Source organism: Megascapheus bottae, chromosome 10 (assembly GCF_031878675.1).
Source record: "Megascapheus bottae isolate mThoBot1 chromosome 10, mThoBot2.hap1, whole genome shotgun sequence".
NCBI classification, from domain to species: domain Eukaryota; kingdom Metazoa; phylum Chordata; class Mammalia; order Rodentia; family Geomyidae; genus Megascapheus; species Megascapheus bottae.
Window position 1 is genome coordinate 13692733 of NC_143518.1, and position 72089 is coordinate 13764821.

General features: G+C 34.7%; 1 long non-coding RNA gene across 2 annotated transcripts; it reads left to right on the top strand.

Annotated features, from left to right (window-relative positions):
• The first annotated feature begins 9882 nt into the window (after window positions 1-9882).
• On the top strand, window positions 9883-57962 carry LOC150057618 (uncharacterized). Of its 2 annotated transcripts, XR_016536768.1 has the most exons (6): window positions 9883-10037; window positions 12897-13039; window positions 28634-28726; window positions 35341-35480; window positions 45824-45886; window positions 57841-57962. It is a non-coding gene; the product is annotated as an uncharacterized LOC150057618 (long non-coding RNA). The 2 variants fall into 2 exon arrangements; XR_016536769.1 differs by lacking the exons at window positions 45824-45886; window positions 57841-57962 and adding an exon at window positions 31179-31224 and having other exon boundaries at window positions 35341-35554.
• The last annotated feature ends 14127 nt before the right edge of the window (window positions 57963-72089 follow it).

A 72089-nucleotide genomic window follows, 5' to 3' on the forward strand; every position in this document is an offset into this window, starting at 1 on the left:
GTTGCCATCCTCATATCAGATAAAATAGACTTCAAACTAAAATTAGTAAGAAAAGACAAAGAAGGTTACTACATACTACTAAAGGGATGTTTCCTCAAGGAAGACGTAACGATCCTAAATATTTACACACCCAATCCCGGAGGTCCGAACTTCATCAAGCAAACTTCACTTACACTGAAACCATACATAGATCGAAATACAGTGATTGTCGGTGACTTTAACACACCACTCTCACCTATGGACAGATCAACAAGGCAAAAACTCAACGGAGAAACCTTAGAACTGAACAAATATATAGACCAACTAGATCTAACAGACATCTGCAGAATATTCCACCCAGCAACAACACAATATACGTTTTTTTCAGCAGCACATGGAACATTTTCCAAAATGGACCACGTCTTAGGCCATAAAACAAACCTGGACAGATTCAGAAACACTGAAATTATTCCATGCACACTCTCAGACCACAAAGGCATCAAACGAACTGAACACACATCTCCACCAAAGAAAACCCTGTAACTCATGGAGACTGAACAACACATTGTTGAATCACCAATGGGTCATCGAAGAGATCAGAACAGATATCCAACAGTTGATGAAATTTAACAGTAAGGAGCACACAAAATACCAACTCCTTGGGGACACAGCAAAGGCAGTACACAGAGGAAAATTTATAGCGCTGAGTGCCTACAACAACAAGTTGGAAAAATTGCAAACCAACAAGTTAATGTCTCACCTTAAGATCCTGGAAAAAGAGCAACAAACCAACCCTAATCCCAGTAGAAGAAAGCAAATTATTAAAATCAAAGCAGAATTAAATGATTTGGAATCCAAAAATAGTATAGAAAGAATCAACAAAACAAGGAGTTGGTTCTTTGAAAGAATTAACAAAATTGACAAGCCCTTAGCAAATCTTACCAAAAAAAAGAAGAGAGCATATCGAAATAAACAAAATCGCAGATGAAAATGGTAATATCACGACAGAAATTACCAAGATCCAGAATATCATGAGGGAATACTTCTCAAACCTTTATGCCAACAAATTTGAGAATCTAGATGAAATGGATGAATTCCTAGCCAATATTAACATACCCACACTGAACCAAGAAGAACTAAGCCAACTCAACAGGCCTATTTCAAGCTCTGAAATAGAAATGGCAATTAGAGAACTTCCACCTAAGAAAAGCCCAGGGCCAGATGGATTCACAGCTGAATTCTATAAGGTCTTCAAAGCAGAGCTCACACCAATATTCCTCAAGCTCTTCAACGAAATTGAAAATGAAGGTTCCTTACCAAACTCATTCTATGAAGCCAGTATAACCCTCATCCCCAAACCAGACAGAGATTCATCAAAGAAAGAGAACTATAGACCTATATCTTTGATGAACATCGATGCAAAACTTCTCAACAAAATACTGGCCAACCGTCTACAACAACTCATCAAAAAAATTATACACAATGATCAAACTGGATTCACCACAGGGAGGCAATGCTTGTTCAACATACGCAAATCAATTAATGTAATTCAACACATCAACAGGAGCAAGGACAAAAATCACATGATTGTCTCAATAGACGCGGAAAAGGCATTTGACAAGATCCAACACCCCTTTATGTTAAAAGCTCTGGAGAAACTAGGAATCCATGGAACATTCCTCAATGTAATAAAGGCTGTGTATGAGAAACCTACTGCTAGTATTACACTTAATGGTGAAAATCTAAAGCCATTCCCTCTAAAATCAGGAATGAGACAAGGATGCCCACTCTCTCCACTCCTCTTTAACATAGTACTAGAATTCCTAGCCAGTGCAATAAGGCAAGAAGCAAGCATAAAGGGGATGCAAGTAGGAAAAGAGGAAATAAAACTATCCCTCTTTGCAGATGACATGATTCTGTATTTAAAGAATCCTATAGACTCTACTCCCAAGCTCCTTGAGCTGATTCAAAGCTTTGGAAGAGTAGCAGGCTATAAAATCAACCCTCAAAAATCAACTGCCTTCCTTTACACCAACAGTGAGAGGAACGAGGCAATAATCAGGAAAGAAACTCCTTTCACAATAGCCTCAAAGAAAATAAAGTACCTAGGAATTAGCTTAACTAAGAATGTAAAGGACCTTTTTGACGAAAACTTTAAAACCCTGAAAAAGGAGATTAAAGCAAAACTGAGGAAATGGAAAAACCTCCCATGCTCCTGGATTGGAAGAATCAACATTGTGAAAATGACAATCTTGCCAAGAGCTATCTACAAATTCAGTGCAATACGCATCAATATCCCAATGTCATTCTTTAAAGAAATAGAAGAGGCAATCCAAAATTTCATATGGAATAATAAAAGACCCCATATAGCAAAAACACTTCTTAGCAGAAAGAACAGCACTGGAGGAATTTCAATTCCAAACTTTAGACTCTATTACAGAGCTATAATTATCAAAACAGCTTGGTACTGGCACAGGAACAGGCCTGAAGACCAATGGAATAGAACTGAGGACCCACACATTAAACCACAGACCTATGGCCACCTAATCTTTGACAAAGGAGCCAAAAAAATAGAATGGAAGAAAGACAGCCTCTTCAACAAGTGGTGCTGGCAGAACTGGTTAAGCACCTGCAGAAAACTAAAGCTGGATCCTTCTTTGTCACCTTGCACTAGAATTAACTCCAAATGGATCAAAGACCTGGAGGTAAAAGCTGACACACTGAAAACTTTACAGGAAGGAATAGGAGCTACACTAGGCCTCCTTGGTACAGGTCGAAACTGTCTTAATAAGGACCAAGAATCACAACAAATCAGAGAAAGGCTGGATAAGTGGGACTGCATTAAACTGCAGAGCTTTTGTATGGCAAAGGACATAGCTAGTAAACTAATCAGGAAGCCTACAGAGTGGGAGAAGATCTTCACCAACCAAACAACGGACAAAGGCCTCATATCTAAAATATATCAACAACTCAAAAAATTGAATCACTCCAAAACTAACCTTCAAAGTAACAACCATCCCATTAAAAAATGGGCCAAAGACTTAAAGAGAATCTTTTCTGAAGAAGAAACAAAAATGGCCTACAGACACATGAAGAAATGCTCAACATCTCTGGTCATAAAAGAAATGCAAATCAAAACAACTCTAAGATTCCACCTCACTCCATTTAGAATGGCCAGGATCAGGAAAACGAATAACAACAGATGCTGGAGGGGATGTGGCCAGGAGGGATCACTACTACACTGTTGGTGGGAGTGCAAACTCGTTCAACCACTATGGAAAGCAGTATGGCAGTGCCTCAAAAGGGTAAACACAGAACTCCCCTATGACCCAGCAATTCCACTACTTGGCATTTACCCAACCATCCATAAACAAGGACATACTAAACCCAATAGCACAACAATGTTCATTGCAGCACTATTCACCATAGCAAAGATATGGAACCAACCTAGATGTCCCTCAGTTGATGAGTGGATCAACAAGTTGTGGTATTTGTACACAATGGAATTCTATGCTGCTGTCAGAAAGAATGGCATTGCCCCATTTGTTAGGAAATAGAAAGACTTAGAAAAAATCATATTAAGTGCAGTAAGCCAGACTCAAAGGAACTTAGGCTCAATGTTTCCCTCATTCGTCATAATCAGTAGAAACCTTGGGCTCTACTATCAGAGATCTGCAATAGAGCAAAATCTTGATACATAAGGCCATATAATGTGAAGCTAATTGAAAGGACCTCCAGGATATTGAAACAAAAGCCATATAATGAATGATTGTTGTCCTTAATGTACTATGTTGTCTCTCATCTCCTTTGCTGTCCCTTGGTTATCTCATATTGGTATAGTATCTCACTTTGTTATCTGATATATTGAATTTATTTGTATTTGGATATTTGAAATTTGATAGGGAAGGGGGGGAAACCAAGTCTGGTGGGGGCTGTGGGGGGTGGAGGGAAATGGGTACCAAGACATTTGAAAGGGTGTCAATGTATGTGAATTAATGCACCTTCTATCTGTCAAATATCATGTAACCCTTTTACTAATTACAATAATTAATAAATAAATAAATGGCCTATAGACACATGAAGAAATGATCCACATCTCTGGTAATAAAAGAAATGCAAATCAAAGCACTCTAAGATTCCACCTCCCTCCAGTTAGAATGGCCAGGATCAAGAAAACTAATAACAACAGATGTCCGAGGGGATGTGGCCAGGAGAGATCACTACTACACTGTTGGTGGGAGTGCAAACTCCTTTAACCACTATGTAAAGCAGCATGGCAGTTCTTCAAAAGATTAAACATAGAGCTCCCCTATAACCTAGAAATTCCACTATTTGGCATTTGCCCAATCATCCAGAAACAAGGACATACTAAATCCACTAGCACAACAATGTTCATTGCAGCATTATTCACCATAGCAAAGATATGGAACCAACCTAGATGTCCCTCAGTTGATGATTGGATCAACAAGATCTGGTATTTGTACACAATGGAATTCTATGCTGCTGTCAGAAAGAACGACATGGCCACATTTGTTAGGAAATTGAAAGACTTAGAAAAAAATCATTCTAAGCGAAGTAAGACAGACTCAAAGGAACTTAGGCTCAATGGTTTCCCTCATTTGTCATAATCAGTAGAAACCTTGGGCTCTCCTAGCAGAGATTTGCAATAGAGCAAAACCTTGAAACATAAGGCCAAATAGTATGATGCTAAATGAAAGGACCTCTAGGATATAGAAACAAATCCATGTAATGAATGATTGTTGTCCTTAATGTACTGTTATCTCTCATCTCCTTTGCTGTCTCTTGGTTATCTCGTATTGTTACAGTATCTCACTTTGTTATCTGATATATCAGATATATTTGTATTTGGTTATTTGAAATTAGTTAGGGAAGGGGGGGAAACAAGGTGAAGGGTGGGGGTGGGTAGAAGGGAAATGGGGACCTAGACATGAGAAAGGTTATCAATGTATTTGAATTAATGCACCTTCTATCTGGCAAATATAATGTAACCCTTCTATTAATTGCAATAAAAATATGAGAAAAAACCAATACCACCCAATTTATATATTGCTGTAAACTGTAATGTTTCCTTAACAACAAAAAAGGAAACTAATAACAACAGATGTCTGAGGGGATGTGGTCTGGAGGGATCACTAGCACACTGTTGGTGGGAGTGCAAACTCATTCCACCACTATGGAAAGCATTATGGCAGTTCCTCAAAAGACTAAATATAGAGCTTCCCTATGACCCAGCAATTCCACTCCTTGGTATTTACCCAACCATCCAGAAATAATGGCATACTAAATCCACTCACACAATGATGTTCATTGCAGCACTATTTACTATAGCAAATATATGGAACCAACCCAGATGTCCCTCAGTTGATGAGTGGATCAACAAGATGTGGTATTTATACACAATGGAATTCTATGCTGCTGTCCAAAAGAATGACATCATCACATTTGTAAGGAAAGGAAAGACTTAGAAAATATCATATTAAGTGAAATAAGCCACACTCAAAGGAACATAGGCCCAATAGTCTCCCTCATTTGTCCTAATCACTAGAAACCTTGGGCTCTCCTAGCAGAGATTTAGAATAGTACAAAACCTATATATATAAGGCCATATATTATGAGGCTAAATGTAAGGACCTCCAGGATAAGGAAACAGAAGCCATATAATGAGTGACTCTTGTCCTTAATGTACTATGTTACCTCTCATCTCTTTTGCCATCCCTTGGTTTTCTCATATCGTTACAATATTTCACCTTGTTATCTGATATATTTCATATGTGCTTATTTGGTTATTTGAAATTGGATAGGGAAGGGGGGAAATCAAGATAAGCGGGGGGAGGGTGAGAGGAAAATGGGGATCATGTCATGAGAAAGGGTATCAATGTTTGTGAAGTTATGCACCTTCTATCTGGTGAATATAATGTAACTCTTCTTTTAATCACAATAAAAATTTTAGTACCTGGGCTGGCTTTGAGCTGCTATTCTTAGATCTCAGCCCCCTGGGTAGCTAGGATTACAGGCATGAACCACGGAGCCCAGCTAATAAAGTATTTTATTTCATGGCAGTTTTCCCTTTATCTATACATGTTGAAAATACTTCTCATTTCAGAGTTCCTTAGACCCTTACTTTGGTTATCACACACACACACACACACACACACACACACACACACATTTACACTATCTTCTTACATTTTGTATTGCTTTTCCAAAATCTCCAACATTATAAAAAATAGTTAATATTTTTATACACTTTAAAATCTAATCTTTATATTGTATTTTTATGGGTTTTAGTAAACACATAGTACCTTTTAATCACCATTATGATACAATGAAGAATAGTTTTGCATCCTTTAAAAATTCACCATCTTGGGCCGGGAGTTTGGCCTAGTGGTTAAAGTGCTTGCCTAGCATGCATGAAGACCCGGGTTCGATTCCTCGGTACCACATACATAGAAAAAAGCCGGAAGTGGTGCTGAGGCTCAAGTGGTAGAGCTCTAGCCTTGAGAAAGTCCAAGGACAGTGCTCAGGCCCTGAGCTCAAGCCCAGGACTGGCAAAAAAAAAAAAATTCACCATCTTTCTATTCAACATTTCCTTTACCCACAAACCTCTGCAGTCCACCAGTAATAAAAACAATTGTAGTCGCCTATTTCAAAATGTCATATACTTGAAGTAATATAAGTCCTTTTAAACTGCAATATTTCACTTAGCATTATGCATTTAAGATTCATCCATGTCTCTGTGTTTTGAGGCCCATTAGGTTTAATTGCAAAATAACATTTGATTGTCTGAGTATACCACAGCTTATGCATTAAGCAATTGAATGTCATCTTAGTTGTTTCCAGTTTGTGAAGAACACCAGTAAAATTTCTATAAACATTTGCATGCAGATTTAGTATGGACATAATTCTTTCACTCAGTTGGATAGCTCACCAGGCCTAAATACTGGATCTGATGTTAAGAATGTATATCACTTTATAACATAATGCCAAATTGTTGTCCAAAGTTTTTGTAATGTTTAACTGGCAATGAGGAAGATATTTTGTAGTTCTGCATTCCTGCTAAAATGTGTATTGTCACTATGATTTTCATTTCAACTAGGCCAACAGATATATATTATATTCTCAACAGACTTTGCACAGTTTTCCAAGTGCAGGTGATAGTGAATAGCATATCATAGGCTTTACATGTTTATCCCCTTTAGTGAATTTTATATTCAGATAATATTAGTTTTTTTAATGATGGTGTTGGTTTGCTAATAGGTATGACAAAAAGCTTCTCTGCATATTTTGTATAAGAGGTTTTATCAGATATTTGATTTGATTTTCTCTATGACTCATGTATTTTTATTATCTTTATGGCATTCTTAGAAATGTGTTAGTTCTTGATTTGTGAAATCCAGTGTATCATTGTCATTTTTGACATGTATCTGTATTTTAAATTTATATTTTAAAACTAAGGATTTTAAAACTTGTATAAATAACCAAAGGCTAGTTAGATTTTTTTTTCAGTATTTTTCTTCTAGAAGTGTTTCATTTTTTTTCTTCTAGAACTACTTAATTTTAATCTGAATATCTATTTGGAGCCAATTTTAGTAAATTTCATTTCTACATGATATATGAATAAAGTATCTCATTTGTTTTGCATCTTCAATTTCTTCTACTATTATTTATAATTTGCTGTATGTTTGTGTGTGTGTGTGTGTATGTGTTTGTTTATTGCATGTCTGTTTATTTTTATATGTTTATTGTGAATTACATAGAAAGCCAAGATCCAGTAAATTTATAACAATTTAGAAGAACTTGACTGGCTTTTATAACAAACAGTTATTTTAATCATCCATTAATTTCAAATTTTTCTTTTTTTATAATTATAGTAATTAAAGAAAACTATAATAAAAATGTATCTTTCAGCTTCTCAATATACATTTTTATGGAAAGACTTGGAAAATAACACAGTAAGTGAAGTCAAACCCAAAGAAACATAGGCTCCATTGTTTCCCTCATTTGCAATAATTAGTATACATCTAGGTTTCTCCTAGCAGAGGATCTCAATAGCTCAAAACATTTGTGCATATGGCTATATAGGATCAGATAAGTGAAATGAATTCTAGGATATGGAAACAAAAGGTTTATTTTGTGATTGTTGTTCTTAATATACTATGTGAAGTTATTTTTTCTTCCTCTCTCTCTCTCTCTCTCTCTCGTTCTCTCTCTCTCTCTCTCTCTCTCTCTCTCTCTCTCTCTCTCTCTCTCTCTCTCTCTCTCTCTTCTCCTCCCCCTCCTCCTCCTCATAGTTTATCTCATGTTAGTGCTGTATCCCTTTGGTACCTGGTACCTGGTATATTGTATATAAGTTTGTCTCTTTGAAATGGGAAAGGGAAAGGGAAAAAATCAAGGTAGTTGGGAAGGAATGTGGGGGAGGAAAATTGGGAGAAAAACATGGAAAGCAGTATTAATGTTGAACAAGAACAAAAGACTGTTCGACATCTCTGGCCACAAAAGAAATGTAAACTAAGATTGTGATTTCATTTCATCTCAGTCAAAATGCCCATTTTTAAGGGCAAAACAACTAATGATACTAAGATTGTGGGGAGAAGGCAGTCTCATATACTGATTGTGAGAAGATAAATTAATGTATAAACTGGGAAAAATAGTATGGATGTTTCCTCTAGAATTTAAAAATACCTTTACATTGTGCTATAACATTGTATTATCATTCTGTGTATATATTTGAAGAATATTTGGATACATCAGATAGTTTTACATACCATATAGTTCTAACTAGGAGTTGTTTAGAAGGACATGGGGAGATTACGAGTGTGAAAAGATGAAGACTATCAAAATACATTGTGCCCATGTATGAAAATGGCATAAGGAAAATCACTGAATGCAAATGATTAATACAGGGATTATAAGGCTTTGGAAAAAGGGAGACATATGGGAGATTAATTTGACTAAAACAAAATAAATTAATGTAGGGATTACTTTAAAGAAACCCCTTTGTACAATTAACATACCCTAAAAAAAACAAGTAATAGAAATATTTGAGTCTGTTTGGAAATGGGTATAAGTGGGAGAAGAAAGAAGAGAGAGGAGGAAGGAAGAAGAGTAGTTTATAAGCATGAATGAAAACAAGAAAATGAAACTTAATGAAGTGAGAGAGAGTGAGGAAGGGGGTGAAATTAGTCAGAAGACACTGTATGCACATAGGGACATTGCACCAAAATCCCTTGACCAATCAAATTTCACAAACTTTTTCATACATGTGGTGGTGTTTCCTGATAGACTGCATGTGGTATTACACAATTTTAAATAAAGCTCTTGAATGTGTTTTGGTTTAGATGTTCCTTTGGGGTACTAGAAAACACTACTATGTGTGTAAGATTAGAAAGTCTTCTGGGAGCCGGTATCGCACGCCTAGCTACTCAAGAGGTTGATGTCTGAGTATCACAATTCAAAGCTAGCCTGGGTGAAAGACTGAAAGTCCATGAGACTCTTATGTCCAATTTACCACCAGAAAACCAGAAGTGGTGCTGTGGCTCAAGTGGTAGAGTGACAGCCTTGAGCACTGGGACGGAGCTGAAGTCCAGTGTTCAATCCCCAAGACTATCAGAAAAGTTATTAGAAAATCTGGGATAAAAATATTGGTATGGAAGTATTATAATGATCTCTAACAATGAATGTTAGGATAGAGCTTTTGTAATGCTCTCAATGACATAAAATACTGCAGTGCTTTGTAAGGGTCGGCGCTTAAAGAAGTCACCATGAGACGCTTCTTATGCAAAAGCAAGAGCGAGCTTTATTCGGGCATGCTCGGGCTCTCAGGTACACGTGACCTCGAGATCCGTGAGGTTCGGGTCAGTGGCTGAGAGCCCTGAGGCTTTTTGGAGAGGATCTTATATAGGGCTATACCGTCCGTTACCGCAGAGCCCGCACATTGATAACCAATAAGTTTAAAGCATTACAGTGAGTTCTGCACGCAGGTAGCCAACCCGTTTGGAACAGATCATACACATTAACCAATCATCTCAGGTAGGAAGGTATGTCCTAATATGGGCTAGCAGGGTCTTTGTGCTGAGTAGCACATTCCAATGGGCCCGCGGTCCTGGGGAAAATGACCCTTGTCCTGTTATAGAATTAGCTCCTTTCAAGGCCTGGATGGTGCTACTGCCGGCCAGTTGTCGATTATAGATAGCAGAGCAAACAGGACGTTACAGATAACAGAACAAGCAGGACATGGGCTTCATCCTGGGGGGGGGGTTAGGTAGCCTAATTTCTATAGCAAAGCATATTTATACAGAAGCTAAGAACAGCTTGGTTAGACTGAGGGGAAGGGGACTTAATTTTTCTCCCTTACAGCTTTAATGAACTGCATTCCAGAAATATTAAAGATCTTTGTAATTTCATCTAGAGTGCAGGAGTTGTCAGAGATAAGACATAATCATTGCTCTAGTGTCGGGGTCCTTTGTCCCCGGTCCCCCTCTACTAGTAGGGGGATGGGAAAAACACACCCCGACCAGGCCAAGCAGCAAGAGGAAGGGGCCCAATGTCCTCCTGCACCCAGCCTTCTTACCCCGGAGCATGAACAGAGACAGCACGCAGCTTCATCAAGGCAGGAAGTTCTCTCTTTATTCCCTAAATCCCCCCTCCTTATATTGGATGAGGGAGCCTATCAGTATACAAGATGGACAGGACAAAGAGATCCACGTGTTTTATCCCTACTACAAGCCTCAGCAGAAACTTATTAGACATGGCGTTACTCGGCCCCCAACACTCTAGATATTCACTTTACCCCCTTCCCCCATCCCTTCTTTCCTCCCTTCTCCCTTGTTTGCCCTTTTACCCCAAGTAAAGCACCATGTCTGTTTATTTCCATTTACTCTGTATTTCTTTAATCTTTATTCTGGGTATGTATTTCCACGCATGTTTACTAATTACTTTGGTGATTAATAAGTACTCTCACCTTGGGTTTTTATATTCATGCTACTCTGTGATTTATAACTGTATTGCCAAATGCCATATCTTAAAATTATCAGAGTGTGATGCTCTCAGAGGTAGCAGAACACTCAGGAGGTAGGGTGGAGGGTGAGGATGCAAGGCATTTCATGATGCCAACTGGAAGAAGTACCCGGTCCCCTTCCTTTACCTCTCAGCTTCTGGGTCATGAAGAACTGGATAGTTTTCCTCTACCTCACAGTTCTGCCTGGATGCTTTATCTTTCTGAGGGCCTATTCAACAGAAGTAAAATTCCAAGTACTGAAACACTGGGCCACATAGCTTTTCTTCCTTCCTCGAGTTTATTATTTCAGGAATTATGTCATAGGACGTTTCCCAATGTATGTATTTTGTTAACAGGAAGCTCAGATTGGATACAACATGTATTCCATTTCTTTAAATTATAACACCTGTGACATGTGTTGCATGTTTTTGTTCTTTTTGTGTCCCTGTCAAATGGCAACACATCTCAGTCTCATTCTCCACCTGGCAACTGATGTAACTGCAGCTGTATGCATTTGGGACCCCACAAAATGAGTAATTACCTTTGTAAATGGGAAGTACACTGTAATCAAAAATTTTGTACATCAGAGTGATGAGATATGAATGATTTCTAAATTTTTAGCTTGACTTTTGATCGCACCTTGGCACTGAAACAGCTGAAGGAAGTCAGTACAGGCTCAGCTAAGCAGCTGGCAAGACTTAATTGAAGCTAATTGCTGATTGGAGACTGTCAGCTACTAATTACTCTCACCTGTAAAATTGGCCTATAAAAAACTTCAGGAAAGTTAAGTAGAAGATTCAATTTAAGAGCCTCTTATAGTGCATCCTAAAGGAGACAAAGCAAATGTTTGAATCTGTGGGATGTGATACACTGAAGCCAGTATTAAACTTGATCATTCTTACTTGACAGCATATTACCTAAGTCTACAACACTTGGGGTCTTTTGGACAACTGGCTTATCCTGAAAACTGGTTTCCATTATGTCTTACTAAACAAACACATTATCCTAATTTAAGAAAAAAACATTTCAGAAAAGATATGTGGAATGTTTTGCAGAAACAGGGAAAATGAAAGTTTTCCATATATGTTGGAGACATTTACAAAGACACCTAGAAAAAGAGCATAAACCATGTGTTAAAAAGAAAACTTCCAAATCTGTAGGAAATTTGGATTAATTTTATGGACATATAGGAAAAAACATGATATAGCTAGAGAAATTATTGAATCCATAAATTTAGAAAATAATTTAATGCTATTATAAGGAAGTAGCTAAATATATTTGTATTTATTGGATTCTTTTACGTTGGAGGTGCTTGCAAAGATAATGACAATATATTCAATTTTGTAGGACAGATGAGATGGAACAATGTGATAATATTGTCACATGCTGGGTATAATAGTTCCCTGAAATATAAAATGGGCATTGTTCATATTTGGTAATATACAAGAAAAAAAAACTTTAAATAGACTCAAAGCAATTAGTATGTCCACACCAATAGTATTCCCGTTATTAAAAAAATTACGGGAAATATTTGGGAGTCAGGCTGGCCCATGAATCTGCATCACTGAGTAAGATAACCACATAAAGAAATGAGCTGTCATGTAATGCCTTGCCTATGAACTTTGAGCTACATCGTCGGTATTGTGAATCACTTTCTGCTGAGACTTGATTATCATTAGATATGAATGTGTTATTGCTTTATCACTCTCTGCTGAGACTTGATTATCAATATAACACCTGATAGGTTCTTCTTTTGTGGAGACTATATAAGATCGGAATAGAAAGTAAAGAGCTGCAATCTTAAGCTTACAGCCTTAGGCTGTAGTCTCGGGCTGTAGCACTCCATCTATTACATGTCTTGTCTTTTCTTTTTCTTTCTCACCATCATCCCCTCAATCAGGTATCCCACCTTGCTGCCATCTGGCTCCAGCAGAAAATAGTTCAGTTATTCTCCAAAACTTTTACATATCTGAAGAAATGTCTGGTCTACAGATATGGAAGATGTAACCTCTTAGGATATGGTTCTATTTGAAGAAATTAAAGGTACCTATATAGTATTTACTATTACCTGAATTCCAAGAAGATGAATTCATGTGAATGAATAGTTAAGAACAAAGGTGAAGGGATGTGTTGATATATTCTAGTATTCTGTTATTGAAGAGGCAGAGGTCAGGTGAATCAATATAGAAGCCTGGTACAAGAAAATGTAGGTGATCTATACCTTAATGGCAAAAACACAGAAAATAATGCTTTATTTTTACACTGATCACAAGGAACCACAAAAGTTAAATTAGAAAAAAAGATCAATTTAGTTAATTTTTATTCAGTTGTGGATACTTACTTCACCTAAATATAACCCAGAGTTCATCATATGCCTTGCTAGTCTCATAAAATTGACTGAGCCTGTGGAAAAATCATTGCTTATCCCTTTGGCTTCAGTGCTTCTGGAGAATTGGCAAGTGTTACTAAGTCACATCCTGCATGATTCCCGTGATTCCTTTGCAGTCTAATTTTCTTATGCTGAGTTACTTGAAATTCTGTTTTTTCACACATTATTGTAATCTAATAATGTACAAGACATGATCTCAATTTTTCTTACATTGAATTAATATAAAACACATGTCATAAGGATTATAATTGACTTGAGTGGAGATACAGGACACTTCCTTTGAATAGCATCTTTATTTTTTTATCACAACTTGAACATTTGTATTTGTTCTTCATCAGATGGTTCCAGTTGTTCAACCCTTTGTTCTTATCTCTTCTTTTAAAGTAAATTTCCTCTCTTTCTAACAATCTACACTTTCCTGCATCACCTGCAGGTTTCAGAGTATTCCAGACCTGTGGTCCTATCCAGATTGTTTTCTTTCTTAGTGGTTTCCATCCATGCCTTAAGACAAGAATCAATTGTCAAAACAAACACAAATGTAAACAAAAAGCTATTAGTGTTTTGTATAAAATATAGCTCTCCACATGAGGGTTTCTTGATTCCTTGGTTGTTTTTACTAACCTTTACCCAAGCACATGCGGTAAAGTTTTATTCACCCTCAAGCCATACGAACAATCAACCAAGAGATGTTTGAGTCCAAATAAAATCTGACTTTTTTTCTTAGTCATTTTTCTAACTAACCCATCATATAATTGATTTTAATGATTGAAATCAATTGTAATGTGGTCTATTTGGGGGACAGCATATTCTGGCCAGAGTAGCTCATCACAATAGATTTTGGTTATGATAAGCAAATGACTGACATTGTAGTACATTTAATTGCAGGGAACTCTGACGCTTAGCTATGGGACCTGGAGAAAGTTGAAGAGGTTAGAACACTACCTCAATAGTCTTGAAATGCTGAGAACTGGCCTTGGAAAGGTTCAGCAGATAGCTCTGGTGAGGGTTAAGAGGATAGAATGCTCTTCCTCCTCCCTTTTCCTTAGTGCTGGAAAGGATTAGAACAGGTTCTTGAAAGCTAGATAAACTACAATACATGTTTCACTATTCACTCTTAAAACAATTTGATGCACATCCAAAATATAAAGAAAATTGAGGGATCAAGTAAAGTTGGGAAGGATGAGTAGAATGAAGAAAGGGGTGACAATGAAAATGTAATGTGTTCATAAAATGTCTGGTTAAGAGCTTCTTCTTCGGGGCCGGGAGTTTGGCCTAGTGGTTAAAGTGCTTGCCTAGCATGCATGAAGACCCAGGTTCGATTCCTCGGTACCACATACATAGAAAAAAGCCAGAAGTGGTGCTGAGGCTCAAGTGGTAGAGCTCTAGCCTTGAGAAAGTCCAAGGACAGTGCTCAGGCCCTGAGCTCAAGCCCAAGACTGGCAAAAAAAAAAAAAAGAGCTGCTGCTGCTGCTGCTTCTTCTTCTTCTTCTTCTTCTTCTTCTTCTTCTTCTTCTTCTTCTTCTTCTTCTTCTTCTTCTTCTTCTTCTTCTTCTTCTCCCCAGTCTGGAGGCTTGGAATCAGGGCCTGGTCACTGTTCTTGAGCTTTCCTCAAGACTAGTGCTCTACCCTTGAGCCACAGCACCATTTCCGGGTTTTTCTATGTATGTAGTACTGAGGAATCCAAACCAGGGCTTCATGCATGCCCATGTAATACTCAACCACTAGATGACACCCTGGCCCAGGGTTGCTCCTTTGTACAAGTAAAGATAATACACTATATTTCAAAATTTAAAAAATGGCCAGTTTATTGCAGCAGTTCACTTTCAATTTTTTTCATGAAGTATTTAAAGAATCTACTGTGGTTTAATTCTCTGTCCTTTTGAGAATCATCTATTATCCAAAATAAAAACAGTGTACACATAACTACATGCACATAAATGCAAAAATGTATACTTTAGATATACTTGAAGAATACTAGAGGGTAAAATCCATTTTTCATATATGTTTTATTGTAATTAATAGAAGGTTACATGATATTTGCCACATAGAAGGTGCATTAATTCACATACATTGATACCCTTTCTCATGTCTTGGTCCCCATTTCCCTCCCCCCCATGCCCACCCCTAATATTGTTTTCCCCCTTCCCTATCCAATTTCAAATAACCAAATACAAATATATCCAATATATCAGATAACAAAGTGAGATACTGTAGCAATATGAGATAACCAAGGGACAGCAAAAGAGATGAGAGACAACATAGTACATTAAGGACAACAATCACTCATTACATGGCTTTCATTTCTGTATCCTAGAGGTCCTTTCATTTACTGTCATATTACATGGCCTTACGTATCAAGGTTTTGCTCTATTGCAAATCTCAGCTAGAAGAGCCCAAGGTTTCTACTGATTATGAAAATAAGGAAAACCATTGAGCTTATGTTCCTTTGAGTCTTGCTTACTTCACTTAATATGATTTTTTTCTAAGTCTTTCCATTTCCTAACAAATGGGGCAATGTCAAAATGCAGAGCTTTTGTATGGCAAAGGACATAGCTAGAAAATTAATTAGGAAGCCTACAGAATGGAAGAAGATCTTCACCAACCATACAGCAGACAAAGGCCTCATATCTGAAATATATCAACAGCTCAAAAAAATTGAATCACTCCAAAACTAATCTCCAAAGAAACAACCATCCCATTAAAAGATGGGCCAAAGACATAAAGAGAGTCTTCTCTGAAGAAGAAACAAAAATTGCCTATAGACACATGAAGAAATGCTCCAAATCTCTGGTCATAAAAGAAATGCAAACCAAAACAACTCTTAAGATTCCACCTCCCTCCAGCTAGAATGGCCAGGATCAAGAAAACTAATAACAACAGATGCCTGAGGGGATGTGGCCAGGAGGGATCACTACTACACTGTTGGTGGGAGTGCACACTCCTTCAACCACTATGGAAAGCAGTATGGCAGTTCCTCAAAAGACTAAACATAGAGCTGCCTTATGACACAGCAATTCCACTACTAGACATTTACCCAATTGTCCAGAAACAAGGACATAGTAAAATTCATTTTTTTGCCTTCAAGTTTCTGTTTCAATCTTTGCAGGCTAAATTATTTTCTGTGTTATTCTTCAAGCATTTTATTTCAGTATGGGAAAAATGAATACAAATATTTTCTATTTACTTACTAACAAGTATCAATGACTATCCTCATGTGTACTAAGCAAAATTCAAAGTGCTTTTATAAGATAATATGTTTAATCTCCATAACAATCCTCCTAGCTATGTCACAGAAACATTAAGGAGCAATAATTCAATATCATTGCTGCAAGCTAATCGCGTTTAGAATTTCTAAGTAGATTGATCCTATAACATAAATTGAACTGAAAAAACTGAAATAAGTTAAATATGGATGAATCCTTAAAAACAAGAAAAGTTAGCATGAGGACAGGAAAAGACAAGAAGAAATAGCACAGAAAGAAAGCAACCTGAAATTAGAGACCAGGTAAGTAAAAGGATAAGAAGCTAGTATAACCCTCATCCCCAAAACAGACAGAGACTCATCAAAGAAAGAGAACTATAGGCCTATTTCTTTGATGAACATCGATGCAAGACTTCTCAACAAAATACTCGCCAACCGTCTACAACAGCTTATCAAAAAAAATTATACACAATGATCAAACAGGATTCATCACAGGGAGGTAAAGCTGGTTCAACATATGCAAATCAATTAATATATTTCAACACATCAACAGGAGCAGGGACAAAAGTCACATGATTGTCTCAATAGATGCGGAAAAGGCATTTCACAAGATCCAACACCCCTTTATGTTAAAAGCTCTGGAGAAACTAGGAATCCATGGAACATTCCTCAATACAATAAAGGTTGTGTATGACAAACCCATAGCTAGTATTACACTTAATGGCGTAAAGCTAAAGCCATTCCCTCTAAAATCAGGAATGAGACAAGGATGCCCACTCTCTCCACTCCTCTTTAACATAGTATTAGAATTCCTAGCCAGTGCAATAAGGCAAGAAGCAAGCATAAAGGGGATCCAAGTAGGAAAAGAGGAAGTAAAACTATCCTCTTTTCAGACGAAATGATTCTGTATTTAAAGAATCCTATAGACTCTATTCCCAAGCTCCTTGAGCTGATTCAAAACTCTGGAAAGTTAGCAGGGTATAAAATTAACCCTCAAAAATCAACTGCCTTCCTCTATGCCAACAGTGAGAGGAACGAGGCAACAATCAGGAAAGCAACTCCTTTCGCAATAGCCTCAAAGAAAATAAAGTACCTAGGAATTAGCTTAACTAAGAATGTAAAGGACCTTTTTGAGGAAAACTTTAAAACCCTGAAAAAGGAGATTAAAGCAAAACTGAGGAAATGGAAAAACCTCCCATGCTCCTGGATTAGAAGAATTAACATCGTCAAAATAACAATCTTGCCAAGGGCTATCTAAATTAACTGCAATACCCATCAATATCCCAATGTCATTCTTCAAAGAAATAGAAGAGGCAATCCAAAATTTCATATGGAATAATAAAAGACCCCGTATAGGAAAAACACTTCTTATCAGAAAGAACAGTGCAGGAGGAATTTCAATACCAAACTTTAGACTCTATTACAGAATGATAGTGACTAAACAGCTTGGTAGTGGCACAAGAATAGGCCTGAGAACCCAGATATTAAACCACAGACCTATGGCCACCTAATCTTTGACAAGGGAGCCAAAAAATTAGAATGGAAGAAAGATAGCCTCTTCAACAAGTGGTGCTGGCAGAACTGGTTAAGCACTTGCAGAAAACTAAAGTTGGATCCTTCTTTGTCACCCTGCACTAGAATTAACTTCAAATGGATAAAAAACCAGGAGGTAAAAGCTGACACACTGAAAACTTTACAAGAAGGAATAGGAGATACACTAGGCCTCCTTGGTACAGGTCGAAACTGTCTTAATAAAGACCAAGAATCACAACAAAGCAGAGAAAGTCTGGATAAGTGGGACTGCATTAAACTGCAGAGCTTTTGTATGGCAAAGGACATAACTAGTAAATTAATTAGGAAGCCTACAGAATGGGAGAAAATCTGCACCAACCATACAGCAGACAAAGGCCTAATATCTAAAATATATCAACAGCTCAAAAAATTGAATCACTCCAAAACTAATCTCCAAAGTAACAACCATCCCATTAAAAGATGGGCCAAAGACTTAAAGAGAGTCTTCTCTGAAGAAGAAATAAAAATAGCTTATAGAAGAAATTCTCCACATCTCTGGTCATAAAAGAAATGCAAATCAAAACAACGCTAAGATTCCACCTCACTCCAGTTAGAATGGCCAGGATCAAGATAACTAATAACAACAGATGCTGGAGAGGAGTGTCCAGGATTCTTTTTTTTATTTTTTTTTTGTTTTTTACTTTTTATTTCTTTTCTTTATTTTTTAAAGAATTTATTAATGTTGATTTTTACATCATATTTCCATTTTTTTCTCTAAAATTTACACTTATACTCTCAATTAAAATGTAGCATTACTCAAATGTATTTAAAACAGTAAAAAGTTTAGAAGGAATTTTTCACCATAACCATCTTTGGTCATCTTGCTATCGTAGATGATGCACCAAAAGATAGTGAAAGCATGCACAGCTTGTGTACATGTTTTTAAGCATGCAAAAATTTTCCTAAATCTATGAGTTTCATAAATTAACTCAAGGTATCCACTGGTAGTGTCATGCAGAGTTAAAAAATATTAAGAAAGATATATGAGTAAGGTCATTGGTTTACCATACAAATTAGTTTTTCCAAGATGGCTTATTTAACAATGCATTGTTTACTAATTGAGAGATGGACACAACCCAATTCTATCAAGGATACTTAGTGTAGCCCTTCATATACTGTAAATTTCTTTGCTAAATGAATCTTGTACTTTCTTTTATCTAAAATTAACACTTGACATTTTTACTTTATTGTCTTCCACAGAGATGTGAATTTGCTAATTAATAAAGATTAGTATTGTAATACTAAACTTTATTTAATATTATGTCAATCTTAAGGTTCTATTTTAATGTTAATATTAACTTTTAAACAAATTTAACTTACAATTTTATATTTGAAATTTAATTTGCAATACTGACTCGTACTCATTTGTAAGAAATCCTCAGATCTCAGCCTTCTGAGTAGCTATGAGTCTGTAATAAGTATCTGACTGGTTTTGCAAGTATTTTCTTCTAGTTCATTTTCTAACATTAACCTTGAAGAGGAGAGTCTTAGTTATCTTTCAAGCTCAATGCCAGAATCTTTTTTTCATTGTGTCTTATCTAAAATATTTGTCCTAACTCTAATCAAAGTTTTTCCAATATTTTTCTGCAGGAGATTTTTTTTAACATTTTAGCTTTTATATTTAGACCTTACATCCATTTTAGTGACTTTTTGAATGGCATAAGGAAAGAACTTTGGTTCCCTTTTTATGTCATTAGTTTTTCTTTTACTGTGTGTAAACATTTGTGTGGTTTAAGAAAGATTTTTTTTTTTCTGTTTGAAGTAGTTCAAGTGGATTCTACCATCCTCAAGTAGAAACATAGCCCCGTACAAATTGTTTATTGAAAGGGCTAGAGAAAAGACAGGAAAATAAGACAAAGCAGCCAGGTAAAGTGTCTTCTGAAAGAGGTTTTAACTTCTTCCTGAGGAGTGGAGAGTTATGGAGTGTTTTACAAGTGTCTGGGACATATTTACACTTTAATACAACCACTGGCTTCAGTGAGCAGGAACAGCATATATGACGATACTATTTCATTTCTAGAACTAAATGTTTATTATTTGCCCCACAAACTTAACAGAGCAATATAAAATGAGTTAAAGAATAGTTTAAGTCATAAATGTAAACTGTTATTCTGAGTATGATTCAGTTCCATGTTTTTTGTCACATTAAATACTAGGTAACATAATTCAATACATTACTTTATTAGTAACTGACATTGCCTAAGAGGCTAAGCTGAAGAGAAAACTGGAAGACAGCTTAACTGAGAAAATAAACATTGATGCTATATTTTTGTTATTGGTAAGATTTTAATTTAATAAAAGATGGATATATAAATATAAAATTTGTGTCCTAAAGCCATAAAACTAAATATAACCAAATTTTCTCTGCTATTTCATATAGCATGCATGCATGGACGCAATATGGAATCAGAGCCAAAAATAAAGTTCAGATTACTTCCTAACATGTGGACAGAATCTGGGTTTCCGTAGTGGATCATTGTAAAACTACTTCCAGAAGTAACAAACGTCATAATGAGGAATAGGGAGAAGAACATATCACTTTGTAGGCAATAGATTATATAAGCAATCCTTAACCCTCAAGAAACAGACAAGATTTAAAACATTGCAATATATTTTGATGCTCCCAATTTCCATTCTGAGAGTCATTTGTACTCTTACACAGGAGGACCACTTATTTAATTTTAGCAGATGGATAAGTAGATGAAATACAGTACTGTTCAAATGTAAACTCTAATAGTTGTGGAACATTCTGAAGAAATTTTGCCCACCAAGAATTGACTATCATCAATTACATTATGTTTTCATTGATAAAGAAGAGCTAACATATTATTTTATCTCTCATAAAATTGTTAAGGCGAAAGTGACTTGGTGGCTAAAGGGGTAGGGTGGAAGCCTTGGACTGAAGAGCTCATGGACAACACCCAGGCCCAGAGTACAAGCCCCACAACTGACAAAAAAAAATGTAAGGGAAACTTTTAAGACTATGACATTAATCATTTTCTCATAGGATAATCATTTTAAATGTAAGTCTCTCCTGACTTTTTACATTATTTAAAAATTTTATCAAACGAACTTTTCGGTTTTCAAACATGTCAACTCTGTAGACTCAGAGCAATATTATTAAGAAATATAGAAAATGCTTTTAGGCTCTGAAAAATAAATCGAAGCATACCTAAGGAAAAGCAAAACAATGTATGCTCCTGGTTGAGCAAAATTAACTACGTAAAAAAGGTAATTCTGTTCAGAGGATTATACAAATTTAATGCAATACCTATAAAATCCAACAACTTTCTTCAAAGAAATATATAAATCAATCAAAAATCATATGGAATAATAAAAGAGATAGGATAGAAAAAATCCTTAGCAGGAAGAATAGTGCTAGATGAATGTTGATAACAAATTTCAAGCTTTATTACAAAGCCATAGTAGTAGAAAGCTTGGTAGAGGCACAAACAATGGCCTGAGACAAATAGAACATAATAGAAGACCCAGAAATAAGCCCACAAAAATATGGCCAACTACTATTTGATAAGGGAGCCAAAAACACCTGTGGAATAAAGACACCCTCTTCAACAAATGGTGCTGCCAAAATTGGCTATCCATGTGTAGAAAACTGAAGCTAGATGCCTATATATCACCTTCTACAAGAATCAACTCTAAATGAATCAAAGACCTCAATGTAATGCTAGATAGTGTGAAACACTACAGGAAGAGGTAGGAGGAACTGTACTCTTCTAGACACGAGGTGAACCTTCCTAATCAAAGATCCAGAATCACAACAAATCAAAGAAAGGCTGGATACATGAAATTATATCAAACTGAAGGGCAACATTGAGATTCTACCTCATTTCATCTAGAATGACCATTATCAGGAAAAATGTTGGTGGTAATATAACATTGCTTAAGCTCTCTGGAAAGCAGTATGAAGGTTAATTGAAAGATTAAACATATGACCCAGAAATTCGACCCTTGACATTTATTTAATGGACCACAAACCAGGCCAAAATACAATTTATTGCAGCATTGTTTACCACAGGCATGATATAGTATCAGCCTAGATGTCCCTCAGTAGGCGAATGGATCAAGAGAATGTTACACACACACACACACACACACACACACACACACACACACACACACACAATGGAATTCTACTCATCCATCAGAAGGAATGATATTATAACCTTGTAAGGAAATGGATAGACTTAGAAAATATTATATTAAGCAAATTAAGCCAGAACTGAAGAAACTAGAATGTGTATATCAATCTATAGGTAAACACACTGAATGACCAAAACAAATAAAGAAAATCGGATCGTAGTAAATTACATAGAACCCTAATTTTTTTATTGCATTTTGTCATTAGGGTAAAGTATAGAAGGGTTACAGTTGTATTCATCAGGTAGTGGGTACATTGCTTCTTTAACATTGATACCACTTCTCATGTTTTTCTCCTACTTTCCCTTCCCCCACCATCTACCAATCATATTTCTGATATATTTTTATTGTAATTAATAGAAGGGTTACATGATATTTGCCAGATAGAAGGTGCATTAATTCACATACATTGATACCCTTTCACATGTATTGGTCTCCATTTCCCTCCCCTCACCTCCACCACTCATCTTGTTTTCCCCCTTCCCTATCCAATTTCTAATAACCAAATACAAATGTATCCAATACAAGGGACAGCAAAAGAGATGAGAGATAACATAGTACATTAAGAACAACAATCATTCGTTATATGGCTTATGTTTCTATATCCCAGAGATCCTTTCATTTAGCGTCATACTATATGGCCTTATGTATCAAGGTTTTTGCTCTATTGCAAATCTCTGCTAGTAGAGCCCAAGGTTTCTACTGATTTTTCTAAGTCTTTCCATTTCCTAACAAATGGGTCGATGTCGTTTTTTTCTGACAGCAGCATAGAATTCCATTGTGTACAAATACCACATCTTGTTGATCCACTTATCAACTGAGGGACATCTATGTTGGTTCCATATTTTGCTATGGTGAATAATGCTGCAATGAACATTGTTGTGCTACCAATCATATGTTTTTCTTTCCCTTCCCTATTTCAAATACACAAATATATGTATATGCAACATGCAAGGTAACAAAATCAGATACAATATCAACATGTGATAAACCATGAGGGGGGGAGAAAAGAAATAATTTCATATAACACATTAAGAACAACAATCACACCAAAAAACCTCTTGTTTCTCTATCCTAGAGTTCATTTCATTGAGCCTCATCCTATACAGCCATATGTGTATAGCTTTTGAGCTTACATACCTAAGATTATTTTTTCCTTTTGTGTTGTTATTGTGTTTATATGTAGGAGGCTAAGGGAGTTCGTATGAAAGATGGAACAAGGATGAATAAAACAAACTGATACTCACCAGACATAGAAAATGAACTGGATATATTAGGGGTGGGTACTAGAAGGGAAGATTTGGAGAAATGAACAGAAGGGGAAAAATTTTTCCTAAGTTTGACTATGTAGTTCCTAGAAAAATATATGGAATACAGATAAATAGATTGGGTGATTTAGTGATAGATACACCTTTATCGTCAGAGTCTTCTTCATTACACATCTACTTTAATCATCCTTCTATACTAATTTACACTTTCAAATGCTATGATTCACTCTGCATTGTTGCTTGGAGAATTATGAGACATTGACTCACTTTCTGATTTGATGATTAATGAAAATCCTCGTGAACATTTGAGGTTACAGTTTATATTCTAGTGTTTTCCAACTGTATCTTTGCTTATTTCCATCTTTGGTTATCAACTTGAATGTGTGTTTATTGAATCCTACTTACAACTTAAGCATTCATGACTAAGTTCACTTGATACCTTAACAGTTGGAAGATAGTAATGCAGTGACTATGTGATTTTTGGTGAATACTTAATCAAAATGATTACTACCAATAATAGGAATATTTCACTATTTTTCTTAATTCTCCTGTGGTTTCCATTACTAAAGGCCTTTTTCTGAAAATGTATTTATGGCTTGTTTCCTTCTGGGCTAGAGGTAGTAAAACACAGTCAGGAATTTTTAGCTTGACCTATTAGAAAATAGTAAGGTCAATTGGATAGGGAAGGGGGGAAAACAAGATGAGGAGTGGGGGTGGAGGGGAGGGAAATGGGGACCAAGACATATGAAAGGGTATCAATGTATGGGAATTAATGCACCATCTATCTGGCAAATATAATGTAACCCTTCTATTAATTACAATAAAAAATATATGAAAAAAATAGTAATGTCTAGATCAAAAATAAAGTAGAACTGAATTGTGCAGATATATAGATGCTATAAGATAAACAGACTAAACTTCTCGGAGTGTACATATAAAAAATTAGGTTTATAATAATCATCATTAAATAAGAGTTTCATTTTTTTCTTTTTTTTTCATTAACGTTATCTATAACTAGCTTGATTATGGCAGGCTCTTGACAGTTGTCTAAACTGTAAGATGGAGTAGATCTCTTTTAATTTTTTCTACTTGGAGTTTCGACAATCATGGCCTTATCTTGGTTTTACTTCTTCTTTTCCTCATTTTCTTTTATTTCGGGTCTATTAATGAGAATGGCAAAATAGGAAGGTTTAATTTTGTAAGAGTTGCCCAACATGTAGTGCAAGGAGAAAGGCTTAAACCAACACAATCTTACTCATGCAAATTAGGCTGTGAACTAAGCCTCTAAAATGAAGGTGTTTTGTTTCTGAGAACTTGGAGGGAAAATCTTTACCCTTTCTCTTAGCTTTGGATTTTAGCTTGCAAATGCTTCATTCACTGGCTTGTAGATAGATCAATTCTTTTCTTCACAGACTGTGCTCACTATGTCTGTCTCTTCATAAACACATCTGCCATATTAGAGGAAGGGTCATTTCTATTGCACTCCCGTAATTTTATTTAACTAATTTATCTACAGTACACCTATTTCTAATCTGTTGGGAGCCGAATGTGGGGTCAGAGTGACCTTGGACCTTCACTATTGATTAGACATAAGTACACAAAGAAATGAGCTGTCATATGAGCTACATCACCAGTATTGTGAACATTTATGGCTTTGTCACTTTCTGCTTAACACATCTGAAACTTGATTACCCAATTGTACGAATGTAACCCCTGATAGTTCCCTGGTTTTAAGAATAGTATAAAAGATTGGAACTAGAAGTAAATGGGACTGCATTCTTAAGCTTATAGCCTTAGGATATGGTCTTAGGCTGTAGCCTGACCCCATCTGATTCTTGTCTTTTTCTTTTCTAAGTCTTCACCCCCTAAATCAGGAATCCCAACTCATTGCCAGCTGGCTTCGGCACTAATCAAGGACACATAGACCAGTATTTGGTACTGAGCATTTTTTTCATGAATCACTTTATCTCAAAGGAATATACAAAAATAATGTTCATTGCTTAGTCTCAAATGTGTCTATCCTCACATGTCTCTTCCATGTGAGGCTTTGTGGCAGGTATAAAGTATACCTGGCTATAAGGATCTCTGGCATGTAAAATTTGCTTATTGATTAAATACCAACTAACCATCCATCATTATTCAGCATCTACTTTTATGTTGTGATCACATCCTTTGACAAGAGTATCCCAATTGGAAACTACCAGACATCTTATATTTTCATGGGAAACAATAAAATTATTCATATCTAGCTAACTTTCCACATAATATATTTCATGTGCAACCACACATAACATCTTCAAGTGATCTGATACTATCCTTCTTTTTTCCCTGTCATCTCTTTCATATTCCAACAAAAAATGAGCAGAAAAAATCATATCCAGAAATACGTAGTTTACATTTCAAGCAATGACAACATTCTCACAAGCACTGGATTTGGTCTTCAACCTTTTGATGAGGTATTTTGGTGTGTTTTATAAGATTTAGACAGTCTTCATGGAATATTCCTTCTAAGTATCAACTACTCAAGAAGAAGAGGGAGAATGATTATGGTTCAAAGCAAGTACAAATCAAAGTTAGCAAGACACTATTTCAGAATTTTAAAGAAACAAGGTCAGATGGCTCACATTCATGTTTCCAGCTATGACTTGTAGATGCAAGTGAAAGGATTATGATCATGGTCTGTCTGGAAAACGATGGCTACAAGACATTCTTGGAATAACAAACTAAAAAGCAAAAGGATATAAAAATACTTGGAGAATGGCTCAAGTTTCAAAATGCCTTGCAAATGGTAGGCTTTAATTTTTGAGTTGAATCTCTAGTACTGAGGGAGAAAGACAAGAGGGAGTGCTAGAGGGAAGGTGGATGGGAGAGAGAGAAGGGAAGGGAGAGGGAGAGGGAGGGAGAGATTGACCACCTACCGGTCAATCAAGAATGTTCATTATGCACAGTTGTAAATATGAGAATTAAGGTCATGTGGAGGTTGTAATGTTAGGAACGGAGTGCCAGGTTGCAGCTGTAAAGGGCAGCTCTCATGCATGAAAGGTATGTGGTGGTAATTAGGGCTCCCAGAAGCCCTGCAGCTTGGTTGATTTTATTAAATTTAATAGTCAAATATATTGTCCTGAGCCACATTGTATTTGACCTTAAGGATAGTAGTATTGGAGAATAGTGGCCTGGGACTGAAAGTCGAATAATGGTGTTCTTAATGTGCTATGTTGTTCTTAATGTGCTATGTTATTTCTCATCTCTTAAGTTGCCACTTGGTTATTCTATTGTTACAGTATCTTACCTTGTTATTGTGTATATTGTATATACATTTATTTGTTTATTTGAAATAAGAACAGGAAGGGAGGAAACAAGATGAGAGGAGTGGGTTGGGGGTAAGGAAATAGGGACAAAAACATGAGAAGGGGTATCAATGTGTGTGAAGTTATGTACCTTCTATCTGGTGAATATAACTGTAAACCTTCTATTAATTGTAATAAAAAGAACAAAAAAACAGAAAAATATAAGTGATGAGAGCTGTGGGTTTTAATAATGGCACATATATACGCACATATGTATATATATAAATATATATATATATATACACTCACATATGTGTGATATATATGTAAGGATCTATCTATCTTTCCTTAAATTTAGAACCAAAGCAGAACCATTTAAAAAGAAAACCAAAATGTATTATAGAGAAGAACTCTGCAGTTGTGGAAATGAAATATAGGAATAATAAAGAATATTCATTTACTCAAATATTACTTTTACAGCTGTTTTTGACTTTTTAAATTCCAGAGATTATGCTTTTAGGAAATCCCACATCCTTGCTGGACTTCAGTCTGCAGTCTCCCACTTTTGCTCATTCTCTGCCCCTCTCTTTCTAGCTTTGGCACTTTAGTAAAATGTTTTCTTTTTTTGACAAGAATAAAAGTGATCAATTTAAGATCCCCCTCCAAGACATTTAATAGGTTTTAATTCTTCAGTAACTTGTAATCTGATTATTACAACCAATATTCTCTCACAGATAAAAAGGAATACTAACTAATAGCTTAGACTCAGAGAGAAAAAAGTTACTTGTACCCAATATGTCTTCTTCAAAAATAATATTCTCCAGATTCTTTTCTATTTCCAGTAAGTTGATATGCATTTCTGTCCAGCCCATTGCCAAATAAAGATTAAAATATATTTCCTGCATAGCTTTGGTGATTTTTGCTGGCAGTTGTTTATTTTTGAGATAATATCTTGCTATGTCATATACTCTGTCCTGGAATAGTGAATTTTTTCTCCTTTAGATACTTGAGTGCTAGGATTCCAGTTGTTTGCCAAGACATAGGCCAGAAGAAGTGTTTCTTGAGAAGATACAAGAAAGAAGGAATGATTTCAGAATTTGTTGATGGGGAGGTGGTAGCAAAGAGATTGAGGTAAAAGGAGAATTGTGGGTCAGTAATAAAGTTAATGTACTCCACATGCATGCATAAAGATGGAACAAGGAAATCTGTTAAAATTTTCCTGAAAAAGGTGAACAATAGATAAAAGGAAATGACAGAAGAGATAAATTTGATCAAGGTTCATTGTGTGCACATATGAAAACATCACAATTAATAGCCTAAATACAACTTACACATACTAATTTAAGCTAGGAAAAAGAAGCAACTGTGGTGTACCTTTCCCAGACTGTAGAACAAAGACTCATGCTTATTGTTTCTTTAAAAGCTAATCGTTTCCTTGCTCTGCAAAGTAAATGGTGGACCACACATTGGTTGTAGGTGGTTGAGAACCGAGGATTGTGATCAAGCTTCAAGGTCAGCCTTGGCAGTAAAGTCCAGAACACTCTTACCTGCAATTAACCGTAAGAAAATTGGAAGTGGAACTGTGGCTCAAAGTAACAGAGTACTTGTGTTGAGTAAAAGATTTCAAGGATAAAGCCAGATTACTGAGTCCAAGCCCATGGCAAACAAATGCAAAACAAACAAACAAAAAACAGTTGTGTACGTGAAATCAAATGGTGATTGTTAATGACTAAAAACATTTTTTTTTCCTTTTACTGGCAGTGAGAAAGTGCTGGCTTATAGTGTGAAAGTAAGATAAAGGGAAATGGATGTTGAACATGACATCAGGAAGACAAAAGGATGCATATTACAGAGGTAAATCTGATATAGTAGTAAACTAAGGTCAATTTAAACCCAGATAAATGTTCCCCTGATGAGGAAATGGTAAGTGCATGATACCCAGTCACCCTAATGGACACAAGGGACAGTTAGTATGTTGCTACTGAAGAAGGGCTCCCTGAACTCAGGTGAGGACCTATGAGGGCTTGCACACTCTTGCATTGCTCAGAGGAGCAAATTAGTAGACATACCAACCTCCAACTTTTCAGTGTCTATGTCCTTACCCACCAACATGTCTGTATTTCACTCTAAGGCATTCAGAGTGTGCTGATTTCTGCATGGCCACAAAAGATGAACAAGAATTAGGTTTTCCTAACATGCTGACACAGCCTCAAGAGACTATGTTATGCTATGCATGTATGTATGCCATGAGGTTATGTGATTTCCATCACAACTGTCCGGTAGCCATAGCGACCTTGATCTATGTGTATGCCCTATGCTGCCAACTGCCTAGGCATGCAGGAGTGATCCTTGCCATGTTTGTCTAATAGAGCTGACTAGCACATTTATTCTGCTTTTTGAATTGAATCATCATCCACCTGTACCACTAAAGTGTTACCAGTCCTGTGGAGCTCTTGGAGGTAGAACAGCACTCTGGTTTTACTGTCACATGAATCACTTGCAAAACCACTAATGCAACAGAAGAAGCTAAATGGTAATTGATTTTGACTCTCATCTACATACAATGACAATGGGATCTACCAATAAAATGACTTAATACATGTCTTTGATTTCTTTTAAATAAAAACGCCTTTTTATAACGAAAGAAAGTTTAACTGCCAAACATGTAACTACCAATCAGAGAACACATACATATAAAAAACAAGGTAACATTAAAAAGGCAGCTGTTCACAATGATTTTCTATTAACTCACCCCAATTGAAAGAAAATTGAAGTACTTACAAAAATAATAAGGAAATTCAATGAGACTCCACAGTAGAAAGACAGATAATTCAAATAAGTCAGGGAAAGAATTCAAAATTGACTACGCTATTGTACAAATATATATATAGTAATCATGAAAAAGAGATAAAGAAAGCTTAATACAGAACACATTAGTAAGAAAAGTTACAATTAAAATAGAGAACTTCAAAAGTAGGTGTGATAAAGAAGAAAGAATAATCAAATTGTAAGACAACTCTTTTAAAATAATTTCCTTAGAAAAATATAATGAACATTTTACTAACATTAATTGAAGTGTATAAAGTTTCCACAACTTTAGATATACAAGTAAACAAAGAAATAGTCAAATCATGGCCAATCCCAAATGCAGAGGTCAAAGGAATTAAAATTATTTATTAAAATAATAGATTGAAGATTCCACTAACTTGGGAAAAATATTCAAATCTCAGCTTGGGACAGAGATTTGATCAAAAAAAGTTCTATAAATGGTATATGATAGTAAAAACTCTAAGATAAACATATTTTTAAATAGAGCAATGAAATATTAATGATATTAGATTTCTAAGTAGAAATATTATATTATATTATAAATATTATAGAAGGAAATGAAATGACATATTGAGTATATTGAAACAAAAATAATATGTCTAATCACTCAAAAATGCTACACACAGAAATGAGATCATTTGTAAACAAAGGAGAAGTAAAATATTTCAAAGCAAATATTGAAGAGATTCATTACCAAAAGTCTACCTTTACAAAAATGCATATGGGATTACTACCATTTATCAGTAAAACTCACTTATTTTAGACCTGTGGAAAGGCAGCTACACAGAGCAATGATATGTGCCACAAAGAGAGAGAGGAAAGAAAGAATCCTAAGGGATGTTTCCTGTGAATGTTTACTCCTAATTTCCCGGTGACTTCGCTTAGGTCTCACTCCAAATAACACTACACTTTACCATGTTGTATTTGAGGACCAATAAACAATACACAACCAAATTGTATTAACATTTATATTCAAGAAAGAAAAATATTGTCAAATCAATAATCCTCAAGCAATTTACAATTCAGTCAATACAGATCAAAGTACCTATATCCTTCCTAAAAGAAGAAGAAAAATAAATAACATCTATATGGAAGCATAAAAACCTAAAAGAATTTTTGGCAAAAAATGACAAAGCTAGAAGCACTATTTCTGAGCTAAGATACACAAAAGAGCTATAGTAAACAGGACAGAAGTAGCAGCAGTAGCAGAACAACAATTACATAAACAGAGAATAGAATAGACTCAGGAACCAGAATATATATATATATATATATATATATACCTTCATATTAGTCAATCTTTGACAAAGCAACAAAAAACACTTCATAAATTGTGCTTAAAACACAATCTATACACAAAAATAAAAATTGATCTTATCTCTTTATATCATTAAGCATTAACTCAAAGTGCTTCAAAGAGCTGAAAGTAAGTGTTAAAAACTCTCTGACACAAATTGTATGTATGTCTTTGTCACAGGCAATTGGGTAAGACGTAGCCTACCTAAAAAACAGAGGAAACAAAAGTAAGTAGAGTAAAATGATTCTAGAATGCTAAGTAGTTTCTGTACAGACAAGACAAAAGGAAGACACAGTATATAGAACTTATAGAAAAGATGATATTTTCATGTGTGTATATATATGAAAATAAGAGAAAATGTGTAAAAGAGGCAAAACAAAAGCAAAAATGATTGAGCTAAAACAATGAAAACTATGCTGAATATATGTTTTCAAATTATGAAACAAATATGGTCCTGAGAATGGCAATTAAACAACAAAGAAAAAGCTAACAGTAACATAGGGTAATAAGGATGCAGAAGAAAGAGTGTTCTTGCTCAGGATAACAGAAATGTAAATCATGAGAGCAATGGTACTAAACAATGGGGAGATTCCCCAAGGAAAATGTAGATATACCAAGTTATGCTGCCTTATGGTATGTACTCAAAGAAAATGAATTCAGCATGTAAACCAGATGCCTGCAGAACAGTTTTTATAAAGCACTATTACATTAGCTAGGAAACAGAATAAAAGTCAATTTCTATCAAAAGATGAGTAGATGTGGAATAGATACAATACATTTTTACTCACCCATTTAGAGTGAAATTACATTATTTGCTGAAAAAATAAGTAGAACATCATGTTAAATGCAATGTCAGGCATAAAAAAATAAATGTGGCATACTCAGGAGTTCAAAATAGTGATGATACTTCTGCAGTCCTACTTTAGGGGAGGAAGGCTTAGAGTTCATGAAAATAGGAGGTTGAACAATGGCAATCAAAATGTAAACAGGATTAAAGCTACTAGCTTTTATTTATCTAGTGTTCCACTGTATAATAAAAATGAAACGATCTCTAGAATATGAAAGCATGAGCTTAATCTTGAGTAATTGTTGTTCTTAATGTACTGTTATTTCTCCTTTTTTGCCCTTTCGTTTATCTCATATTGTTACTATATCTGACTTTGTTACCTGGCATATTGTGTATACATTTATTTGTTTACTTGAAATTGGAAAGGGAAGGGGGGAAAACAAGGTTATTGGGAAGGGTGGGGGAAGGGCAACATGGGATTATCAATATATGAGAATTAATGCACTTACGACCTGGCGAATGTAATGGTAACCCTTCTATACGTTCCCTGGGCACTTAAAAAAAAAAAGAGTTAGAGCACTAGCCTTGAGCAAAAACAGCTCAGAGATAGTGCCTACTCCCTGATTTCAAGCCCCAGGATTGGCACAAAAAATGACTTATTCACAATATTAATTTATGTGTTATATGATACAGATATATAGTGTATATATCACACAGTACTGATAGAAGATATATTGATAAATAAATGTAGATAGATAGATAGATAGATAGATAGATAGATAGATAGATAGATAGAAAGATAGATAGAATTTGAACTCACCTGATAGGTAAGCACTCTACAGATCCTTACCACTCTCTTTGCTTAGTAATTTTTCAAACAGGGTCTCCTGAGTTTATGTTGAACTAACTTTGGATTACAATTTTACCACCTAAGTTCTCTTCTGTGTAATTGAGGTTATAAGTGTATAGCACTATGCCTGGTGTGTTTGTTTAGATGAAATATTACTAAGTTGTTAACTAGGCTAGCCTGGAAGGACATTTTATCTATTCACTAATTCCTGAGTAAGCTTAATCACCGATGTGTCAAAATAGTATTTTTAAAATATATATATTGTAGAAGATCTAGAAGAGACAACTCAAATGCTCTAAGCATAAAGAACTGATAATTAGAGATTTTAATTACTCTGATTAGATGACCATATATTGTACAGAGGTACTGAAATTTTCTTGTGCATCCTGTAAAATATACAAATACGATATTATTTTGATGGGTCATGGGGCTTGAGCTCAGCCTGGGCGCTGTCCCTAAGCTCTTCAGCTAAATGCTACCTTCTACCCTTGAGACAAGCCCCACTTCCCATTTTCTGGAGGTTAATTGGCGATAAGAGTCTCAGGTCCTTTTGTCCTCAGGCTGGCTTTGAACCTTGATCCTCAGATCTCAGCCACCTAAATAGCTAGGATTACCGCTCCAGGCTCAAATATGATAATTTTTAAGGAGGAGCATAAAAGAAAGAGGAAGGAAGAAAAGAGGGAAGACAGAGAAGGTTGGAAGGAAGGAAAAAAAGAAAAAGGAAAGAACATGCCTAGCCTACATGTGTGGATTGAACACTTGACAGGATGTAATTGCTATCTATGAGATAGACTGTAAGTGGTGGAAAACCTTATAGGAAAACTATTTGGGGACAACTTAAATTCAGATGTATATAGGTAATTAGAAATATACCTTCAAAAGTCACAAGAGTAATGTTGAAAGCTGTGAGATCAAAATCCTGGAACTCAATGATGAGCATAGATAAAATAGGATGGACATATATTGAACTTCTGAGTAGAATTTAGATATAATTGATGAAGATTAAAAATCAGCTTTATTGGACTTTGAGGTAAAGCTGATTATATTTTCTTCATGGAAGAATGTAAAATAATGTGAGGCATTAAAAACAATAAATAGAAGCAGTTTCAAGGGTATTTACTGCACATAGAAGAAAGGCTTAAGGAGCACACATTGTAATATATGAACAGTGTATCTGAATAAAACCGATTAAGAAAGGAGAGATTATCAACAAAAAATGTGTGTACTAGAGGAAGAAAGAAATCAATGATATAGGTTATAATGGAAGGATGCTTGGACTTATTTTAAAGAATATACATTAATTTAACAGAAAAATGTAGGTAGATTCTTTGTAAAGCAATAAGCAAACTACAGAGAAAGACATGGGTCTTGAGAATACAAGTTGATGGGAAGATATACATCTATAGGAATTTTTATCATAGTTTGTCAGTGAAAAAAGAAATAAGTTTTTTTTTGTTGGTTTTTTTTCCCATGAGGTGGGGGTTGAAAAATATATTGTGTGAGGGTTGAAGGGAAAACAATAAAAACTAATGAATTAATTTTCTAGGAGTAAGTAAAATCTTCCACTGGGGAAGCAAAGTCTTGCTCGTGATAGTGTTACATGTTGACTGGGATTATAAATGACTATATTTTGTCGGTCATGGGACTTGATCCCTGGGTCTGGGCGCTATCCTTGAGCTCTTCAGCAAAAGGCTACCACTCTACTACTTGAGCTACAGAGCCACTTCAGGTTTTCTGGTGTTTAATTGGAGATAAGGTTCTCATGGATGTTTGTGCTGAGCCTGACTTTGAACCATGATTCTCAGTTCTCAGCCTCTTGACTAGCTAAGATTACAGGAGAGAGCCACCAGTACTAAGCTAGTTAAGTATTTTGTGTTTGTGTGAGAGCAGAACTTCCAAATTGGTGTTTCTGTCCAACTAATTTTGGCTACTTTGTTTTAAGTAAACAATGGTTTACTTAGACATCATTGTGACATAAAGAAAATGGGTAATGTGTTTGAGAGTGTACAGATGTGTTTAGGAGGAATAACTATGAACTATTAAATAGGAAAAGGGGAAATAATAATTATAAAAATACACCTAATATGAATTCTAATACTTTAAAAGTTACTTGTATATGGAAAGATGGTAGTCCTGATCAAAAGAAAACTGAGAATTGCTTCAATATGAGATTATGTTAATACAAACAGACAGACAATATCAATAAGAGCAGGGGGTTAATTGAGAAATTTTTGGCAAAGAAGGTAACGACAGGAGAAAAGTTAATAAATTTCAGGTTTGGTTTGAGAGGACTTTTACAGATTCATAGAAGTAATCAAGACTTGAAGCCAGATGAAAGGAATGTTGATGAAAGGAATATGAAAAGACAAGTAAATAAATACATTGGGTGGTATGGCAGTGCATAAAAATATATTAACTAAACATAGTAGATTCTAAGGAGAACTCAAATAGTATAATTCCTTAGAAAGGCAAAGTCAAAATTCAGCAAAATAAAACACTAAGAAAACAGTACTTGAAAGAGGTGAGTTTAATCAAAGGGAAAGAATTAGACCAATGAAGAGAAGGAAAATGCAGTCAACAAGCCTGCTCTGGCTGCTCCTGTATGCTCTTTCTCTTCACCTATACTGCCTCCCCATCATGTTGGATAGAACTGGTTAAAACCCTGAGCTAGAATAAATAATTTCCCTTTTAAATTGTTCTCCCAGGTAAATGGACACAGTGACAAGGAAACGACCTAACCAAAAAGTACAGAAAATGAATCATCATAGGAGAAAAGCCATAAAAAGGACACCAGCTGTTTCGATTCCACTGGATATCCAGAATCACAGTTTAAAGTAGATAGAAGGTGTGCAGGCTTGGGGAATAAGATAAGGAGTGAGCAAGAGGACTGTAATTTCTCTGTAAACAACAATAAACAGAACCTAGCGCCTAATAAAATTGACTGTGGAGAATCAAATGCCACTAGTTTGGGGGAATTACAACTATTTTCAAGATAGTGAAATATGTAGCAGTTTTATCAAAAATATTTCTCTAAACCTTTCTCTCTTGCAAATTAAAATACATGCAAGTTATTATCATTGTTGCTTTAATGAAATATGAGGTGGTCAGATATATTTATGATGAATTTTCATATCATTTTGGCACATAGTTGCTGAACATATCTTTCTAAAAATAGCAAATGGATGCCATATAAGATAAATTAGGCATAGTCAACAGCTTAAATTTTGTTTATATAGAATACACTTAAAACATACTAATTCCAAAGTAAAACTGAATTTCACATTTTATTTTCAATGAGGTTTCTTTTTCTTCTTTTCCAAGATTCACAATCATCCTTACTCTTTGAAGTATTAACTTTGCTTTCTTAAAATATTCTATATATATGTATGTATGTATATATATATATATATTAATCGGAAGGCTATCCTCTCTTTGATTCAAGAGGTTCACAGAATATAAGGTCAGTTATAGTGAGATACGCTTGTCATCCTGGCACTAAGGCTACAGAAGTTGTTCTCACAGAAAGACTAGCCTAGCTATATGTAGGAGACTCTATCTCAAAAACAGGACCCTGAGTTTGGCCTAATGGTAAGAGTAATTGCCTAGCATGCATGAAGACCCAGGTTTGATGAGAGAGAGAGAGAGACAGAGAGACAGAGACAGAGACAGAGAGACAGAGACAGAGAGACAGAGAGAGACAGAGAGAGACAGACCGGAAATGGTGCTGTGGCTCCAGTGGTAGAGCACTAGCCTTGTGAAAGCCCAAGAACAGAGTTCAGGCCCCAAGTTCAAGGCCCAGGACTAGCCACAGAAAAGTTATAATAATTATAATCAAGCTGGATGTAGTGGCTCACACCAGTAATCCTAGCTACTCAGGAGGCTGAGATCTGAGAATCATGGTTCCAACCAGCCTGGTTACTAAAGACTGTGAGTTTCTTATCTCTAATTAGTCACCATCAAACTGGAAGTGGTGCTATGGTTCAAGAGGTAGGTAAGGGTTTGGTTTAAGAGTTTAGTACATATATATATATATATATGTACTAAACTAATTTATATGTAAAACTAATGTATATATATATTAAACAACCTGATGTTAAATATCAACATCCAGAGATTGCATTAAACAGACAAATTCAGAATACCCTTATTTTCAATTAACCATCAAAAAGCCAAAATAGAGATGTGTTAGAGATGTGTCTCCAATGGAAGAGTGTTGGCTGTGAGTGAGAAAGCTAAGTGACTTTGAGAGGCCCTGAGTTTGGGCCACAGTACCAGCACACCTGTGCTGCGCACAAACACACACACACACACACACTCACACACACACATACACACACACATGCACACACACACACACACACACACACAAATGAAAATGAGCAGGAAGGAAAGAAAAATTTCAAACCAAAAATAAAATCAAAGCCAGTCAAGTATCTATTGAGATTTCATGGTAACTTTTCTTCATACTTCTTTCTCTTATTACTGGACTTTATTTCATAAGGGAAAAATAAAATGTAAATATTGAGATATTTCTGTTCATAGAATTAATACAGAACAGTATAGTTATTCTCTTAGTTTTCTTTTGGCCACACTTGCAGGTTTGGTGCATTCATAGTAATTTTTGAAATAGTGCCTTTCTTTCCACTTAAGTGCAGTCCTGGACCACTGTTGCCTACTTTACTTTCGGCTTCCTTTTGTTGTTGGAGTCACACGTATGTATCACTGTATCCAGATTTCCACTGTGAAGATGGAGTCTAATGGACTTTTCTGCTCTGACTAGCCTCAAACTCTAATTTTTTCCAGCCTCAGTGTCCTGCACATTTTGGGATGACAGGCATGAATTGTACCTCACTGTGGGTTGAGAAGGGCTTTTACATAAAATGAACTTACAACCTAACATATAGAGGCATTTGTGGTTCATTATAAATCTTGCTGCCCTCATCTGTTCTGAAATCTCTCGACTACTTAATGAGAATTCAGAATAATGTCAACAGTAATAGCAATGCTATGCATGAGTGTATAGGGAATTATATATTTTTATCATTAAATTTAGCCCTTCTACATTATATTGTGAGGATAAATAATGCTTTAATGAATAGTACACAGTTCCAGGACTATGTGAAATAGGCACTTACCAGAAACCAGAGAAAATATTGGCCCCCACATTATTTTTGATGCCTCATATCATTAAGCACCACATAGAATGTAATGCATCACTGTCTCAATTTTTTAGGGGGAGGAGTCACCCTACCCTTAAGCCACAGCTCCACTTCCCATTTTCTAGTGATTAATTGGAGATAAGAAACTCACGGTTTTCAGTGCCCAGGCTGGCTTTGAACTGTGATCCTCAGATCTTAACCTCCTGCATATCTAGGATTACAGGTGTGAGCCACCATGCCCAGCATCACTTTTTTTTGCCAGGTCTGGACTTGAACTCAGGTCCTGGGCTCTGTCTTTAGGCTTTCTCAAGCTAGAGTTCTACCACTTGAGCCACAGAACCACTTCCAGCTTTTTCTGTGTATATGATACCATGGAATCAAACAATGGCTTTGTAAATGTTAAGCAAACACTAGGCCACACTTCCAGTACATTGGCTCAATCTTTTGTCCGAAAAAAGTTTAAAATGAAGAAAATAGAATTCCTTTCATGAATTTCAATATGCACTTATATTCTGTCTATGACCTAGAATTAGAGAATGTAGAGATTTTGACAAATGTGCTATTAACATACACAAAACAAAGTCACACAGAAAGAATGAAAGGGAGCGATTACCATGAGGAAGCAGATGTTTTCTTTTCATAAGAGACTCCAGACTTTCATCAGACACTCCTAATTACAATCTGTACATTGGTATTCTTGCAATTCAAACCATTAACCTTCATCTGAAACAGTGGTTTCTGTAAAAGGTACATTGCCTTTGCAACACCCTTTCTCTGTGAAAGTCTGTGCTTGCTTGAAAAATGAAAAGACTATTGAATGGAATCAGCGTTTATTTGCTGTTTGAAGCACACAAAATATTTCCAACTTCCCCTCACCAATGGCATAAGCTATTAAGCCATGTTGAAGAGAAACAAAAATATTTTAATTACAGAATCGATAATAACGTATTACTAAAAATTAGTCTGGATAAAAGTGAAAAAAAATACAAAGAGAATTAGAGGAATAATTTAGTGGTTCCAAAAGGAAATGATGTGCAATTATAATGTACAATTAAATTCAAGGCTATTTCTTCACAAAAAGAAAAGGAAAATGACATGCCCAAATAACAGATGCATTGTTTAAAATGTAGTTTGGGTTCTTTTAATTACTACTTAAGATGCAGACTTTCTTTTTAGAGTCAGAAGAACAAATAATTGCCAGTTTCTCTCATTTCTGTAACATAAGCATAATAAGATGGCATAATATCACACTGTTTTATGCTTTTGGAGGAGTCTAAATACATGTTCAGCAGGAAAAAAAATCTATATGTCCTCTTAATCTCTTTCAGTGCTATTAGACAAAAACAATGGCAATGAATTAAAACACCTGTATATCATTTTCTTTTAGTAAAGTGCACATATATGTATATATTCAAAAATTTGCATACTGAAAAAATAAGTATAACATGTAAATTACAAAATATCTTTTATATAATAAATGTTACAATCCCATTAGTGTATTTTTTTCTCAAAATGAACATTCTTCATTCTCAATGTAAATTCCTTAATAGAAACCAATATAGTAACTCTTCAGAATATAAAATAAATAGGTACATTTAACATAAAAGAGAAAAAGCACTTTGAAATCCAACTAGAACTACCTTCACTTCAATTACAATATTGACTATCATCTGAATATATAGTGATTTGTTATTATAACAAACAAAATAAGTTTAATTTTATAGAATAAGTATAGCTACAGATCTTGATTTGTCAAAGAACAAGTAGAGATACCAGAACAACAAATTTCTGGGTAACAAATTTGACATGGAAAATATTAAATAGATATTTCATGAAAATTTTATATTTCATAGAAAAAATTCACTTATAATACCTCCCCTAAAATTTGACAGGTCATTAAAACATACATTTTATCTTTACATTTTGACAATATTTTTCTTAGTAAAAAAATGTTCAGTATGCCAAACATCCATGACTCATGCCTATGATTCCAGCTACTTAGGAGACTGGGACTGAGAATAATCGTTAGAATTAAGGCAGATCAGAAAAAAATCTGAAAGGCTTCAACTAACCAGCAATCAATAAAAACTAAAAGTGCAGCTCACGTGATAGAGGAATACTCAAGGGCAAAATATTGAGTGACTTATAAGGTTTTGAGTCCAAATTTCAAGCTTTATTTCTCAGTAGAGCCTTAATGTCCTAGAAGTTCCTATGAAGAAACTTACCATATATCAAAATAAACAATTATTATACTTTCATAATAAACTATTTGTGTTATCTTTATTTCTTTTCTTCAAGTCACAAAATAATATTTGTTCTTTTTTCGTTTTGCTTTTTTTTTAGTGGGGTGGGGGTGGGGGTCATGGCGCTTGAACTCTGGCTTGGGCACTGTCTTTGAGCTCTTCATCTCAAGGCTACTGCCCTACCCTTGAGACAAGCTCCATCTCCCTTTTCTAGAGGTTAATTAGTCTTTTTGTGCCCTGGCTGCCTTTGAACCTTGATCCTCAGATCTCAGCCTCCTGAGTAGCTAGGATTACAGGCATGAGCCACTGTGCCTGGCTTGTTCTTTATTTCTGAGATCAATTTTAAAATAATGTTAACAGCTATTCCATAAAATAATGCACACTTGCAAACAAATTTGAGCACTGAAATAGTTTCACCTCTTAGCAAAGCAATCAATCTGTTAAACTACAACTATTTTGAAGTTGTAACACAAAATAATATCAATTCCATGTCAGTTGTGGGCCCAGTGCATCTTGATTAGTATCACCCCTTTCATCATCCTCTCCCATCCCTCCCATCCCCTCAGTTTACCTAGTTCTACTTTCATATATATATATATATATATATATATATATTGAATAGACTGCATTGTTTTTATTCTTCTCTCCAGTCATTAGTCGCATTCCTGACCTCTTCAACAACACTTTTTCAGCATCCCAGGAGTCATTTTATTAATTTGTAAACTAGTGCTTGAAAAAAATGCATGCAGATAAATCTTTCCTACTTTATAACATTTAGTATGGTACCCCAAACTTCAAATTGTAAACTGTGGCTTTAAATACTTAAGAATTTTTGGTAAGTTCTCATTCTTAATTTCTACATTTCCATCTGACTATAAATACTTCCCGATCATTTATAGATTGTGAGCACTCTGTGAGGAAAAAGCAATTACAGAACAGTTTTAGGTCAGGATCTCAATTTTAATCTACTGGTAGCCAGAGTATATGCAGGGAAAATATATATGAAAAAAGACATTTTACAATTTTAAATTGTACTAACCAGAAGAGTATACTCAAAACTTATGTAATTAAAAAACTTAATAAAAATATCTTAGGTCAGTATATGTTACAATAATTTACATTATGTATTATATATGTATAGCATGAGGATACAAATTAAATTATGCTCGTTCCCTAGGTATTTACTAATCTCTAGGCATTTATTAGTCTTTTTAAGGCTGGAAAGAACAGATTAAAATCAAATGTATTTACAAACCTACTTGTTTTGAGATGTGTTTATGCATAGATCTCATACATATTATTGATTTATTCTATTGAACAAGTTTGTATCAATCAACATGACTTATAATTGACACTATTTAAGAACTTTGTCCTGTCTCACTGTAAAACAGTAGTGACATTAACATTGGTCCCTAGATTTGATTATTTGTTGTACGCATGTACGAGAATGATCACTGACTGTGGAATTGCCTGTGTGAATTCTGGTGTCTCAGGTGGCACGAACTATGTAGTGAATGACATACATCCTAAGCTGGACTCCATTCTTTTTTCTTTAAAATGGGGATATATGATTCAGTAGAGAGACAGAGGAAAATAAGTTGACAATATCTATGGGAACGCTACCGCAGAGAATGTCTTCTCTCTCGCTCATTGTCATGTACTCATATGTCATTCCCCTGAATTGGGGAATGTTTCAGCAACCCTAACACAGAAAACAGTCTCAAGATGAAATAAATAGGAGAGGAAATCAACCAAAGAGAGAAAACAAAATAGTGGCATTACTTGACCCTAAATCAAGTTTTATGAAGCCTCTACTACATAGCCTTGGAATTTCAGGTTTATAATTTATCTATTCCTCTGCCATACACTTCCCCAAAACACTTGCTTTTCTGTTAAGCTTTCTGTTGAGTTTTAGAAAGTCTTCAGTGATTTAATATAAAAGTGCCTGCTCACCAGCTTTCCATTAATTAGGGAAGAATTCATCTCTTCTTTTTTCTTACACTTTGGTTCATACTTGTGTCTGCTATGTGAATCTAATCTGCTGTCTGCTCAAGGATCAGTGTTGCTTGGCTCAACTGACAACAATAACAACCTTTATAGAGATTTTTTGATAACTAAGGAAGTCAAGTGATACTGGTAAGAAGAGCGATCAATTTAAATGTATGAAATCTACATTCGTGCTTCTGATTTGTTTTAGAAATTTATTCCTGCTCTTAGCAAATGGAATGATGAATGCTAAATAGCCTTAGTCATACATAGATATATCATCATGATTTTCATTGTGGAAGATAATAAGATAGATTATTGTAAGTATTCAATGATTAATAGGATGTTAGAACTTATGGAGACCTTAGAAATACAAACATGAAGTTCTCAAAGTTCATTTTATTTCAGAATGCATAGTTTTACACAAGTTCTTATTTCCTTCCTTCCTTCCTTCCTTCCTTCTTTCCTCCCTTTCTTTCTTTCTTTCTTTCTTTCTTTCTTTCTTTCTTTCTTTCTTTCTTTTTCTTTCTTTCCTTCCTTCCTTCCTTCCTTCTCTTTCTTTCTTTCTTTCTTTCTTTCTTTCTCTCTCTCTCTCTCTCTTTCTTTCTTTCTTTCTTTCTTTCTTTCTTTCTTTCTTTCTTTCTTTCTTTCTGTATTGCTTACTAGCTTGTTTGCATGCCTTCTTGCTCCTTCCTTCCTTCCTTCATTCCTTCATTCCTTCATTCCCTCCCTCCTTCCCTCCCTCCCGCCCACCCGCCTGCCCACCTACCTGCCTTTCTTTTTCTTTTCTTCTGTATGCCAATCCTAAGGTTTGTTATAGTCAGGGCCTGGGGATTGTCCCTGAACTATTTTGCTCACAGTGCTGCATTACTTGAGCCCCAGCTCCACTTCTGGCTTTTTTGGTAGTTAACCAGTGATAAAACTCACAAGGACGTTCTTTCCAGGCCTGGCTATGAAAGTGCAATCTTCAGATTTCAGTTTTACTTGTAGGCAACAATCACCAGTACCTGACCTCATACCAATTTTTGAAATGTAATTTTAGATGTTGAATGCTGAAATATTTAGCTATAAGGGGTTTTGTATATACTTTCAAATGATATTAGGGCACGGGCATTGGAGCCCACAGTTGATGGCAGCTAGACATGAAACTCATGATAAAGATAACAATTAATAGAAGTGTCTTAAGAATGCTTTTCTGCATTTCTTTCCTTTTTAATTTAAACTCAGAGAATGGAAACAGATTGTTTATATATATATATATATGTGTGTATATATATTCTGTTTCATAGTCATAGATTTTTCTCTATTTGACAGCAAAAGCAACACAGAATTTATGTTCTATTTTGTATGGAAGTAGTCATGGTATGATAAGAGAAGAAATCAAATTAGCAAGAAGAAAATGAAATCTTACTCTTATGTTACATGAGGAGTGTGACTCAGGTATTCCTCTTACATTTAATGCTATAAAAAATAATGGGCAGCATGTCAATCATTTGAGGAATAGAGAGGTGTCTCTTAGTGATTACAGAAGAAACATCAACAGTATTCAACCTACCATCAGTCCATTATAATTCTGAGGTATTCTGTCCTTTATAGTCAGATGTTTATGCACATGTTGACTTCCTAAATTGGTACAAGTATTTGTAGATACTTGTGGACTTAAAACATACTGTTAGGTTATTTGTAATCCTTAATAAAAATTTCATGATATGAATAAACATAGCTTAATGGTTTCCCTCATTTGTCATAGTCAGTAGAAACCTTGGGCTCTCCTAGTAGAGATTTACAATAAACAAAAGCTAGATACATAAGGCCATATAGTATGATGTTAAATGAAAGGACCACCAGGATATAGAAACAAAAACCATATAATGAGTGATTGTTATCCTTAATGTACTATGTTATCTCTCATCTCTTTTGCTGTCCCTTGTTTATCTCATATGGTTCCAGTATTTCACCTTGTTAACTGATATATTGTATATATGCTTATATGATTATTTAAAATCGGCTAGGGAAGGGGGGAAAACAAGATGAGGGATGGGAGTGGGAGGATGGAAATGGGGACCAAGACATGAGAAAAGGTATCAATGTTTGTGAAGTAATGCACCTTCTATCTGGTGAATATAATGTAACCCTTCCATTGAATACAATAAAATATATAAAAAAAATTCCATGATATGTTGCCAGTTCCATGGCAATGATCTGTAGGTACCACATAAAGCAATCATCATGCTCAAATGCTGTTTTGACTATTGCAGCAAACAATAGACTGGAAAACTGTATTCCTGTTACTGTGTTTCTTTCTCTTTTCAAAATTCTTCCTTGAAAAAAAATTATTTCAAAAAAGAAAATCTACATGCTTTTAATTCTCCCAGAGTTTTTTTTTGGGGGGGTTAGGTAATGTATAGAAGCGTTGCAGTTACATTCACTGGGTAGTAGGTGCAGTACTTCTCACACATTGATACCCCTTCTCATGTTTTTGTCCCATTTCCCTCCCCCCACTCCTTCCCAATCATCTTGTTTTTCCCCCTTCCCTTTCCTATTTCAAATAAATGCATGTACAATATACCAGGTAACAAAGTCGGATATAGTGACAATATGAGATTAACCAAAGGGGTAAAAAAGAAAAAAGAAATAGCATAGTACATTAAGAACAACAATCTCTTGCAGGTTGTTTTAGAGCGGTTCCAGAAGGAGTTTTGGTAAGAAGATGACTGATCTTGGGCAATTTGTTTAGCTTAAGTTTCATTTTCTATATGACAAAAAAAAAACCCACATTAATGAACTCTTAGAAAGATCAAGAAATAATGAATGGACATTCAATATTCTTGGAATAACCTGAAATTAGGATTGCTAAATCTCTCTATAGAAAATAGAAGTCAAAGCCTATGCCAGTGGTACATGCCTATAAACCTATCTACTCAGGAAGCTGAATTCTGAAGATCATGATTTGAAGCCAGCCCAGGCAAGAAAGTCTATGAGATGCTAATCTCCAATAAACTACTCACAAAAGTCTGGATATGGCACAATGACTCAAGTGATAAAGCACTGGCCTCACATAAAGAGAATCAAGGATAGTACATGTGCACCAAGTTCAAGTCCCAGGAGCAACAAAAAAGGGGAAAAATGGAGGGGGTCAATATTTCATAGAATCTGCATGAAAATACAAAGCATTTGGGGTAGGACTTTTAACTAGTCAGCTACATATAGTTAGACATCATATACCAATGTGAGTGGACATTAATCTGTCTTAATTTTAATTTTTTCATAAATCTTGATTAAAATAATAGTTTTCCCTCTTCACCCAGAGTGATTGTTTAAACGGACCCTCATTCTTCCTCTTGTCTGTTATAAAATCTAATTCAAAAGCAAACTGTATATATAAAAGATATAAAATAGACATATACTCAGATACACCATTTTCATATAGAAAGCTTATACTACATGTATAATATAAATGCTATATAATAGTTGTTTTATGATATTGTTCAGGATTTAAGAAAGGTAGTCTCATTTATTCACTTCAGATGCTATTTCCACCCCAATACTTTTAATTTCTATTTAAATTTCTTGAATATATCTATACATATATATAATAACTGGAAAGATCTTTTGTATCAATATATAATACACACAGCTATTTCAAGCAAATGAAGACAAAAGCTTAAAGTCATTAGTACTTATAAAATGTTCCTTCTACCACTTGTATCTTAAGTACATTTTCCACAAAAAGTAATTTTTGTTGAGGTGATTATGTCATTGGACCTTCTATTTCTTTTCTTTTCTTTATTTTTTTCCAGGACCAAAGATGATCTCTTTTGGCAAGCCTAAAAACATCAGAAAATGAATTTGACCTTAACACTGTAAGCCACAAAACCCTACATTTGGTAACTTGGTTGTCTTAAAGTATCCTGCGTAATGCAGAACTCTAATATTACATATGTATATTATATAAACTTTCTTATATTTATAAAAACATATATGTACATATATATAAGCTTGCTTATTATTTCTTTACTTTCTTTCAATTCACCCCCTGGGAATAGAATTGGTCATGAGAAAATGTTACTTTTAGCTCTTAACCCAATTTTGGATAATAAATGCTATAAATGTAAAAGTGTGTTTTTAAATGTTCCTAACAGTCCACTTCTAGAGAGTATCATCGGAAGAATTCATTTTAATTAAAATAATGCTAGCCTAGCATAAAATCTTGGGTTTGATTTCTCAGTACTACATAAACAAATCAACAAAAAAAGCACAACATGTAGGCAATAATAAAATTATTTGAAAAACTTCTTGATGTAAGAAAGTTTAATTTCTTCCAAGATAAATTGACAAATAGGTGAAACCAAATATCTGAGAAAATGTAATTCTCTTTCTGTTTTTTATTTCTGATTAGGAAATTTTGTAAATTTTCATTCTCAACTTTGAGTTTTATACACAGCTAAAACTAGAATAGTAGATTATTCATAGATTTAGTTTTCCTTGAATGATAAAGTTATTGCCTCTAGATGTGCCATTACAATTAATTTTTATCATAGTACACATTAACCAGATTAAAGTAATTTAAATCTTTTTTTTTTCTTTTCAAAGAAGCCCAAAGTTATTTTGATCAGATGTCTTCTGTGCTGTTCTCTATCCCATGTCTTAGTTTAGGATTTTCAGGTATCTTAACATGTTCCAAACACAAGGCCCACACTGTTCTGGAAAAAGAAGAAAAAAAGTTATTTCCTTAAGGCTGTACTCAGAGGTGGTCTTTGCTGAATGTGAAATAGTTGCAACTGCTTCTGCAGGACATCTAGGGCTACTTTTGTTTCCGGATGTAGAAAGAAGTCCATTAAAATTGAACAAAGGACACATTTTTTCCCAAATTGTATTAAACCCAGATTTCTTTTCCCCTTTTTGCTCTTTTTTCTTTTTTTTTTTAGTTTTTTTTTCATATATTTATTATTGTAAATAATAGAAGGGATACATGATATTTGCCAGATAAATGGTGCATTAATTCCCATACATTGACACCCTTTCACATGTCTTGGTCCCCATTTCCCTCCCCCCCACCCCACCCCTCATCTTGTTTTCCCCCTTTCCTATCCAATTTCAAATAACCAAATACAAATATATCTGATATATCAGATAACAAAGTGAAATACTGTAACAATATAAGATAACCAAGGGACAGCAAAAGGGATGAGAGATAACATAGTACCTTAAGAACGACAATCAGGGGCCGGGAGTTTTGCCTAGTGGTTAAAGTGCTTGCCTAGCATGCATGAAGCCCCGGGTTCGATTCCTCGGTACCGCATACATAGAAAAAAGCCAGAAGTGGTACTGAGGCTCAAGTGGTAGAGCTCTAGCCTTGAGAAAGTCCAAGGACAGTGCTCAGGCCCTGAGCTCAAGCCCAGGACTGGCAAAAAAAAAAACAAAAAAAAAACAATCATTCATTATATGGCTTATGTATCCATATCCTAGAGATCCTTTCTTTTAGCATCCTACTATATGGCCTTATGTATCAAGGTTTTGCTCTATTGCAAATCTCTACTAGTAGAGCCCAAGGTTTCTACTGATTATGACAAATGAGGAAAACCATTGAGCCTAAGTTCCTTTGAGTCTGGTTTACTTCACTTAATATGATTTTTTCTAAGTCTTTCCATTTCCTAACAAATGGGGCAATGTCATTCTTTCTGACAGCAACATAGAATTCCATTGTGTACAAATACCACATCTTGCTGATCCACTCATCAAGCGCAGACCGCAGAGCTGCTCTTTTTTTCTTTTACTGTGATTTAAGTATATTTTTGTATAAAAATAATAGACTTTTTTTCTATTATCATCAAGTTTACATGCCTGTTCCTCAGTGTTTTCATTTTGGTTAGTCTCCCCTTTGAAATTAATTTAAAAGAAGTATCTAAGAGTCCTATTTTTCCTTTATAATATGTTTCAATTTATATGACACTTGAAATACTCTTCTGGATATTTGTTTTTTAGAAAACCAACAATTATGATAGTAAAACCAAACTTTGATATGTTTACACATGCAAATTAAGTTACCTGGTATATTCTTCTGTCTTACTTGAAAAGCCAAAAAGAATTCCATGAAACTGAGCATTAAAAAATGATATCTTCCTCTTAATATTTGCTGGAAGAATGGCTCAACTCTGCCAAACTTCTGTAAAGTTAAACTTACAATTATCACTCACAAGAGGTAAATTTATGGCACTTAAAGTCGGTAAGCTATTTTCAAAGTTAAATCCATCACTTCAATACCTTGACATTGAGTAGCCTAGCCAGTTACTTAAAAATACTCTGTGCCATTCTCAAGCCAGATATGTCACCTCAGCACTTCATATTGACTGAGCAAAATTTCACTAACTGGAAGTTGAAGCATTTCATCAGGCACAAATTGTCCCTACCAAGTAAGTTCAATGTACTCACTGGGGTCACTAATGATAATACAGGGTCATTCCAACTCTTCCATTGTGATGAGAATAATAGATGGAGAGTGCTACTCAGCTTTTACAGCCTCTTTCTTAGAAGAAGAAATTTTATTAAGGAGGAAAATTGATCACAACAGTTACAAGTCTTAAAGTAAGGATTATCAAAACTGTGGGCGAAAACATGCTGATGATATTTTAAGAGGGGAAAACACAGTAATACACTGCTAGCATTTAACTGACTACAGCATATTTCAACCAATAACTTTCAATATGGTGCTGCTTGTCAGCTTACAAAAAGAAAATTTCAAGTAAATTGTAATAGTAAATGTACATATGTGAAAATCTAACCAGGAACCTGAAGGATGGGGAGAAATTGTTCTTACAAATTGACTTGTTGAATTAAAATTCCTTTGTCAAACTGCTAAAGGATAATTTAAAATTAATAATAAAACCAACAGAACTTTTTGATTTCCTTTTAAAGTATAGTTGGTAATTCATTTTTTTCCACATTCTGGTTTAATGAGTCTAGAATTATTTTGGCATATGAATATATTAGTAGTATTTGCTTAGCAAAGATTGTTAAAAGTCTGTATAAAGAACTAAAACATTGATTTTATATTTTCATAGATTTAATATTCTTGTGTGAACTCTCAATAATTAGGGACAAATAAGTTGGATTTGTCTACTTATTTATTTAAGAATTAGGGGTCAGGAGTTCAGTCTAGTGGTAGAGTGGTAGCCTAGCATACACAAAGCATCTTTGGGTTTGATTCATGGTACCGCATATACAGAAAAAGTCAGATGTGGTGCTGTGGCTCAAGTGATAGAGCCCTAGCCTTGGGAAAGCCCAAACACAGTGCCCAGGCCCTAAGTTCAAGCTCTTGAACTGGCAAAAATAAATAAATAAAAGTAAATAAAAAATTAAAATTAACATTGCACAAACTTTCTATTGGAATGAATGATAAAGTATTTATATAGATATTGGTCACATAGGATTAAGTATAATAAAATATTTTTTTTATATTTGTCTGAATGATGATTGTGACTCCTTAGCCTTGTAGGAAATTATTATATCAATTTGCTTTGATCTTTATTTCTGTATTCATTTATTCCTAGGTAATTTTATAATGGCTACTAAAAATTAGAATTTTTAAGCAAAAGCACAGGCTTTGATCCAAATAATGCTAAGTTATAATCTTATCTCTAACATGGTTCCTGTCTGATGAATTTTTTTAATTTTTTGATGGTATTGATAAAATAAAAATTGATAATGTTAGGTGAGTCACAGATATAAACCAGTTAAGAGACTGGTTTAAAGCTAAGTGTTCATTAATGTTAGTTTGGCTTACTGCTGTTATTATTCAATTGCATGTCCATCTTTGAATGTTGTTTAGGCTATTATATAAATATATTCTTTACATTTGATAAAACTTCCCTGCACTAGAATGTTCAAAACTTCCAACTCAATATTGTGGGTTTGCCTGTGGAGTCATTGATCATCATTTCTTCTCAGAGCATAATGTCACAATAAATTTAGAGAAAATAAAATAAATCTATAAATATCAAATCAACCCACACTTTACTAAGACCATAATGAGTCAATAAATATCAGCTTATAGTAGTTAATTATAAATCTTTTGAAAATAGTCCAGCACAGGTTACTAATATCTGCGATTCTAGCTACTTAGAAAGCTGACATATGAGAACCCAGGTTCAAAGCCAACCAGGGAAAGAAGCTCTATGAGAGCCAAATCAGAGCTGTGGCTCAAATGCACAAAAGTTCAGGGACAATATGCCAGCCCTGAATTCAAGACACAAGAACACCTCTCCATTTATTTTTTACTTTTTCTTTTTTTCCATATATTTTTATTGTAATTAATAGAAGGGTTACATTATATTCACCAGATAGAAGATGCATTAATTCACATACATTGATACCTTTTCTCATGTCTTAATTATAATGTACAGAGGGGTTACAGTTATATTTGCCAGATAGTAGGTGAATTACTTCTCACACAATGATATCCCTTCTCATGTTTTTGTCCCCATTTCCCTCCCCACACCCTCTCAATCATCTTGTTTCCCCCTTTTCCTTCCTATTTCTAGTAACCAAATAAATGTATATACAATATACCATGTAATAAAGTCAGATACAGTAACATGAGATTAACCAAAGGGCAACAAAAGAGAAGAGAAATAACATAGTACCTTAAGAACAATAATCACTCAAGATAAAGCTCTTGTTTCCATATCCTAGAGTTCCTTTTATTAGTCTCATCCTATATTACCTTATGTATCTAGGTTTTGAGCTATCATGATCCTCTGCTAGGAGAGTCCTAGACATGTACTGATTATCACAAATGCGAGAAACCACTGAGCCTATGTTCCTTTGGGTCTGACTTACTTCACTTAATATGATTTTTTCCAAGTCTTTCCATTTCCTTACAAATGGGACGATGTTGTTCTTTCTCTCCATTTTTTTAAAGCAGAACAATCATTTCATTGATATATAATGTGATGGACAGAATATGTACATTATTAATTGTAAATCAAAAACAATCTCCAATGGAATAACTCCAAAATTGCCTCGGCCATTTTAAATATTAACTTAAATCACCCTTAAGCTAATGGGAAATTGTTAGCTTTAATTTTTGAGTAATTGTGTCTTAAATACTCACACCAGAATTAAATACAAAGGTCACTTTCCTAGCTCTGCCAATTGGATTGAGCAGTCTTGCTCTAAGTAAAACTTAAATTATTAATTTATATCATACAGCTAGAGAAGATAATCAGAATTTATTTAGATTAGTCTTAAATTTATTTTAAATAGTCTCAAAAAAGAAATAATTTAAAAAGAAGTAAGATACTTTGAGATTTAGTAAATTCATTATGCAAATTAAAGTACTTAACTATTATAAAATGTCTAGTTAACATCACATATGCTCTTTTAAACCTGCATGGTAAGATTGACTTTACAATGATTATTTCTAGCACACACACAGAGACACACACACACGTACAACGCATAAGCAATAGTCATGCAATTTTATTTGCTTTAATGTTTGATACATATTTGCAATTAAAACAGCATTTTGATATTGGCAGTGATGTGAAACTGAACATAACCTGCATCTTCTCAGGTACAGTTTTTTAAAATAATATTGTTAGTGATTTAACCTATTCTAAATTCTAATCTAGCTGGTAATGAGAGTAGAAAGCTTATGTTAAGACTGGTGAAAAGCTAAGGAAGTTATAGTTAGAAAGTATGAAAGATAGTTCCATAACATAATTCATTGATAATTCTCTTTAAACTTTTAACAGATTCTAATAAATCAATTCTATTTAGCAAGCAATAAGCATTTAATTTACCAGTTTATTTTTTGTAAACAATTGAAACATATTGTGCGTATTGGTAATTCTGTAGTTTCAAACTTTGATTTAATGTAGAATCAAACACAACTTCATACAACAGAAATAACAGCAAAAGGAAGCTTCTAAAAGATTTCTTCAAAACTATCTGAAGAGAAAATAAGCAGATCTTTTTTTCATATATTTTTTATTGTAATTAATAGAAGGGTTACATTATATTCACCAGATAGAAGGTGCATTACTTCATAAACATTGACACCCTTTCTCATATCTTGGTCCCCACTTCCCTCCCCCCCACCAGCGCCCCTTATCTTGTTTTCCCCCCTTCCCTATCCAATTTCAAATGACCAAATACACGTGAAGCAGATCATTTTTTAAAGAATTTATTTTTGTGTTATAGATTCTACATTCATTCATTTTTTATTTTTACCTTCTACAATATTACTACTTAAAGAAAATATAATGTACACTACAAATATTAATCACAAAATACATTTTCAAGTGCTATAAGTCTGTTTTAAATACAATTTCAAGGGCCTGGTCTTTGGCATAGTGGTAGAGTGCTTGCTTAGCATGCACGAAGACCTGGACTCAATTCCTTGGTATTACATGAATAGAAAAAAGCCAGAAATGGTGCTGTGGCTCAAGTGGTAGAATTCTAGCCTTGAGAAAACCCAAGGATAGTGCTCAGGCCCTGAATTCAAGCCCCAGGATGGGAAAAATAAAATAAGGTTTCAAAAACCCAGGCAAATTAACCTTGATTTTTTAGTACAAATTTTATTTTGACATATTTAAAAACCTTAAGAAAGTTTTCCTATAAAATGAGCTCCCATTCAGTTATATGCCTATAATAACAAAATAGAAGTTTGGGAATATCAAAGAGAATATCCAATCATATATTTTTATTAAGAAAAAAGTTCTGTAAAACAGGTAGGTAGATGTGACCTAACATGTCTTTGGGTTCAATATATATTAAATAATACTTAATGGTCATTTTTATCTCTTTTTCATTTGCTTGTTTGTTGTCAGTCATGGAGCTTGAACTCAGGGTTTGGGTGCTAACCCTGAGCTTTTTCACGCAACTGTAGTGTCCTACCACTTTTGAGCCACAGTGCCATTTCTGGTTTTTTGGTAATTAATTGGAATAAATGTTTCATGGATTTTCCTCCCGCAGCTGGCTTCAAACCTCGATTCTTAGATTTCAGCCTCCTGAGTATCAAGGATTACAGGCTTGAGTCTCTGGTTCTTTACTGGTCATATTTATCTTGTGGAAACCTACTAAGGAAGACTGAAAGTAAAATATACTCTTTAAATTTAACAGGTTCCCAAATCCTGTTTCCCTTTTCACTCATGCCCACATGAATAATTTGGTGTTAATTTTATTATATTTATTAATTTTATGTGTCTCCTACTGAAACTGAAGCTAAATTTCTAGCTTTCCTGAGTTTTCAGCGTGTAGTACTTCTCATTATTTCATTTCATGCAATATTTTTGACAATGAACAAATTTTGGGATGGGTAGAAAGATATAAAAATATTTCCTTAGCTGTATGGCAGTTCCTCAAAAGACGAAACATAGAGCTCCCCTATGACCCAGCAATTCCACTACTCGGCATTTACCCAACCGTCCAGAAACAAGGGCATACTAAATCCACTAGCACAATGATGTTCATTGCAGCACTATTTACCATAGCAAAGATATGGAACCAACCCAGATGCTCCTCAGTTGATAAGTGGATCAACAAGATGTGGTATTTATACACAATGGAATTCTATGCTGCTGTCTGAAAGAATGATATTGCCCCATTTGTAAGGAACTGGGAAAAAGATAAGTGGGGGGGAGGATGGGAGGGAAATGGGAACTATGTCATGAGAAAGGGTATCAATGTTTGTGAAGTTATGCACCTTCTATCTGGTGAATATAATGTAACCCTTCTATTAATCACAATAAAAATTATTAAAAATGTTGCTATTCATATGTACATAGAACATTTTCTAATATATGTAAGTATAGTAATACACATATAAATACCTTCACCTAGAAGCATGACTTCCTGGTTTTCTTTCTCTTAGTAACATTGATTAATATAGGAGATTTGTTTTTTCATTCTTTAGGAAAAAGTAAGAATCTCTTAAAGACTAGAGGATATATGTAATTATATCTATCAAGTATACATAATCCACACATACAATAAAAATGTTACATTTGAACATGTATATGAACATACATAACCCATACACACAATAAAAATGTTACATTTGAACATATATTTCTACAAAATATACAAATGTATAAATAACAATCACTAAAAGTGCTGCAGTGGAAGAGCTGAAATATTCTGATAGTAACTTCTTGGTGCAATAAGCTTACAAGCAATAGTCTTTCTAGGCATTGTGCCAAATAAGTATGATAATGCTGATCTGAAACATGAAGCTCTCTTGTGGAATGATAGCTATATGCTCATTTATTTACCAATGCCCTCAGGGGAGGGAAATGTACCCTAAACTCTGGACTCATTACATACTGTGAAACTATTAGGACAAATCACCCTCACATCACCCTTCACTTTGTGAGCCTTTGTTTATAGATCATATTTAGCAGCACTGGGAGACAACATTTGCCAAAAATTTAATCACTTAGCAGATTCCTAGTAAGTAGAGTGCTTTCAAACACCAGCAATCTGTAAACAGTTCTAAAATCCCATGGAATGATATAGAGCCACACTGACAACTGGATAAGTACTTTGCTGCAATTGGAACTGTTCCCACCCTCAAAGGCTTTCAGCTAAGGAAAACAAAAAAAAGCTCTTCCTATTTATTTGAGGTCGAAAGGACAGTTGAAAACTAAACAAGATCTGAAACCTGAAAGACTGAAAGAAGATAACTAAAATTTTACAGAAAATGGGGTATCCAAGCTTGTACATTTTTTAGTGAAGTTGCAGAGAGAACAAGAGCTTTAGAATAAATATAAGAATCTGAAGTTTCATCAATAAAAGTCAGAGCACACTACAATTCACTAAAAAGTGAATGTTTTTACTTGTATTAGCCTACATTTAAAATCTAAGCTTTTTTCCATAATTTTCACAGTGGAAGTGTTACAGGATTCTGTGGCAATAAAATTCCAAGACACATGTATGTGTGTGTGTGTATATATATATATATAGCCAGTCCTGGGCTTGAGCTCAGGCCCTGAGCGCTGTCCTTGGACTTTCGCGCTGTCCTTGGACTTTCTAGAAGCTAGAGCTCTACCACCTGAGCCTCAGCACCACTTCTGGCTTTTTTCTTATGTATGTGGTACAGAGGAATCAAACCTGGGTCTTCATGCATGTTAGACAAGCACTCTACCACTAGGCTAAACTCCCAGCCGCCAAGGCAATAATTTTTTTTGTATATTTTTTATTGTAATTAATAGTACGGTTACATTATATTCACCAGATAGAAGGTGCATTACTTCACAAACATTGATACCCTTTTCAGGTTTTGGTCCCCATTTCTCTCCCCCCACCACCGCCCCTCATCTTGTTTCCCCCCTTCCCTATCCTATTCCAAATAACCAAATAAACATATATACAGTATAGCAGATAACATGGTAAAAAACTGAACAATATGAGATAACCAAGGGACAGCCAAAGAGATAAAAGATAACATAGTACATTAAGGTCAACAATCACTTGAAGAAGCTGTCTTCTTCCATTCTAGTTTTTGGCTCTCTTATCAAATATTATTTGGCCATGGGTCTGTGGGTAATATCTGGGTCCTCAGTTCTATTCCATTGCTCCTCAGGCCTGTTCTTGTGCCAGTACCAAGCTGTTTTAGTTACTATAACTCTATAATAGACTCTAAAGTTTGGTATTGAAATTTGTCCTTCACAGTTTTTCTGCTAATTGTTTTTGCTATACGGAGTCTTTTATTATTCCATATGAAATTTTGGATTGCGTCTTCTATTTCTTTGAAGAATGACATTTGGATATTAATGGGTATTGCATTGAATTTGTAAATAGCCCTTGGCAAGATTGCCATTTTCACAATGTTAATTCTTCCAATCCAGGAGCATGGGAGATTCTGCTTTTATTTCTTTTTTCAGGGTTTTAAAGTTTTCATCATATATGATGTTTGTAAAGATATATACTTTTTTATAAAAATAGAAATATTTTAGAGTGTTTAGAGACTATATATAATTAAATACAACACTTTTTGTTTTCCATGAATTCTCAAAATTCCAATTTTGGAAAGTTGATCCCAATGTGAACACAATGAATGTAGGAACTAGAATCACTACGAACCTTTTCAATTCTGAGCTATCAATTATTAGAATATTTCTTTTTTATTTTTTTAATTAGTAGAATATTTCTAGAGAGAGAATTTCTATCGATGTCTGCACCATTTGAAACATATACAAACACAAAACAGGATTTGCTTTATTTAGGATGTAATTTAGCAACAAGAGCAATTTGAAATTTTCATGCTGAAAATATAGCCAGGATTGTTAAAGTGACATAAGAAATTACATTGAGTTGATGTTAAACAGAGGGTGATTAAGACCACCTTAGGCTCTAGAGATTCTCAATGGTCCTTTTCAAACTTGATAGCAACAATTAGCAACAATTACATAATTACAGTTTGCAATCAAGTCTGACACTTATTATCCTATGCCAAGAACTGAGATAACATTATCAGTTTGGGGAATTATTACAAGCCATCTTATCCATGTGTTTGTGTTAGCAATTTTGACAAATAGACTTCCTGAGATCTAAGCCAAAATGAAAGTTGTAAATTGTGTACATTGTACTTTCTCAAAAGTATATCTTTCAATGGTATGTTGTGTATAATGTAGAGTCCCCATAGCATATCTATCAATAGAAATTGTAATATTTCTCCCCTAAATGGGTAACTGATTTTGTTAAACTGGCTTACAGTTTATCAGGGAGGGTTTTTCTCAATCAGTACTTCATAAACATTAGAAGCAGTTCATGTTAGTGCCAGCAAAGTATGAAGAGTTAATCTCTAATAAATCTGGATTAAATCCAACAGAAGGCTATAAAATAATCCAGTATTAAAAATCATGATAGGAATTTTATTGTGAATAAGATAATCTGTGAAGAATAATAAACTATAAGTAATTATTTGATTGGACAAATTCATAGTGTAATCCAGCTTCAGGTCATTGTTCCTTCTTCAGTTAGTTCTAAAACTAATAGAATATATATACATAGAGAGAGAGAAGTGATTAGAAACAAGGTATAAATGGATTATGATTTCTACTTTTTGAAAATGCTTGTCTTTTAAAGCTTTTCACTAGAATATCAATATATTGGCTATATGTTTTCATGTTTTACTGTAGGTATATATATATATATATATGGATTATGTACATATTTGAGGGTTATTTTGTAAAGTAAAATATTGTATTTTAATTGGAGAAAGCAGTTAACTTTATAAAAGTCTCATGTTATTGATACTATATTATTATCAATAATTAACATCATATATAAAGTATTAGCTTTAAAGAGCTCACTGGCAAAGGACTTGTGTAGAAGTTTCAATATCCAGAGTCTAATACCCATTACCAAAAAGATGAGAACACAAAAATAAATACAGTAAAACACATGTACAAAATTAAAAAGTGCATATAAAAGTGTATTGGAGGGATGTGTGCAAATATTAAAAATAAGTGCTAATGAAAATGCAATGTATTCATAATCTGCTTTGTTGAGGGTAAAATCCTCTTTACAGCCACTTAAATATAACTTGAATATCGTGCCTATAAAATGATGCCACATGAACCACGTATTATTTACTAAAACAAAGTGTTAAACATTATTTGAGGATATGGAAAATAATAGGATTATGCCAGAGAACTCTGAAAGGTTACATACCATGTTATACATACATCTGTAAAGGTACCATAACCATATACCAGAGACTTGGGTATCTCAAAGAAGATAAATTCCAATTTCTCATAAGTCTGAAAGCTGAAAAATCCATAACTCAGAGTACTCTCTCTCACACTGACAGATATCTGCCTACTGGAAGGAAGTTGGAGGAGCTACCTCTGGAATGCCTGAATGTTCATCAAAAAAAGGCAATCCCAGCTTTGTGATATCATGGTCCAATAAAATATTCATCCTTGAAGACTACCTCTAAAAGCTCTCCTCTCAAAACATTAGCACCTCGGAGTTTAGAATCCATAATCTACATTTCTGAAAAATAATTCAGACAACAGTAATGCTGAAATACCAACCAGGACATCACTTTAAATATACTAGGGCTACATGAACATGGTTGTCGTTTTAAAATTATCATTATAATAATCTTTATCATTAGAAAAGATATAACCTCCTAGAAAATAATTATATTCTCAGTTCCCTGTCTTGAAACAATCATGTAATATTTTTAGAATTCTGTTTCGTGTATGACTACAATGATTGGAACATCTTCTTTTGCATATGTTTGTGCCAGTTCTACTTAGCTTTTGCGCTTGTTTGACTTTCCTGCTTATGGCTGGCTATGCTTGAGCTGTGCCTTACAGTCTGGCGTTTTTACTGGATAGCTTCCCATGGGGTGGAATTGCTTAGATTGTTCTACTTGAGCTGGTTTTGAACTCTGACCCTCCAGCTCTCAGCTTCCTTAATAAGATTTACATGCATGTCTCTGTACAGGAGCCACTCATAGTCATATTTTTGATAGAAAAATCAATACAACCTTGTTTTTCACACTTTTCTTTTTATGTAAAATGTAGTATTGTCTCACTTTAATTCTTAATTAAATATGATACAATTTTTTTCTAGTTTCTTTGTTTTAGTATATTCATGGAATACAATACAAGATTGCCTAAGGGTAGAGTAAGACTGAAACTGTTTTCCTTAGTAACTGTGACAGTGTAAGCAGGGTAAATGGAATACCTGCTCCTGTGACAGAGTGCAGTCAACAGTCCCTGAGAAAAATAACCCAGAGACAATTTAACAATAAGCAGTTTCATGCTTGAAAAGGAATTTAAAGAGGAAAAACAGACAACTTAGTGGGAAATTGATGATTACTTGAGTCCTATTCAAATACCCAAAGTCATTTGAAACATGAAATGTATCACTACTGTGGGTTTAAAAACTGAAGAATAAAATTAACTTGAGCTAAAAATACTCTCAAAGGATATGTAAAAGGTAATAAAAAGAATTTACTGTCTGGCGCGGTGGCTCACACCTGTAATCCTAGATACTCAGGAAACTGAGATCTGGAGATTGCGGGTTCAAAGCCAGCCTGGGCACTGAAGTCCGTGAGATTCTTATCTCCAATTAATCACCAGAAAACCGGAAGTGGTACTGTAATTCAAAGGCAGGGACAACACCGGGCCCAGAGTTCAAGCTCCAGGACTATCAACAACAAAAGAGAATCTACATAGTCAGATTTTTTTTTTCTCTTGCTGTAAAAGGAAACAAATTAAGGAAAGATAAGTTATCAATATTTATTGTGGAAAATCTATAATGCTCAGAAAACATGCCAAATCATTCCAGTTTCCAGTGGCTCATCATATAGCTCTGGCTACAAAGGAAGCTGGGGTCTGAGGAATTGAAGCTCAAAGCCAGCCTGAGAAGAAAACTCCTCAAAATTCTATGGCCACCTGACCATCAAAAAGCCTATTTGGAAACATTGCTTGCTGCGGTTTAGTGTCAACCATGAGCATCCAAGAGCTTGAGGATTTTCGTTCCAAGGTTAGTACAGTGATATACTATATCTGACTTTGGTACCTGGTATGTTATATATACGTTTATTTGAAATAAGGAAGAGGAGGGAAAAATCAAGTAATTGGGAGGGGGTGGGGGAATGAAACTGGGAGAAAATCATGGGAAGGGATATGGATGTTCAGTAAGTAATATACCCACTATACTGTAACTCCTCTATACATAACCCTAACAATAAAATATAATTAAAACAAAACTCATCACTGTGAACAAACATAGAAACAAACCAACAACAACAACAACAAAAAAAACAGGACTGGTGAATATAAATTATAAGTTTTTCAAGCAATAAAAATAAGTAGTTATCTAATATAAAATACACTGATCTGTTGTTTATAATTCTGCCAGCATGTTTCTATTTTTCCCTAATTGTCTCTGTAAAAGTTATTAATTAGGAATGGGTAAGGAAGATAAGGCATAAATAGAAATAATTTAAATTGAGCATTTAACTAGGCATACATCAATGAATGGTTCTCTGGTTTGGACTATAATAGCTAAGTAATTTAAAATAAAAATGAGTATTTTACGTATTTTGTTACAAAAAGTTTATCTTGTTCAGATATAGCAAATGAGTTAAAAGTTACAGAACTGTATAAAAATTATTAATGTAGAAGATGATGCTAGGTTTTAGGGAGGTTTAGGAGAGAGATGTCTAAATCAGTCATGGCAACTTGTCTTGAAATACAAACCGAATAACACTGACATAATATATCATTTGTTGCCTGTACCTAAATTTTTATTTTATGATCTCTGAAATTTTGTTTTATAAATAATATCACAATATAAGTAAATTTACAAACATCTTTAAAAATAGAAAAATTGATGGGAAAGAAATAATTAAATCAAGAACATTTTGACAATACTGGGGACAATACTGGGGCTTGAACTCATGGCTTGCTTACTAATATCAGGTTCTTTACTACTTGGACCACAGTTATTTTTTGTGTGTGTGTGTGTGTGTGTGTGTGTGTGTGTGTGTGTGTGTGTGCATTTTCTTTGTTTTATTTATTGGATATGATATCACACACAATTTCCTGAGGGTCAGCTTGCAGCTACAAATCTGTGCATTAGGCTCCAAGTAGCTAGGCTTACAAGGTTAATATATCAAAGTCTGGTTCAAGAACAGTTTCTAAAACATAGTAAAATGTGATTGTTATAGTGTTTAAACAAATAGCCATTCCTGTCATTAAATATTTTAGAAAGTATGTTTGTTATGTGCATAAAAACTGTTAGTACTGTAAAACAAATTTTATTCTTGTTCCAGGATAAAATTAAATTCATTTATTCAAGTTATGTTTTCACAAAATACAGATTATGTCTTTTTTTTTTTTTTTTGCCAGTCCTGGGCTTGAGCTCAGGGCTTCAGCACTGTCCTTGGACTTTCTCAAGGCTAGCACTCTACCACTTGAGCCTCAGCACCACTTCCGGCTTTTTGCTATGTATGTGGGTTACCGAGGAATCGAACCTGGGTCTTCGTGCATACTAGGCAAGCATTCTACCACTAGGCCAGACTCCCGGCTCCCCAGATTATGTCTTAAGTAAGAGTTAAGTGTCTCAGGCCTGAAATTTTAGTTATTCAAGAGACTGAGATCTAAGGATTATGGTTCAAAGCCAGCCTAGGCAAAAAAACTAACCACCAAAAAGTCAGAAGTGGAGTTGTGACTCAGGGACATAGTTCTTAGCCTGAAGCAAAAAAGCACAAAGCAGTGCTCAGGCCATAAATTCAAACCTTAGGAGCCACACACACACACACACACACACACACACACACACACACACAAGCACATACAAAACCTAAGAGTACAAACAGAAGACTTATTGAAGGAAAATGATATATGTAATCTCCAGACCACATCTGACTTACTTATGTCATCTGATTGTCATTCAGATCCATTGAAAGTGTTTAGGTAGATAGGAATCATGATAAAAAAGAAGGTTATGCTGCAAAATTTCTAAGTTATTAAGAAGTTTGAAGTAAGGTGATTAGGTTCCAAATACGCTTCACTACTTGATTGGGTTTGCTGTTCAGTCCCTAATTTGAATAGGAGATATTTCACAAAACAATCCAGTACTCATGTTTCATACAAAAACTACAGCATATATTTTTTAATGTACTGTGCTTTTCTCTTCTCTTTTGTTGCCCTTTGGTTAATCTTATATTGTTACAGTATCTGACTTTGTTACCTGGCATATTGTATAATGTTTATTTGTTTATTAGAAATAGGAAAGGGAAGAGGGAAAAACAAGATGATCGGGAGGGGTGCGGGGAAGGAAATGGGGACAAAAACATGAGGAGTATATCAATGTTTGAGAAGTAATGTACCTACTATCTGAGGAATATAACTGTAACCCCTCTATACATTACAATAAAAAATAAAGAAAAGAAAAAGAAAACCTAGAAAAAAAAATACTGCTGCTATGGTGCCTGAGTCTCCTGGGCAGGGTAGATGTTTTTTCACACTGGCCTGTGGCAGCAGAGTATCCTGTGACTATCAACTCTCATTGGACAAGAGTTTATACTACAAATTTCTAGCATACTCTATCCACCACCATTTAAGGATAATGTCTAGCAAAATGCCTCCAGAAAGATACCACCCTCCACCTTCACGACCAGATTTCTAACAACTTCTGTTGGACAGCACCATGGCATCCTCTCTGCCAGCCAATGACCCACAGACTGGGCCTCGCTGGCAGGACCTGGAAAGGGCTTTCTTGATGGGTACTATAGTTCTGTCCTAAAGAGACTTTCATGTGTTCAATCCTATATTCTTCATAAGTCTGTTTGGTGGTGGTAGTATGGGGATTTGAACTCATGGATCTACAAGTCCTCTATGACATGAACCATGCCATCATCCCTCAAATTCTTATAATTCTCTTTATATTAATCAATAAATACTTGCTCTAATCTATCAATTGTTAATACTTCCTTTTAGAAGATTTCTTCTGTTCAAACAACTGAGTGTTTTCTCTGTGATGATTAAACCTAAATTAATTATTACAATTTGCCATGGGGCTGCTATTGCTATGCTTTATGATAAACCAACATCCCTCTCTACTTCCTTACCTTTTCTTCAAAAATGGAAATATTATTGGTCACCAGTGGTTCACAACTCTAATTCCAGCTACTCAAGAGGCTTAAATCTGAGGAGCATGGTTTGAAGCCAGCTGTAACAGGAAATTTTTTTAGATTTTTAAGTACCAAAAAGAAAGAGAAGGGAAAAAGAAGAGAGAGAAACGGAGCTGTAGCCCAAGTGGTAGAATACTACTCCTGAGCAAAAAATCTCACGGACAGTGCCCAAGTCCTGAGTTCAAGTTCCAGAATTAGTACACACAGACAGACAGACAGACAGATGCACATACACACATACACACATATTAAAATTTCAAATGTAGGGGCCAGGAACTTGGCCTAGTGGTTAAAGTGGTTGCCTAGCAAGCATGAAGACCCGGGTTCGATTCCTTGGTACCACATATATAGAAAAAGCTGGAAGTGGTGCTGAGGCTCAAGTGGTAGAGTTCTAGCCTTGAGAAAGTCCAAGGATAGTGCTCAGGCCCTGAGCTCAAGCCCAGGACTGGCAAAAATAAATAAATAAATAAATAAAATAAAATAAAATTTCAAATGTAGACAATTGACTTTTTTTCACCAATGAAAGAAAGCATCCATCCCTGTGGGAATGTCAGTTACCCCCAGATGTGTTATGTGGTATGTGTGTGCACGTGTGTGTGTGTGTGTGTGTGTGTGTGTGTGTGTGTGCGCGTGTACAGTATGTGGCCATTGCCATACCATTACTCAAGCCTCTAGACACAAGTGATTGAGATAATGGTAAGTTGTTCAGTCATGTCAGCTCTGATAGAGCTATTCCACTCCCATCAATGGGGACATTATGGTTTCACTGACACTGATTCTGGCTCAGTAGATAACAGAATCATACTCCATAAATAATATTTTACATTAAAGAAAGTGAGAGGGCAGTGAGGAGGGAAAGGAAAAGTTCCCAAAAGGATCATGTTTGGGTCTGAATTTCAGTCCTTTCTATTGAGTTCACTTTGTCTCTATGTGACTATTGTAGAGAGAAATGACTCTGCTAATAAAATAATCTTAACTTGGGAAGGATTTCATTTTTGTGAATGCATGAATAAACATGACATACATCCATATTTTCAGACAAAAATCACTAAATCTAAGTTTGAAAACTACTTCTTTAAAAAATGTCTTCAATAAATCAAGCAGTACCAGTCCAGGTAAAAGTATGGTCATGAAACAAAGCAAAAAAAACACAGCAACAAAACATATGGTCATTTAAAATAATATTATATTTCAGTCTTATTGACTACATATGGAATATCAATCTTATTTTAATTTTTATTATGTTTACTCAAAAAATTCAAAAAGTACTATTTCATGTATACTAAGAGATTAACAATTACAAAATGTAATGTTACAGTTTTCTGAGACAATGATAGACAAGGACAATCATAAAGATAAGAAAATGCTTTTACTTTCATTTATCACTGAGATTATAGCTTTCAAGGGGGAACACATGAAATCTTTTGTTTATTAACCTAACAAAGGACACCTAAATATGTCATATATTTAATTTAGCTTTCTAAATGTCTATTTCAGCTGATATATTTTTTTTAATTTGTGGTATAAGAGTTAAGATACTCATGAAAAAACTTGATTATTGCCAGGTGGTGGCTCATGCCTATAAGCCTAACTACTCAGGAGACTGAGATTTGAGGATCAAGATTCAAAGCCAGCCTCAGCACAAAAGGACCTGAGATTCTTATCTCCAATTAACCTCTAGAAAACAGGAAACAGGACTGGGCTCAAGCGTAGGGCAGTAGCCTTGAGCTGAAGAGCTCAGGGACAGTGCACAGGCTGAGTTCAAGTTCCATTACTCCTCCCCCACACACAAAATTTCTGTTGATTTACATCATATTAGAATCTCAGAACATATTAAAACATTTTTGTAATATATTATTTTATTGTATTTACATTATATATTGATCCTATCTTGTAATTATTGATATTTTATGTTATTTGCAAACTATGATTATTTGTATAAGATGTTATTACCAAATGCTTTTTATGTTTATATTTATGTGATTTATTTTATGTAATAAAACTATTGCTTGGAAGTGACACTGTGGCTCAAGTGGTAAAGTGGTAGCCTTGAGCATAAGAGCTGAGGAACAGTGCTCAGGTCCAGAGTTCAAGCCCCACAAGTGATCAAAAAATAAATAAATAAAACTATTGCTTAGGGGGGCCGGGAGTTTGGCCTAGTGGTTAAAGTGCTTGCCTAGCATGCATGAAGACCCGGGTTCGATTCCTCTGTACCACATATAGAAAAAAAGCCGGAAGTGGTGCTGAGGCTCAAGTGGTAGAGCTCTAGCCTTGAGAAAGTCCAAGGACAGTGCTCAGGCCCTGAGCTCAACCCCAGGACTGGCAAAAAAAAAAAAAACAAAACAAAAAAAAAAAACAAAAACAAAAAAAAAAACACCTATTGCTTAGATTTCTAGTCTCTTTATAGATTAAAAAAACGCACATACTCTTAAAATATTTTTTTCTAATTTCAAATCACCTTTGCATACATTTTTCCCTTTTTCAACTTAATTGTTTCATATTTATCACTTTAAAAAGAAACTTCACACCAATAAAACAACAGTGAATGTTTATTTAAAGAAGAGCTCCTTAACAGACCTAAATTCTTGTGTTCATTGTGCAATTTAGTCACAGGGAGGATGTCAGGAAAATGTCAAAAAGTGACTACTGATACACCTCCTTAATTGTACTTTCCATGTGTCTAGAAAACACAAGAAATAATCAGAAGAAAGATAATTTCTGTTAAGCCAAAGAAACAATCTCCATGCACAGACATGCAGCCTTTTGAAGGTTTTAGTTCTATAAGAAAATGATAGATATGGGTATGTCATAAAATAATGAATTTGCCCACATCACATGGAATAAATTGCTAATATTTATGGCCACCAAAAGGGAGAAGATTTTTATATACAAAGCATCTACTTTACAGTCTTATCAGAATATTAAATTTTCTGTATGCACAGAAAATGTGATGCACAATCTGTGCAATGCATTTACAATCTATTTAACAACCACATAATTTAAAATATTAATTTCTGATTTTGCACTGGTGTCTTTCAACAATGTTAATATTTTGTTACAAAGAGAATCTTGATTTTAAAATTTTTATCCCTGATATACTATCTTACTAAAAATTCAAATATGAAATAAAAACGATCACAGAAAACATGATTAATTATAGATTTTACACATCGTATATTAATGACTTATTTCTTTATATAGCCTAGTTCTATGAGTCCTTTAAGAAAACCAAGCAATTCATTTTATAAGCTTGTTATATAAAAGAAATAATTTAAAATTATATAAAATACATAATTCACATATATATACAATATTAAGTACTTTTTATTACAAAATTTTCCTTTTTTATTTTGTATCAGGTATGTTTTTCATAATAAATTTCAGTTCACAAATATAGCTCTTTTCCAGTGGGTTTAAATGACCCTTCAGTGATTTTTTTTAAATAATTTTTTTGTGGAGATAGATTATCAAGGAAAAGAAACATTCTATCTCTTGTAGATATATTGATAACTTCTCAGAATTATACAAAGGTGACCTTAGTATCAAATGCAATGTATGAAAATGTTCTTTTCTGCTTCATCCCATCAATCCTATTCCTGGACCATTATTTCCATTATTTTGCTACCTTTCACGATTCCACTTGGGGGCTGGTGTGTGGCAGAGGGGAAATGTTGAGCATTTCCCTAGCAAACACCACTTCCATCTGGGAAAAAAAATCCAGTTTTATTACCAAGGCAAATATGCCGAGATAAGAATAGAGATGTAAGGAAAGGCTTAGGAAGAAAGAAACAATTTAAGGTCAAATTGTCTAGATATTGCCTTTCAAAGAAAAGTAAGTTATAATTGATATATGTCTCCATCAATAAAAATATCAAAAATTAACTGGAAAACAATTACTGTGAATTAATTGTAAAGAAAGTCAAACCGGAGTAATTTGCAGTGTAAGTAAGAGAAAGAAGAAAGAGAAATATAGAGCATAAGGAAAGACTTGACTAGCAGATGTAGGAAAAGCAGATGAATCTTCCTCTCTGCTTGTTACTCTCACTCCTCATCTGTCCCAGTGGGCCTTTGGCTGACTCTGTCTTACTGTGGCTTTCACTAGGATGACACTGATCAGATTCTTCTCTCTGGTAGCAAAGCCTTTTTTTACACTTCCTTCTTCAATTTTGCTTCTTAATATAGCTTTCCCTTTCTAGTCAATTAAAATTTCGTTTATATTTCACCATCTTCACCATATATCTAATGCCACTTAAATCATTTTTATTTTTTCCCTAAGTACTTACTACTTTCTGAGGTCTATGCCTATTGCTTTATTATGTCTATTGGATTTTAATTGTCTCTCTTTTTTACTAGAAGATACTGCAAATCTGTTTTGCTCACTGATGTGTTCTAATTGTCTAGAAAACTAGAAATGCTAGTTGCTTAAATCATATTTTTTGAATATATAATTAGAATCAAGAAAAAATGATTGGTTTCTTAATGGGTCAAGAAAATCATTGTATTTACCAGTCAGTGAAAATTTTGCTCTTGGATTGGGGCTTTACTTAGGGATAAGAAGGGAGATACAAGAGATAAGAAGAGAGATTTTTTTTTTTTCTTGATGATCAGGAGAAGGAAAATTGTCTATAAGAGTAAAGCACCAGGGGCCGGGAGTTTGGCCTAGTGGTAGAGTGCTTGCCTAGCATGCACGAAGACCTGGGTTCGATTCCTCGGTACCCCACATACCTAGCAAAAAGCCGGAAGTGGTGCTGAGGCTCAAGTGGTAGAGTACTAGCCTTGAGAAAGTCCAAGGACAGTGCTCAAGTCCTGAGCTCAAGCCCAGGACTGGCAAAAAAAAAAAAAAAAAAAAAAGACTAAAGCACCATTGAAAATTAAATGCACTAAATCTTGTTCTGCTAAGAGGGAGATATAGGTTTCATTCACAGGATACCTGACAGAATGAGAAATTACTAAAAGGGAAGCAAGGTAGAAATATATGAGGAAGAACTGGGCAATGATACACACAGAGGTGATGATTACATGTAGATGCTCGTGGTGGAAAGGCTGTTGATGCATCCAAAGGTTCACTGGCAGGTTGAAAAGGAAAGGTTGTAAATCAGTCAAAAAATGCTAAGGAATACCCAGTATTCCAAAAATAAAGTCCATTAGAACAGAGAAAAAGGGGAAATCCAACAACATGCATTAACGAAGTTTACAAATAATAGCACATTGACATTATGCTGTTCAACACAGAAATTCAGTTGCATATGCAAATGGAATATTTTCATGTGCCAATGAATGTTTAGTTTGCAATTACCCATTTTCATGTGTACCTTTTTAAGTATGCAAATAAGTGATTTGCATGCATGATATGGGCCTTTATTCTGCATGTTGGACTGGATAGAAAATAGCTGAGTACTACAAACATCAAAAATTCAATGTTGTAAAATTTTCATGAGAAAGGGAAAATTTTAGTTTCTATAATCTGGAATAAACACTTTTGCAATAATATTTGGTTTTGAGATAGAAACAATTAGATACACCATCACAATTTTAACCATTAGAAATCTAAAGAGCAAAACTATGTATGTACAACTGCTCAGAAGACATTGGGGTGTTATTTCTTTACTGTTGCATCCAAGACAATTTGGTTACTTTTGTTACATGAAATATTTGGGAGAAAACACAAAAATAAAATTTTCATTATTGTGCATGAACTATTTACAATAATTAATATATTAATTACTACCCATTATGTACTTACAAGGACTAAAAATTAAATGAATTATGAATTTAATTTTCATGTTAATTGTGATGACATAATTCTAATCAGAGTAGCTATACTATAAAAGCTGATGAAATTGACGGCCCCTAACATAGAAGAATAATGGAAATGTCTATGGAAGAAATCTAATGTGATTACAGAGATCAGTAAACAATGACTCGATGATTCAGGTACTTGATTTTTCTGCAAAGTTTCACTTTATAACCCAGGCTGCCTTCAAATTTGTCATCCACTTTCCTCAGTCTTTTCAAGTGGTAGAATTTCCAGCATGCACCACAAAATCTAGCTCAGATTATTTTTTCTGCCTGTATTAAGTAGTTGTAAAATGATTTTCATAACCAGAAGCTTATGTGCAACAAAAAGAAATATTTCATGAAGAGCTGCTTACAGCTGATTCATAAACATGTGCCAAGCCAACAAAAATTGACTATGTCAACTAATGAACATCTCATTAACTATTACTATGTGAAAGTCTTCCCCAAAGTGCTGAGAATGTGGCTTAAGGTAAAGTGCTTGCCTAGCATGCATGTAGTCCTTACTGCTACAAACACACTAAAAGATAGAAGTGTTGCTATGGCTCATGTGGTACAGTATTAGCCTTAAGCCAAAGAAGCTCAGGACAGTGGCCAAGCCCTCAATTCAAGTCCCAGGACTAGCAAAAAGAAAAAAAAAAGCCTCCCAAAGGAACAACTTGCCTAATTATAAAAATATGATACTAGGTTCCGATGGCTCCTGCGTGTAATTTTTACTACTCAGAGGCAGAGATTTTAATAATGCATTTGGGAGCTGGCCTGGGAAAGTAAGTCTTTAAGATTCTCATCTCCAGTTGACGACCAACAACCAAAAGAGGAGCTTTGGCTCAAGTGATGGCCAATTTTGTTCAAAAAAGTTTGAGTATAGAGACAAATCCATGCATTATTACCCCAAGACTGGCACACACACACACACACACACACACACACACACACACACCAAAAACAAAGAAAGATTACCCAAAATTAAATATGTAAGTTTTGATTTTAAAAATATCTTGGGCTAGGAGCATGGTCTACTGATCGAGTGCTTACCTAGCATGCATGAAGCCCTGGGTTCCATTCCTTGGTATCACATCCACAGAAAAAGCTGGAAGTAATGCTGTATCTCAAATTGTTGGAGACTGCCTCAGTGTATCTTAACTTGTTGTCTAAGACTTTTAATATGATAGGCTTAGTAAAAAGTTTTAGGCCGCTTACTTTGTGCTAAGAGACATCTGGATCATTATCGTTATTTACTGGTTGCTTTGCTCTGTGTTTAGAGACATCGGACTGCTATCTTGACAAAGTTAATCTATAGACTGCTCTGCCTTATGCTAAGGAATGTTTGAACTGTTATCTCGACAGGTTAACTTACCCCATGTCCTGTTTTCTCAGGCCTCGTTTCCTGCTTACCATGATATTCTTGCAAATTAAAAATTCTGCTGCCATAGCCCCTGCTTTAAAGTCCTATATAAACCCCCTCTGACTTTCAATAAACAGACCTTGATCAGAACACTGTCTTGGTCTCATTTCTTTGTGTTTATCTGTCCTACTCATTTAGGTACGGTTCCCTCTCGGGTCTCGGCTGACTGAACCCCGCGGGCCCGCAGGCCGGGGCATCAAATGGTAGAGCTCTACATTGAGAAAACACAAGGACAATGCCTAGGCCCTGAGATCAAATCCCAGGACTGGAAAAAAAAAAATCCCTTCAAGAGGCTGGGAGTTTGGCCCAGTGGTAGAGTGCTTGCCTAGTATGCACCGCCACCCTGGTTCAATTCCTCAGTACCACCTACACAGAAAAAAAGCTGGAAGTAGTGCTGAGGCTCAAGTGGTAGAGCTCTAGCCTTGAGAAAGTCCAAGGACAGTACTCAGGCCCTGAGCTCTTTTATTTCTTTTTCTTTCCTTTGGCTTTCTATTTATTTATTTATTGTGATGTTGTTGTTACAGAAAATTGAACCCAGAACATTGAACTTGCTAGGCAATCGCTTTGACACTGAGCTACATCCTAGCCCCACCAGTTTTTTAATGATATCTTATTTATCAGAAAAAAACTAGGTGCTAATGGCTTATGCTTGAAATCATCTCAGCTTCATAGAGGCTTGAGAAGTAGAGGCTTGTGGCCTGAAACATCCTTGATAGAACTGATCTCTAAAATAACTGACACAAAGCAGAACTGAAGGTATGGTCAAATGGTAGAACACTTGGCTAGCAAGGTCAAGGTCCCGAAGTATAATATGATTACAAGTATTTTCTATGTACTAATTTCTATGTCCATTTTAAACACGAATCATTCATGTTATGTGATTCACAAACTATGACAAATCCAAAGTAAGATGTTTGCTCAATTATGTAACAAATAATTTTAACTCATACAAATAATTTAAGAATATTCATTTCTTGTCTACTTATTTCCCTTTGGAAAATATTAAATCATGCAGAATTCATTTTATACAACATACCCAAAATTGAAATAATTTTTGATTCTCTGTCTAATGTATTATGTGAAATAGAAATTAAGAAAGCAAAGCATGTAGAGCATTTACAAAAATTATGCACCTAGGAATAAATTTTTAAAAGAGATCAAAAACTTCTATAATGAATATTAAAACAAATTAAAAATGATACAAAAATAATGGAAAGAAATCCTGGGTTTAGAAAGAAAAATCTTTTTTTTTGTAAGTCCTGGGGCTAGAACTCTGAGCCTGTGCACTGTCCCTGAACTCGAGCCCCACAACAGATTTAAAAAAAAATATCTGCATGTACTAGCAACGATGTAAGTTGTATTTTAACATTTACCTTAACAAGTACATAAATATATGATTATTTTAATACTAATGTGAAAATATCCTACAATGCAAACAATTTGCTCCTATTTTTATCAAAAAAGGCAATGAGTTAAAATTAGTTTTTAAATATTATTTAAGCAATGTATATTTGAAGTTAGTTTCATGTTATAACATTTTGATGAATTTGAAGCATATTTTCCATAGTTACAATTATTCTATTTGTCCAGCCATTCAAACTTGGGTGCATTCTATGAATCATTATTATACAAAAGATTAGTCTACAAAGGAGTTTGTTTTCTTTGTGATTTTTTTTTTAGCTTTTTCAAGACTGTGTTTTGATAGGATTGTTCTTCATTTTGTAGGAATCTTTTCATGCAGCCTATTCCTGCTTCACGTTACCTTCTTCCAGCAAAGCTCTTAATTCTGAAATTGGCAAGCCATCTCTTGGAGTCATTTGCACGGTTCAAACTGTTCACAATACCCAAAGGCCTGCTTACTATTTCAAACCATAATTCTAGGAGTAGGAATCATTAGTGATACTTAAACTGTGTACAGCAGAACCCTACTAAAATGCATGAAGAATAAAATTTTGTAATATATAGAATCACCTTGGACTCCATCCAGAAGACATTAACCATGGATATACAGTACTAAAAATAGCATATTACAGGTAACTTCACTTTTAATATGAGTTTCTCTCTCGAAATTGAGAACACTCTATTTCTGAAGTTAAATATATTTTTTAATTCAAAATGTTGGAAACCACTAGTGTCAATAAAATAATTTCAGGAGGCTATTAAAAAAAGCAAGTATCCAGATGAATTGTACTGATAAATT